At 38.0% G+C, this 60,948-nt stretch overlaps 2 protein-coding genes across 7 annotated transcripts; both read right to left on the bottom strand.

Moving 5' to 3' along the window:
• Positions 1–1,266: 1,266 nt before the first annotated feature.
• LOC589164 (E3 ubiquitin-protein ligase SH3RF1) lies at positions 1,267–35,777 on the bottom strand. Of its 6 annotated transcripts, none has more exons than XM_011672778.2 (12): positions 35,714–35,777; positions 30,417–30,942; positions 16,264–16,325; positions 15,224–15,437; positions 13,434–13,529; positions 12,590–12,672; positions 11,826–12,219; positions 11,009–11,127; positions 10,268–10,435; positions 7,659–8,910; positions 5,108–5,418; positions 1,267–4,615 (listed from the first exon to the last, which is right to left on the bottom strand). In XM_011672778.2, the coding sequence occupies exons 2-12, from the start codon at positions 30,777–30,779 to the stop codon at positions 4,447–4,449; spliced, it is 3,231 nt and encodes a 1,076-aa protein (XP_011671080.1). In that variant the 5' UTR covers positions 30,780–30,942; positions 35,714–35,777; the 3' UTR covers positions 1,267–4,446. The 6 variants fall into 6 exon arrangements, with proteins under 6 accessions (XP_011671080.1, XP_030836944.1, XP_030836945.1 ...); XM_030981084.1 differs by having other exon boundaries at positions 5,108–5,415; XM_030981085.1 differs by having other exon boundaries at positions 7,788–8,910.
• A 13,090-nt stretch (positions 35,778–48,867) lies between these two features.
• LOC105441568 lies at positions 48,868–60,271 on the bottom strand. The gene is made up of 4 exons (XM_030981083.1): positions 59,397–60,271; positions 53,657–53,857; positions 50,894–51,003; positions 48,868–49,969 (listed from the first exon to the last, which is right to left on the bottom strand). The coding sequence occupies exons 1-4, from the start codon at positions 59,527–59,529 to the stop codon at positions 49,736–49,738; spliced, it is 678 nt and encodes a 225-aa protein (XP_030836943.1). The 5' UTR covers positions 59,530–60,271; the 3' UTR covers positions 48,868–49,735.
• Positions 60,272–60,948: the final 677 nt, after the last annotated feature.

Raw genomic sequence — 60,948 nt, 5'->3', positions numbered from 1 at the left:
TTCTCATGGCAAGAAATGCAAGTGTATGTCTGCAAATGCTCTTTCTGAAAGATGAATTTGAATACTGTATGCAGTCTCACGATGTGAAATTCTTCTCTTGTTATTTAAGGTTTTTCTGACCTAGCGACAGTCGTTGAAATCCAATTTCATAATTCCATGTCACAGAGTAAACATAGTGAACTAAAATTCCTTATGTATTTCTTTCATATTTGTCATCAATTTCAACTGTAATGATAGCAGGATGGTTTATGAAAGGAGAAATTGCTTTATTCTTTTAAAACATTAATCTTGGTATGAATACAAGGTTTGAATTCAATTGAATACTGGCGAGAAAAAAAACCCTTATCCTTATGAATCCTTATTCTGAAATAGGAACCAACAAATACATCCTAGGATATTGAATATTGCTTGAATACAGAGCTGAAAATAAAATAGTCCATGAAAGTCTAAGAAAATCTGCCTAAGCTATAAATACTACAAAATATTCTATATACATTGATTACATGCACCATAAAAAATAAAAGACACTCGTATTAGTTTCACATATACACATAAAACAAGTCACAAACACAATACATACATACATTACATACTGCTGCAGGTTACGAACCTACCAATTACAGAAAAGTTACAGTGAGCATTTGTTCAACAGAACCCATTTTCGATGTGAAAATAGACCCACCATTGACAGAGCATTGGGTAAGTACTGCAAGGATTTGTGAGAAATAAAGTATAACAAATTGATCAGTTATCGCAACCAAAAGGTCTACACCAAGCTGAGTATCTTTAAATATGCAAAAATGTTTTTTTTTTGCCAGGAATGCTTCTAGCAAACATGATTATGATCATAAATATTAAAGCACCTATGGTAGGCTTCCCAAACCAAAAATTTCTTCAGACCTAGGGACTAGGATTTCACATTTTCAATATCACGCAGTACCATACTGCATTGTGTATGCCAGAGATACATTTTCACAAATAACATGTAGATACAACAATAAACACACTTGCTGCATAAACAAAACAAACCCTATGCTGTCTGCATATTAAAGTGTTGGGAAGTGTTTGAAAAGTCACCAAAGCAGTGATCTCTTTGCTAACCGGTATACATATTATAAGAGACACTAAATGGTCTCACACCAGCCCAAATCTGGATTTCAACCTATAAACTTAGAACTTGACTTTGGTTTTGAGTGAGAGTTTGAATCAAACATTGAGCTGGATTATAGACCTGTGACTTATTCTTCTTGCATGAACAAATTTCTGGAATTCTCTTTTTTAAACAAACTACTTTCATTAATTACATCTAGTCACGAATGCGGCTAGGTAAAAGCTGGTTTACTGTAACTTAGTCCATTTATTTATGAAGCACCCACTGGGTTCAAACCGAATTAAAGTTAATACCTATATGTGAATACCGATCCTCCAGTTTGATCATATTGGTGCCTCTTCGAAATAAAACTGAGGTGGTGCGATCATGACACTGCTCTAACACCATATACTATATAGCCTCCTTAATTGGTATACTAATGGACAACAATAACTTCATACTTATACAGCATTCGTTGGCATCGAAAAAATATTACTGTTACATTGACAGAGTTAGGAGGGTAGCATTCATGCAAATACTTCTGAATTAATTCAATGTAATGATGTGAAGTCTTATTCAAAAGTACAGACCATACTTGAATGCTAGAGACATGGTACAGATGACAAACATATCACTGGTTAAATAATGATTCTTTGGTATCAGTGATAACCATAAATATATAAAAAATTGAACAGAAATTGAACATTGGAGTATATTATGCAAGTCTTCTGTGAAAAGCAATTTTGAGATAGTAATCTGAAAACCATAATAACATTGTATACTGTCTGTTTGGAGCCTAAAGGGCTTTATCTCTGTGTGATAAAATTATATGAGCTACTGGCCTTCTGGCGCCAAACAGACAAAATAAGAAATCAACACATTGATCTCTGAACTACACAAAGTTCACAAACGTATCCAACAGATTTTTGTGGAGATGCATCTTTACACGATTGCTCATGCTGCTAAAATGCAACTAATTTCACTTATCAAAATGATTTAGCCGTGTAATGCAGCTCTAATTTTTTAGCATAATACAGAGGTCTTTGTAATCTGACATAGTTTTGACACAGTTTAAAGGTTTTCAGAATACTGCCCCTAGGAACAAATGACATGGAACCGTACAGTAATCTGTACTTATCGTAAATAATATAATTCAAAACAATGATTGGAATAAGAAAGCACAAGCATTATAACAACTTCTCATTTAAGTTCTGATTTTGAGTGGCAAGGTCTATATTTAACAAGCCCTATATTTACTGCCTACCAAGTAATCATAATTAGTATGCAGTCAAGTTACACAGAGATGTATATTATACTTAAAGTCATGCACGTTTAACATCATAAACCATGGTTTTTTAAACAAATTTGACATCATGACATGATTATTTACCTGTGGGGTAAAGTAAATTAAACAATCATATACTTTTTAAAGTTTGCTTTGTTTTACCTCATAAATTGCTTAATCATTTAAGGGCTTTCAGATGTGAAATGTACCAAGCCTACATGGAGACTTGTAGACAAATCTTCATGCATACTGGGAAGAAAGGTTTCACAGAACATTTAGCTACTGTAGCATTGCATAAGGTATTACTGACATGCTACCATATTAACACAATACTACATCAGCTATTTAGAGCAAGATAAGCTTTGATGACATCACTTATGTGCCTTCATTTTCTATAACTGATATATGTTTTGCCTGCTGTTGAATTATTGGGCCATTGTTACCCAAACCTTCCTGTTGCTCAAACTGTCCTTATATATCAATTTCATCCCAAGAGCTAACTATTCTCTGTCATTCTCTTCAGTTTCTGTTAGATTTGCCATGGCTCAGTTGTAAAGCAGTGGTCTCATAACCTGGAGATCCTGGGTTCAAAACCAAGTCAATATGCTTATGCCCTTTGGTAGAGCATCAATTCTCATCACAAGTCCCTTTGAGAGGACTTAAAGTCGTCTGTCCCCTGATAGCTTACTAATACAAGCATAAACACGCTTTCTTATCAGTCAAGTAAAACAATCAACAACATCAAACATTTAAATAGTATACTTTTCATATTTCCATAAAATGTCTGCTTTGTACTTATGCTCTACTGCCCATTCCTGCATTATGTTGAGAAAAAAAGATCCTTTTCGAGCTCACAATTGTCATCTTCTGAAATAGCAATATATTAATAGTTGTGACAAGTCTTTAATATATGTTTTGCTTTAGCTTGCATGCAGTGTGTGTACTTACATAGCTAAATGACGTTCACTTTCATCTAAACCCATGATCTTTGGTCTACTACTATCAGGCACAATCTTTTGCATATCATCAATCAACAACTCACTTTAGTATCCAAAGAAATAAAATTGAATTAATTCTGTACCATTTAAATTGTGAAGTTTCCCCTTCACAAAACTTATCTCCACACTTTATTATATAAAATATGGTGGATTCACAATCTACAGCGCCATCTAGAGATACCAAAATTTAGTCAATTTCACTCGATGCATTATGGGAAATAGTTGACAAAAATATCAGCTGTGACAATATTATATACCCTAGGAGATCCAGGGAATTTTTTTTGGCTGTACTGCACTGATTGCGAACTGAAAAATTGGGCTGTCGCGGCTTGCCTGTGGGGGCACTATCAATTGTGAATCCACCCTACTATTGATATATGCAATAATGGGGCAGAACTGAGATTTTCTGCTATCAAAATAATTTTCGGTTTTTACAAACATTGATTTATGTGAATTAGAGTGTATGTCTCTTATTATTACAGTATAAATTAATGTTTCCAACAGAGGTTGTCATCATTATTGAGAAACCTGTCACAAACCAGTGTATGACACTCGGACGCCATGCAAGCTGGACTACCTACAGAGGTAAAACACAGTGTTGGTTAAGGTCCATTCGATAAATGATTCTGTTGGCGAATCTTGAAGGGGGTAAAACACAACCAAGATGATTATCATTCTTCAAATAACCTTGAAAGTTATGTTCAACCGACAGATCCCCAACGCCCCCCCCCCCCCCTCTTGCATTTTTGTTCTCATCTTCTCAATTCCCAATTATTTAATAATTTTATTTTGAGATTAATTAACATGGGTAGAACCAGAGTTCTGAAAAAGAAGGAAATCTGTTTTTACCATCACTGCATTACTTAACAACTGTCAACCAAGCAGAGAATTGAATTATATTACATGTTCCTTCCTCACAGAATATTCAGTTCAGCATTCAAATATCGGCATGCACATTATCTGAAAGGTTTCACAAATTCCATGACACTTGTTCATACAGGCATCAAATCACATCAAGACTCCACAGAAAGTGTCATCTGCACAGTAAAAAAAGTATGCATCAGGGTCGAGGCTTAGTAGGGTTCAGCGAAACTACCAGGAAAGAGTCCCGTTTTGCCCGTTCGGAGCAATGTTCCTTTGAACCAGCCGTCATCTCGCTTCTTGTGAACAAAGACAGAGTCTCCAATCTTGAGCTCAAGCTCAGCGTCTGTCGTCGGTGGGTATGGGACAATCACACGATATCTGCAGACAAGAGAACATATATTGCATAGTAACAGATAAAATGTTATGCCTGTATACAATAAATCTTTAAGAGACCATTTTATATGCTAGCGATACAAATATCTATTCCAAGCAAATCTAGCTTGTCATAGTATTATAAGAAATTTTCTTGGTCTGATGATTACAAAAATAACATGTTTACCGCATTCATTGCTTTCAGAAACATAACCTAGTATTTTATGAGGAAATGGTAAATAAATGAGTATTGTATGAAACAATCCCATGAACATTACACAAAATTTGTTGTCTTTTACTAAAAGTGAATGACTCCTTTGAAGAAAATTACACATTTGTTTTTTTGATTTAACCAAGTCAATATAGTGTAAAGTTATTGACATGTGTTTTTGTAAGTAAGTAAATGTCGGCAAGTGTATTACAATTTCCTACACATTCAAATAAGTCTAAAATTACTTTCTGCCTGTTTGAACAATCAGTCTGCACATTGGAGCTTACCTTTCACGCAGCAATGGAGTTGTTTTCGGTGGGGTTTGTTCCGCAGCAGCAGCACCTGTCTCAGTCCCGCCCCTGGCTCCTTCCCCTCCCCCTGTCACAGCTCCTGCAGGAGTCTCTGCCGCTGGAGCCTCCCCCTGCTGATTCTCCGGGGAGGATGACTTGGAGGAGTTAGGTGACTGGGTAGCGGAGGTGGTTGTTCGGATGGCGGAGCGCGAAGGGCTGGTGGTTCGAGTGCCTCCTAACTCTGGAGCTTCGTTGGATGTAACATGCTTGTTGGAAGGCTTCTTGCTTTTCCTCTCCTTCTTCTCCTTCTGTAGAGAAAGATGAATTAAATCATTAATATTTTTTTTAAGTACGAAGTATGGACTGAAGGCTAGAAGGATGCTGATTCCTATTTTTGTTTTAGTCTATAATTATCTATCCTACTAATATAGTTTTTTCTGTTAGTGCTTTTATGTGATTTCATCTTTTGCATTAGTGCACCTTGAGCATTTGATTTTAAGTGGATTTAGCAGCTTACAAATCTTATTATGGTGTTTGTTATTATACAAATATTGCATGCTCCAGCTTTAAGTGTAACAAAGTATACGAAACAGCAAATTCACAATTTCCAGAATAATGTTATATTTCACAGAGGCCGCAAGCAAAGGTTGAAATATAAATACAAAAGGGGAATTCTTGAATAATTTCTGCTCTCAGAAGGCAATGTCATTCTTTAAAGTTATCAATGGAGACAAAACAATGTTATAGCGTTTTTCAACAACTCAAACGGCTAGGGTCCTATTTGACTTGTTGACTAATAATATGTAAGATCAATGCAATAGGTAGCAAGATGAAAGTTTATAGATTACATTGATAAATCTAGCAGCCTCTAAGCTGCGGTGTGTAAAGTTTCTACATGTTTGATCTAACATTACAATATTGAAATCATTTATTACACAGATTTGGTTTGTGTGGTTATATTACCTAATGATCACTTCATACTTAAAGAGCATAAAGTAAACTTCAGACAACACAAAATACAAGAAATAACATGCACACTATATGCAAAATAATAGATGGAACAAATCAACTGACAGTAACACATCACACAGATTATGTTTGCAAATTTTTTTTTTTATATATATATAAAAAATGCCACAGCAAACAATTAGAGAATACAAGTTTGTGAGTGCTCGACATAGCTGCCACACAAAGGGAATTGGAAAATCAAACATAAAAGTCAAAGAGGTATCAAACTAGTATAGCAGAACATTAAAAAAAAGCCACCCAGGAAGTTTTATAATTCAAAAACCTAATCTTATGCACATCAAAAAATAATTAATAAATGAATAAATAAACATGTAAATAAATAAAATGAACAAATTATGCAATATTTCTATTGTTTCCATAATGTGTCCCCATTTGATTTGTTTTTTAAATAGTGGGCAATGAATGGTGTGCTTCTACAGTAAATGAAATGTACATATACATTCCTGCAAATGTGATCAAAACAAATGAAGTGCTATCCCAGATGATAACATGAAGAGGAGACAAAAATAAAAAATAAAACAGATGTTTCATGAAAACCCCAAGAATGTAATGACGCAGGATGAGTAGGCAGCTGGTAGAGTATGACATTTTAATAATTTTTTTTGCTGAGTATTAACAGCCCAAGTCTTCTCAAATGTTTCAAATTTTCCAGCTAGCAAAGGAAATGTTTTCATAATTTACATGTGTACATGGTTGTGGTGTGACCCTATAGATTTTGATTATCATTTCCTACTAGTATTTTGATTTCATCCATGTTTTTGGTTCTACACAAAGCAAATAGAAAACCCCATTTTTCACAGAATAGGCAAGCAATGCCATTCTTATTTTTCTTGGATTAGTGAATCGCTATAATACAACATGGCATCTTCAATTGCATATTAGTGGCTTTTTTTTGTTTTTAATTTCTAAGAAAGGCATGATACAGATAACTGGATTATGGTTTTAAAGCATTTAATTGCAGTTTGCTGCATTTTTCCATTCGCCTCACCATCCCCCATTTAATTGGAAATTCCTACCATAGGGTGGCTACCACTGTCAAGCATCTTAGGTCTTAGATTGAAATTCTTATACTGAGCAAGAAATTCAAGGCTATGCAAACAAATATGTGCTTTACATGTCTTTCCCATTTGATAAGAGTATAATTCAAATTGTCAATCTATGCATTTGAGCATATTTCAATAATAAAACATTAGTTTTGGAGAATAATAGACCATATTTTACATTATTGTTTTCTTTGAACATTACTTTTTTATATTTTTAATGTCACATCTTCTTGAGAAGACTACATTTCAAGAGATATAAAAGTTTTGCAATTAAATTTTCCTTCCTTTTATATCCATTAACTTCAAGAACTATCATGTCAAGAATCTTAAACCTACACTGAAGTGGGTTCCTTAATCACTTTAAACTTTGGGATGGAAAAAAAACCTTGTTATATCTTAGCAGTGGTAACATCCGCTGAAGGAATGCTGTACCCCCTTGATTCACTACCAAAGAATGTCATGAGCCAGGACTCTACCTTATCTGCTTTGTGAGCTAGGGTGAATTGCGATGGCATACTACCACTGCGCCTACGATGACCCCTGACCTGAGGTGGACTGGTGTTGAGTGTCGGTGGAGGAGTTCTACACCCGCTATTGGCCCCTACCTGTGCCTGCCCCACACCGTCACCAGACAAGAGACCTACATGCTTGGAGAAAAGAAAGGTGCCAGCGTGCAGTGGTGAGATTGGTGGAGGATGTGCATGCAAACCAGACTTAGAGGAGGTAAAGGTGCTGGTGGTGGTGTTTATTGGTGCAAGATTGTTACGATTAGCAGCAGCAGCCTGTCTACTAGTACTACTACTACTACTGCTACTTGAGGTAGGTCTGGCTGACGAGAGTTGGTCGCTCTCGCTAAACCGCCGGGGCTTATCGACAGGATGCCTGATGGCGAGCATGGGCCCACCCGTTTGGGCGGAAGAAGGAACAGGAACACGTTTGGTTTTAGCAGGTGCAACATTCAAAGTGAGGTCACTAGGGTGACTGAACTGCCTGACTACCTGGTGAGGGAACACCATCTGGCTACATGCTTGTCTGACAGGGACACCAGGCTGTACATTGCTGGTATCTGCAAGCCCGGTGGCACCAGGAGGAACTCCTCCATGAGTTCTGATTCCGTGTGAGACCGGTGGTGAACCTGGTTGAGATGCATTGGGGTAAGACGTGCTGGTGGCAGCGGTGGGATTGACTGTCCTAGGACGCACAGTCTGCGCATTAGCGTTTGTAGTTTGAACTGCAGTGTGAACCTGCCTGTTTCCTACACTGGCCCCAGTGGGCGGGGCATTCCCTGGCCAGCTGCCTGCCATAGCAGGAGATCCTACTACCCCGCCCTGCCTAGCTGTCTCCACACCCACGGTGGGTGGGCTACCTTGAGGGTGTCTTTCATTCAGTCTTGTCTGAGGAGGAGCCTGGATAGGCCTACTAACAGCCCCTTGAGTTGCACCCTGATAATGCATCCTCAGTGCTGCCCGTTCACCCTGCAGCTGTGCTACAGTCTTTTGTCCATCATGGTGATGCGCTTTCTTCTCTCCTGCCCCGGAGCTAGCACTTTGTCCGGCAACTCCAGAGTTGGGTGCTGTTGTATGAGATGATGCTGTGGCTGATCGCGGGGCTGACGCTGATGATGGTGTGGAGAGAGATGAGCTGGCAAAGGTCGATGATGATGAAGTTGATGATGAAGAGGCTGATGATGATGCAGCAGCCTTCTTCTGCTTCTCTTGTCTATCATGCCTACAAAGAAAGAGATTCAATAAGTAAGGAATTCTGAATTTCAAACAAGTTCACATTACAGCAAAAATAAAATACACAACTGTGCATATTAATACATTTACTACTAGTTGACTTCTAATCAGTTTACAATTAAGGAAAATATTGAGCCTCTTCCATACCTAAATAACTTTTATTCTAAACTTTTGAATGTGATATCCTGAATATAACAAAATAAACTGAATCCTGAAATGCGACATCATGAGTGAAATACATGGATTGTAATCAGTCATTAAAAAAAAATGCCTTCTAGATTCTTGGAATGCCCAACTTCAGATCTTGACATGTGAATTATAAGTAGATGAATTTCAGTTATTTGTTTCAATCATTTGACACTACTGATATTAAACAAAATTAATTATTTTGTTAATCGCATAAACCAACATAAGACACTTTGAGAATGCATGATCAGGTACATCATTGATTTTCCAAACCTTACACTTTCCCTCCCCCACAATGGGACATGAAAGTAATCCCTTAACTAGATGGAACTTCGACTGCGAGCAGTCGAAAATGATGCCTCCATCATAGAGCAATTTTACAAACCAAAACAGAAGAAATTTTTCAAATTCATTAACAGGTTCTCAGAATATCGTGATTACAAGCAATTTCTCATATACATATATGACCCTTTGATCTTTGACCTCATGACCCTAAAATCTACTCAGTTCATTGGCTCTGCAAGAAGTCCTGAGTTAAATAGTAATCCATCTGTCAGTTCTAATGAGAATGCGATCACGAGCTGTTTTTGCATACATAATGAGCCCTGTGACCTTTGACCTTTGACCTCGTGACCCCAAAATCTGATCAGTTCATCGGCTCTGCAAGATACATACATGACGTAAGTTTTGCAGGAATCCATCAATCGGTTCTTCAGATAATGCGATCACGAGCTGTTTTTGCATACATAATGAGCCCTGTGACCTTTGACCTTTGACCTCGTGACCCCCAAAATCTGATCACTTCATCGGCTCTGCAAGATACATACATGACCTAAGTTTTGCAGGAATCCATCAATCGGTTCTTCAGATATCGCGATCACGAGCTGTTTTTGCATACATAATGAGCCCTGTAACCTTTGACCTTTGACCTTGTGACCCCAAAATCTAATCAGTTCATCGGCTCTGCAAGATACAAACATGACCAAAGTTTGGTAGGAATCCATCAATCGGTTCTTCAGATAACGCAATCACGAGAACAGGACGTACGTACGTACGTACGGATGGACAGACGGACGGACGGACAACCCGAAAACATAATGCCTCCGGCTACTTCGTAACGGAGGCATAAAAATATCAAACATGACCTGAATTAATCTTACCTGTACACTTGCATGTAGTTGCCAGGAAAAACACCGATCTGGCCGCTTGAAACGGATAAACCCTTAAACCACCCATCCTTGCATTTTTCTGTCACCGTGTAACACTCGCCTTTCCGCAACTCAATCTCATCAGGGTTCAGGGGCTTGTAGTTGAACATGGCTACATACCTGTAATAAAGATTTCAGTTTCAAACAGCTTTTAAAAACAAGAATAGGTAGCACAATTTGTAGATAAACATGTCTACATACCTTTGATAACTATCATTCCTAATCAGATATTTTTTTAATGCAAGAAAAGATGTCCAATCATTGAAAAAAATCAGAACATATTTCATTGAACGGTATACACATATAGAAAAATCAATAATAAAATCATCAACTATGCAACACATTCAAATGCATCTAAAACTGAGGAGTAAACCAAGACCTACATGTACCCACATAGTAAAACTGCTATTATTTTATTCCTTAATGTACAATTCAAATTTCAGTACATGTACAGAAAGTTCTCAACTCCTCTCTGGTTCAAGAAATGGTCTTGTAGCTACCATTTTTGGACGAAGAAATTAATCTTTCTTCTTGAAAGTCAGAACAGGTCAAAGAAAAACAAACAAATATCACAGAACATGCTTCCTGTCATGGTGAATAGTGAGAAAAGCACCAAGGTTTTTAGGATATAAGAAATTTCAAATCAAAATACAGCTGTACAAAGAAATATAAACAAGTAAATTCAAAACTTACACTTCCACTTTTGGTTTAGGAGAGGATGGTGGATCCTGGGCTGCAAGATGAGTGGGCGTGGCTGGTCCACCTGATGCAAACATGGTAGGAGAGTTGGGTGGTAGTCCACCAGCAGCAGGCTTCATTGGGAGAAGAAAGCAAGTACAACAAACTTCAAATCACAAGCACTCCAGAATTTTCAGCACTTGCTGCATTTATTGACCGGTAGAAATCTTTATTTACAAATTTGTTTTGATGTCAATGTATACAAGATGTTTTTTGTAGGTTTCCATGGTGAGTCAGTATTCACACATTTAATGCTTTTAGTAGCACCAGGTGGTAGCCATACTGAGAAAGCTGTTGATATATTTTTTCGTCAAAAGAGCCCGCTTATGGGGTGTTTTAATAGAGGAATTGAGGATGAAGTATAAGGGAAAGACAGGAAGAGATGATAATGGAATGATTATTAAAACACTAACACAAAACTATTTTTGTTTTTTGTTTTTGGTGTTGTCAACACCAAAAATGAAGTGAAATGGAGAGAGCGGAGCGGGAAGAGAAAGACGGAGTGATCGAGATTAAGAAGGTTGTGAGCAGATCTCAATAGTTGAAGAGTGAAAAATGAAGAGTGTAGTTCTGAAAAGAATTGTTGGTATTCATCTGTGGAGTAAATCAGAAATGATTTTGTAAACTATTGTATCCTTTTGTGAAAAGGAGTATATCTGTCTCAAAGTCTTTACGATTAGTTTCACCTCTTTTTTTTCTTCATCTCTTTAACATTTTTTTAAAATTCATTTTTTGAAGGAAGTAAACTTTAAAACAGATAAAATATCAAAACCTGATTGATCAGCGTAAGTGGAGCTGGCTTCTTTCTGCTTCCTCCAGAAGCAGTCTGAGTGCTGCTCCCTGATGCCGTGGCAACGGGAAGCGGAGATGATGATGGGGATGGAGATGATGCGGGTGAAGGGCCACCTGTTGCTACCGCTGCTGCTACTGCTGCTGCTGCCTTAGCCTCTATAAGGGTGGCAGCGGTGGGATTACTAGACCTCAGGAGGACAGGAGATGAGATCTCCATGGAGTGACGGTTATTAGGACTGGTACCATTACCTCCTCCACTCCCCCCACCACCACTGGTGCCGCCACTCCCTCGATCTTGGGAGTCCTTGGAGCGCAGTTGGACACCAAGCATGGAAGTGAAAGAATGACGCTTGTTCGATGATTTGTTCTTGCTACTGGATAAAATGAGAGGGGAATTATTGACACATCTGCACATCAGAAAGCATTCTCTTCCATGATATTTATCATTCATTATATAGCAATGATAGAAAGTGGATTTACAAAGGCTTTTTTTCAAGAGTTTCAAGGGCAAGTTGCCTCAGTCCTGTCTATTATTTCACAGGCAGAAGAAGCCCCTGCCATTACTCTCTCTCCTTTTCCATTTTTCACTTGAGTTTAACCACACTCTACTATTTTATGTGTTTAAAAGAGTATATGTACAAAAGTAAGATACACAGAAGTTCCACTTTCTATCTATTTGTTTGTGATAACATCCAACTTTATATGTTACACCATGTAGAAAAATAACACTATCTGTCATCTCACCTGGAACCAGACTCATGACCTGATCCATCTCCTCCTGTAGCTCCTTCATTCACAACCACCAGACCCTTGGCTGTATCGTTCAACTATAAAAAAAGGAAAATAGAGATTTAGCATTGAATAGAACATTTTTGTAATGTAATGCTTGTAATGTAATCAAATTTAATGCATAATTCTATTTTAAGTGCCACGCTAAAAACGCTAAAAAAACAGTCATTACCGCTTGTCCTACCTAACAACATGCTATGTACATGCAATTCACATTCTGAACACTATAATAACATTATTCATAACAGATGAAAGACAAAGATTTAAAAGCATTAAATATGATTATATTATGAAAACTTGCCTACTTGGCTTAATAAGGAGAAATCCCTTTTTAATGACTTGCTTAGAATCACAATTCACAGCAGAATCTGAAACACATAGATAGAACATTTTGTTTTTTGTGGAGTAATAGTGTGACTTTCTCATGCATAGAATTTAATGGAGAAAAGCAATTATAACTTTTTTGTAGAAATGAACAGAGCATAATGTAGGACAGCATGGCAGTGAACTCAAGGCAATATCTACAGTTGTTTGACACTCTTGGCAAACATGTGTAATCTCACTGCCAATCATTGAGGGCTATAAGGGAGAAGAGCTTTTTGGACTTGCATGTTCCAATCTGTCTATGGAATCAGTAGGATTTACTCTCTTCTTATAACGATCAATATGTGTACCAGATTTTATGCAACATATTATAAGGAACTCACATAGTCAAAAGAACGACTTTTTGATTTTGAGATTACTTTTTCTCTCACATGACAAACTAAATGGCTATTAAATGTATATTTCATCGTCTTACCTCCACAAATGAGATGGGGAATATTCCAATCTTATCACCTCTCTGCCCCTCTATCCAATTATCATCCACTCTTCTTATCACCATCAGCACTTCATCCTGTATAGAAGAGACATAGAAGTAAAGATGGGTACATGAATTCAGAGAGAGAAAGAGAGAGAGGGTGAGGGAAAGAGAGAGAGAGAGAGAGAGAGAGAGAGAGAGAGGGGGGGGGGTGAGGGAAAGAGAGAGAGAAAGAGAGAGAGGGTGAGGGAAAGAGAGATAGAGAGAGAGGGGGGTGAGGGAAAGAGAGAGAGAAAGAGAGAGAGAGGGTGAGGGAAAGAGAGAGAGAGGGTGAGGAAAAGAGAGAGAGAGGGTGAGGAAAAGAGAGAGAGAGAGAGAGAGAGAGAGGGGGGGGGGTGAGGGAAAGAGAGAGAGAGAGAGGGGAGAGGGAGAAAGATATAGAGATAAAGAGAGAGAGAGAGAGAGGAGGAGGGAGAAAGGGGGGGGGGTAGGTACATGTAGATATGCATTCATATGTTAATGAATGTGCAAGGTAGACATCTCTATACAATGTACATGCTTGAGCTTCAATCAATAAACGGATGAACAGACACAAGTATGATTGAATGAAACTCATTACCATTTTTGCACAAACATATAATGCATATTTAAGTGTACAGTATGATACGAGGTACTTGGAAACGGACACAAATGAAATAGCAGAAATTTGAAACGAGAATTGTGGAAACCTGATCAATGTAATGCTTCTCTATTGTTTTCTCTCTCTGTCTATTATACTGAATGTATTAAAAATCTGAATCATAATCACAAATTGGTGTTGACATAGACATGTTAACAACTAGAAGAGCTTTGCATACCTGTAAATTTGCAAACATGATACACCCATGTAAATTTGTACTTTTTTAGGTCTGTATTTTTACTTCATCAACAAATTTTGTATTTTTACTAGATCAAAGTTAATATACAAACTGGTACTGAACATTTTTTGCATACCCTTCATTTTGTGTAGGTATGTCAAGCATGCTGTACAGTTAAAACTAAATTATTCATACCCCTTGAAAACATTTTTTTTCTTCTATAAATCAAGAATGAAAGGTGGACTGTTGAATTAGGGCTTTATTGAATACTTTTAGATGTATTAGCTGTAATATGTCACATTCTCAAGAAACGCAACTGGGGACAAATCAACTTTTCACATACTGTACTGAAAGAATGACAAAACTTGGTATTGGTATGAATAATTTAGTTGTTAAGTGTATATTATTCAAGTGCTCCTAAAACACGCATTTATTCCATTGCACAAAGATACATGAATTCTATCAAAGTCAAATATAACTATATTTTTCTCACAGTAGGCCTACCCTGTACATGTATGACTGTGTACATGTAGGTTCACAGAAAAAGGTAGCGGAAAAACAAAATTTCATTTTAGCTTTTCAATTGTCTAGAAGGGAGTGGCAGAAGACGCCTCACAAACATTCCCACGTTTGTTTACATTGCCTTCTTGCCTTTCAATAATCTTTTGTCAACACAGTTTATGTACGTAAATATATTCTGGATTGAGTGACATGTTTTGATTCTCAATTTCAGCATATTTACACAAAATAAACTGGATCTGATTGGAGTTCCATCATGTCGCCTCTATTCTAAAAATAAATTGGAATGGTACAAAAACAACCAGATGTTCAAACACGTTATTGTACATTCAATGTTTGCCCTTTGAAATAATATTAAAACAAAACACTTTATAGTTGATACATAAAATGCATACATTGCCACATATAACAAACCTTATTGAAGGTCAAACAGTCCTTCTCCTCCTGTTCGTTCACATCAAAGTCATAGAGGGCTTTACACTGTGGCGGATCGGGCGGGAGAGGCGTTAACACCTCAACGTAGCTTGCGGGAAAGAAGCCGCGGCTACCGTCTAGTTCACCGTGATACCAGTTATCATCGATCCTCTTGAGAAGGAGTACGATAGCACCTTTATTGAAAGACAAATCGCTGGGGAGGCCAAAATAGAAAAGAAAATATATGAAGGATGAATAATCTCAAACTTCATAATAAGCATTCTAAATATCCATATGAAATTATTACATACAAAGATTAGTCTTGAATTTTTTTGGAAGGTTAAAAAACTTTTGTTTTGAAAAGTTTCATAAGTTTCAAAAGTTTAATATACACTGTAGTCTTGAAAAGTGTAATAAAAATGATTGTTACAATGTATAGTGTAGATTGACTAGCCAAATCTGTTCTATTTCTTTCTTCTTTTTAGCAGAGAAAAGTTAATTAGCAGATCCATATTTGTTTCTTGATAGATTAAAATACTATCAATTATATGCCATTTTAGTGTCTGTCAGAGGAGTAACAGCTCTATGGAAACTAACATTCTTAAGCTTTGAAAATCTGAAGTTGTCTACCTAAAAACTTGCTATCGACTTGATGACATCATCTTAAGTGGAATACGCAAATTCACAATGACTTTGCAATAATCAAGCACGGCTCATTGCCTCTGCTATATAGATGAGCCGATAAGGTCCACTGTCACTGTAACTTCGGCAAATTTGACCCCTGTTGACCCGGAATTTGGAGGGGTGCAGAAAATGAGGTTTTAATTTGCTTTTGTGCAATACTGAAAGGGAAAATGTTTGTTATTCCTTTATATTTGTATTCTATGTATTATATTGTATTTTCCACTTATATAAAGTTGTTTTTGCATCGGATAGCGTCTTTGACAATATACATGTAGATGGAGTAGATTGAAAGATAAATTACAGCACACGACAATCAGTAAGTTCTGCCATTTCATCCAAACTAGATTTGAACCTACCCAGATTCCTGCCCATCGTAGTTGTACAGGGTTTTAGCACATGGTTGATTAGGACCAGGAATCTGAATGGGGAAAAAAAGGTAAAATAGAAGAAAACAAAGAAATACATCAAATATCATTCTTTTCTGCCAGTCAGTTCTTTGGAAATCACCAGGCAGTGTCTCACAAAACTGCCATAAGTACAACATCCTGTTGAAATACATGTATCAAACTTGAATGGGGTGTCAGCAGACTTATACCTATGATAGTTTTGTGAAACAATGCCTGTGATCTCATGAACATAGATATGAAGTAGGTTGCATGATCTGCATACTTTCATTTCAAATGCACATCAGCTGCTTGATCAATAAGGGTTGAGAAGGAGAGGAGGGGAGGAGGGAGAGGAGGGGAGGAGGGGAGGAGGGAGAGGAGGGGAGGAGGGGGAGGAGGGGGAGGAGGGGGAGCAGGAGAGGGGGAGCAGGAGAGGGGGAGGAGGAGAGGGGGAGAAGGAGGGGGAGAAGGAGGGGGAGGAGGAGGGGGAGGAGGAGAGGAGTTGAAGTCAAGTAGATGTTATGTGCAATAAAGAAATCTAGGATACAAATGCAGTACTGAGAAGAGAATTATAGAGTTCAATTGACATACCCGGTAGTATGTACATATAAATGTCATATTAAGGACACCATTTTTGTTTGGTATCCCAATTAACTATAGTATCTGTGTTAGTGTAAATATTCTGTTCAACATTCACTGCTAAATTGAGAGAAATACACAGAATTCACATTCACACAATATAATAATATATCAATGATTGTGTGCATTATAAGTTGATATTGCTATCATTATACCAGCTACCCTGTACATAATTGTGTTTACTTGTAGAACCGGTCATATTTTGACCATCACCTGTACTTGACTTTATACACCCATTCTACTGTAATTTTTTAGAGTTTACACTTGATTGTGAACCATAATGCTGTTTTGACAGAAGCATTTCAAGCATGGCCAAATCTGCACCTGCAGTGACCTCAGTCTGTCTTTCTCTCTTGTTCTCTTTCCCTTTCAAAAAAAAGTATTTGTCTCTCTCCCCCTCTCTCTTTGCTCTTTTGTTTCTATCTCCCTCTGTCTCACTCTGTTTTATTGCCTCAATGTATGTGTCTGTCTCTTCCTGTAATCTCTATCAGTCTGTCTCTATCTATTTTTGTTTAATCTGTCACTGTCTGTCACTCTGTCTCCATCTCTCTCTCTCTCTCTCTCTCTTTCTTTCTCTTTCGCTTGCTCTCTCTCTCTCTCTCCCTCTCTCCTTTCTATTGTAAAAGAGCTTCCAGCAATCCTGTAATACCGGTATGCCCTGTACTGATATACATGTAATTATGGTATTTGAATATCTCGCTTCCGGGTTCATAGAAACCTTTTAAAAAAAACACCAAACAAACAACAAAATAAGTACATGTAAATCTTAGATTTGTATGATCTTGTGCACGAAGTATTGGTCAACTACTTATTCTGCAAGCGAACAACCTGTACCAAAATCTACAGCAATACAAAAATACAAATATTTGTCTATCATCAAAATGGAAATACAATAACCATCATTATTAAAGGGATAGAAAATTAAAAAATCAACATTAGTTTGCATCATGGACAGATTAGAATGTTTTGGCAGCCCTCCAATTCACAGTACATGTACATGTAGCTGCATTAAATTTTTCTCAATTTCCGGTAATTTGTCAGAAGTTGCTAGGCAACTACATGTAAAACATGATGAAAAACCCACCTCTGCAGTGTGGTTTTCGAAACACCGTCAGAAATTTATCAAATATTTTTGGAACTGTGTATTAAAATGAGCATAATGATGTGACCTTTTAAGTCGATAATTGCCGCTGATTATGAAAAATTGCTTTGTAAAAGTTTTTCTGCAACCAAAATAAAAAGAGGGGGGGGGGTGTATACATTGTAAAATACACAGCGTATGATATTCAAAATAAAGGGTGTACCGTGTAAATCAAGTACAGATGATTTTTTTTTTTTTAAAGGGTTATTTTAGGGTTATGATATCTATAGTGTTTAGTCCAAGCCTGACATTAAGATTTAAGAACTTGGTTAGAATACAATTGTGGAGAAAATGTGCCAGGGAGCTTGTGTTGGTACAGACCATACTGTATTGTAATACCCTGCCTGACATGGTAGGTCTTCATGTAGGAGGAGTGTAAATAGAGATTACACATGTACATGTAGGTATAACACGATCATCCATTAGCTGTAACCCAATTACCTGTTCACACCATAAGTGATTTTCACGATTTTTTCTGCATAAAGAAACATCGTATACAGAATCTTCAGAAAATGAAAGGGGCATGCATAGTTGCATACAAATGTCAAAGTAAGTATCTCATAGAGAAACTAGTTTACAGAGGTTAGCTCCCAGTTGGGTCACTCAATGTGACTTCCGGACCGCATGACCGTTACCAAAATCGCGGAAAAAGGGGTCAATTTCAAGCACTGTCCGCGGACAAAATATTCCTCGAAATAAAGAAAATAGGGGTGCACAGGTGTCCCCGAAATTGATAAATAGGGGTCAGGAAAAGGGAAAAGAGAAAACCGGGAAGAAAAATTCTCGGAGCTGAGTCTTGTCCTTGAAATATGGTAAAATAGGGGTAAATTTGCGAAAGTGTCCTTACAATCTTATAAATAGGGGTATTCCAAAGTACGATTTTGTCCTTGTTTTGACATAAAAAAGGGGGTTAAATTTCACAAAATGTCCTTGACATTGACTGCAAAAGGGGGTTAAATGCATTGGTGGTAACGGTCATATGTGTCACTCTTTGCAGGGAAGTGACCCCACCGGGGGTTAGCTTCAGCTTAGATGAAAGCTAGCTGATCAGCAGTGCGCACTCACGATAAACCCGTCCCGATACGCAAGGTTTAGTACGATTCCATGTTCACATTAAAAGTGGACCCTGATTTTTATCTAGATTTTGTTCAAAACGATGCTCAAACATCTATTTCCATGCATGATGTTTTCTAAAATTGTACAGCTATCTACCGGTATATACATGTACTCCTTTCATACAGGGTGTAGATGTTTAATGAATTTTGGTGGTCTGAAAGGGGGGGGAGGTATGGATTGAATATAACATGATCATCCATCAGCTGAAACCCAAGAGGAGACAGATCTCCAAGAGAGTTCAATAAATAAACATACACCCTGTACATGATGGAGCTTTGGATGCGAGAAATGCACAGGGAAGGGAGATGTGATGAGGTTTCTCATCCTCTCTCAAACACTTTGCAGCTTCAGTGATTCTAGCTTTCTGGCAAAAATCAGGAAGGGGACTGAGGGGGAGGTCTGTTTTCATGTCCAGTTCATTTCCATAGAATTCACTGGGCCAAGAGTAAGCTCTAATCATGTACACCAATGTCTCATCAATTAATGGGTTATTGGAAAATAAGTACAATGTTATCATACATTGTATATGTACATCACAGAGCTTTGGGTGTGAGAAATGTACAAGGAGATTCATTGCATGCAGGTTATCTTCACCATGAATATATTTTGCTGCATAAAGGGGTCTGGTTATGTGCAAAAATCACAAAATCGCATCATATTCTCATAATCCATGATATGATTGAGTTGGTACCTCGATGCTTTGACATTGATGTAAATTGTCATGTCAAGAAATGTATTGAGATAATTTGCACATGTTTAAGTTACTTCACTTGTAATTAGTTTATAAGGCTGTTGATTAGGCATCTCAATATCTACATATACATTTAAGCCTGACACCACCCTACATTGTTTGTACATGATGAACACTATAGCTCTAGGGATTGAAGATGATCTCCACAAATCAGACTACATCCTTATAATTTACATATATATAGACTAGACCTGCAAATTATAAACTTTATCCATGTGCCTCTATGCCTCATATATAAATGCCATTGTCAACAAGTACAATGTTATTGCGATACCTGATACAAATCATGCTCAATGGAATGTTAATTGGACAATTTCACATTCAATACAATATCTATCTTGTCTCTCTATAACATGAGCACATCTGCTCATGGGACTTGAGATCACATGATGTCAGTGTTAAATTAACTCATTTGATGTTTTATGTGTCATGTAAACAGTACAATGTTATTGTCATACATGCTCATGTTTTTTCAGGTATGTTAATTGGACAAAACACATATCCATGTACCCTGCCTACGCATCAAAAACTAAGTGGCCCCTTCTCGCCAGACAAGGCAGGGATAATTGGCATTGATCGAGCAGCATCTCAAATTAGGAGAGAAATACTCAGCCAAGACACACCTCCCTAGATATGTACAGTACAGTAGGCCGCATCATTCATTACTCATTAGCCTTTTAAAGTAGATACAGTGCATGTCTTACATTTTCATGACAGACAAGTTTATGTCTACTTTTTATTGCTGTCTCCACTTTACACAAGGGCCCGAATTCACAAAGGAGGTTTGTCGACAAACTTCCTTTTTGAATTCAGGCCATAGAGTTTTTAAAACATGAGCCTGTGTAACTTACAGGTTACCAGTAATTGAAGAACATGGAAGAAAAGAGCTACAACTTACATGTACATGTAGCTTTAGAAAGCTCTAGAAGTCCTCAGGATTAAAATAAAATGATATTGACACATGAAGTGCTATCCTCATGACCCCTCTCCCCTCCAAAAAACAATGCTACAAATATAGTATGTCTGAACATAAACAACTGCTCTGGACCCCTGGTACACTTATTCACCCTACCAATCTCTTCTTATCCCTAACGTGGAGATAGCAGACTCCTTTGAAAAGAAGAATCCCTTAAAAGATGGAGATGTTTATTGTGAAAAGGCTGGAAATGTGGGCTTTGCTGATTGAGGATCCAGCAAGAATTAGAACCAGACACCAGTAGCAGTGGGATTCTACAGACGTGTCTGTGAAATCTCTTCTTACATTTCCTCCTTCTGGACATTTCAGACTCGGGTCATTATAAAACACATCCAGGAATATTTTCTTTGGCTAACAATAATAATAATATTGGATATTTATATAGCGCACATATCCACCTTGCAAGGTGCTCAAAGCGCTCCAATATTACCCCAGCTCTGCTAGGCTACCGAATTCGGTGCTCACAGCATTCAAGGAATTCCTTCCTACCGGTCCCCATTTACTTCACCTGGGTGGAGTGTGGCAAATGTAGATCAATGTCTTGCCAAAGGACATTAGTGCCACGGCGGGATGCGAACCGCGGATCTTGTGATCGACAGTCCGACGACGTTGTCCACGACACCTCTAATTATTTTATCCCAAATCAGGGCCAAACAGAAACATTCACAATGCTGGATACATAATATACACAATTACACATGTACATCAATGAAGCCAGTGCTATGAAACAGTATATAAAATGAATCAATCGAGAAAGTACCATCCCCCCTCAGTAATATGTGCCTGTCATCACTTACATGTAATGCTGAGTTTTATCCATCGGCATTTAGGCCTGACCTATCTCACTGATCCTTCGTACATGTCTGTCTTTTCTCGTGTACATCATTCATGTTGTAAACTAAAGTGTTCATATGTTGAAATAATGTTTACTTTGTACATTTTGATATCCGATACAAAAACATGTATTTTGGCAAGAAGATATTATTTTTAATAGAAAGCAGTTTCAATAATGTATTCATTTGTTTATTTTGTAATGTAGTTCCGGTGACAACATGTAATGTATTATGTTCCACTACAAAGTATACTATAGAGTACATGTACTTGTATTCCTTTAGCCTAAACAATTTATTTGGCCCTGGTCACTCACAATCCACTTTCAGAAAGGCCTACAATCTCCCTACAATGTACATGCAGCTCTAGGATAAGCATTCAAGAAAGCATCTAGACTATAGGTCAAGTAAGTCATTAATCTACCTTCTGGGATCATAAATCATTTTGGAGTAAGATAAACTACTTGTAATTGACAATGACATACTTATGGCACACAGGTTTGTATACAAGGTCCAACACTAGTAATCCTATTTAAAATTGACCTACACTGTAATACCCTCCAGTGCTTGAGAGACCTTACAGACTGAGATATTATCATTAAAATTCTTATTGCATGCCCTACCTATCGCTTCTTAATATTTGTGTGACTTTTCAAATTTGATATATTCTGCCCTTCATGGACAAGTAAACACCCTTCAGCCTTCACAGAAGAAACAAAAAAATCAATACGATCGTACATTTTTAATGTTGTACATGTATGTCATCAGCAAATACAATGTACCGGTAGTACATGTGTATACCGGTATTGTATTTAATGAGTCAACATTTGTCATCAGCAAAAGACGGGACTATACAGCTACAATGAATCTACATGTACATGTACATGTACATGTATTCAAGTGTAATAATAATTCCAGGAATAAGGCTGAATCACTGAGCTGCAATAATAATTCTAGGAATAGAGTTGCACCCTCTCCTAACAACTCAATTAGGAATGGGTACTATCTGGATTGCTCATCACTCATCAGGCCTGTCCACATTAGCCCAAGTATTTTAATAGCTTCTTAATTCTGATGAAGAAAAAATAAACCCAGTATTAACTACATGTACAGTAGCTCAAGCTGATTCGCACAGAATATGCAAATAGTTGGTACATAGATTATTAGCTCGGCCTACATGATCCTATGCAATAAAGGATTATTCATGAAATAGCTTACCGTAAATCTCTGTGTATAAGGCGCACCTGTGTATAAGGCGCACCCCTATTTTGTTGTTTTGTTGTTGTTGTTTTGTTGCCGAAAACCCACGCGGGAAGGACCTTCATTTAACATCGAGGTGCAGTTAAAGGCGCTGATTTGTGCTTGTAAACTTGTCACAAATAATAGTAACAATGTCGTTTTTAGAAGAATGTGTTAGATCATTAATGTAAATTAAAAACAATAGAGTACCTACTACCTAGGTCCTAGGATAGAACCTTGTGGTACACCATTTGTTATATAAAAAAAAAATTGAGGAATTATTATTATAAACTACATATTAAGAATTTAAGATCTATTAGAAAGATTACTTTCAAACCAAGATGACAGACAAATTTTAGTGTTGTTGTAGTTTCCGAGTGGTGAGTCAACACACTGATAACTGAGCTGAGAGACATTGCCAGGCATAGCGCCATAAATCGAAACTTTAAAAAAAAAAAAAAAATTCTGTGCCTGTGTATAAGGCGCACCCCCGACTTTCAATTTTTTTCGGCGGCAAAAAAGTGCGCCTTATACACGGAGATTTACGGTACTATTTCGCCAATTTGTGGACTAATTCGCTGGTTAAGAATAAGATGCAATCGGACAACATGTATGTTTTTCCTGTGGCTCGAGCTACAATATAGTTTCTTGCGGGAGGAGAAACTCGTGACTGGGGTTACATATATCGGTAATAACGATTGGGAACTCCAAACTTTTCTTCTTCTTCAGATCAGTCTAATATAACAAGCTTGAGCTTGTATGGGCTAATGAAGACGTACCTCTCTAATCCATGGATCTGATAACGACTGCAATGAAGATACACTTTGCTACCAGGGTCCTGCAACTGGTCAGTTTTGTCATTCCAAAAATGTCAATTGCCTGCCATGCTTCATAATACGCAATAAACATATTTCATCGCCGGTAGCAACTGTATCCAGGTCAAGTAGATAAGCATGCTGCATATAATTTAAGGATGATGCCATATTCAGTTTGGAGGCATCATTGACGCGTGTTTGCAATCTAGGCTTTATATGAAGATGATGCATTCAACCTAAAATCATCCCTTTCAAGTTTCAAAGCCAGCACTACATATCCATTCTGTATGGTGTATATGTGTATGGCTACATGTACATCATGACATGTATGGTAGGCTCACTTACATGTACAAAAACTTTGAATAAAAAGTCACTGAAAAAAGTAAACATGTAAACAAAATTATAATAATAAAAAATAATACATGTTTATAATGTTGTACACAGATATTTGGATAATACTTGTATGCCGAGGTAATTATTGCTATGGAATTGAGTTTTTTCTTTAAAATATTTTAATTGAATGTTTATTGAATTAATCGTTTATTTTTCATCCTTGATTTTATACTCTTATTGTGAAATTAGGCAATAAGAATCTGCAACATTGATAACCAATCCAATGCACATAGTGTAACATTTCATAATTAGATAAATAGTCTATTCAGTATTCAGAGTCAAAATGCATAATCTAATACATTCTACAATAATAATAATAATAATAATAATAAAATGGTGCTTATAAAGCTTTTTTCTTCCAAGTCTCTAAGTGCTATAACAAACACAATACAATGAGAAACAATTATATATAAAAGAAAAGTTACAAATAAACCTACAAATTGTACACAATATATATATATATGAAATATACATCAATGCGAACAGAGTACAGTTTATGATAAAAATATGAACAAGCATACTGTATTTACCTTCCAGGGCATTGAAGATGTTATTTCACAATGAAGATTAGTGATTATTGTATATTTTCACAGAAACTATTGTTTTAATAAATTCAGATCCAGGTTGAACAATAACATGCAGCCAATGAAAATAAACGTTAAAGAAAATAATGCCCAACAAATTTCCGAGTTAAAGTAAATATCCCAAACTACCGGTTGACTTTTTAAAAGATAACGTTGAGTTCTGGTCATGCGATTGCATTGTGAAAGAAACAGTGTGGAATGGATCAGAAAAAGTTGATCATGTAGCATATACATGTAAGTATTGATGTGTACTGCAAGGTTCTGGAGTCATCAAAATCATAATAAATTAGGTCCAGTCTAGGTAAAGTAACAAGCACTGTACACAGAAAGATGTACACAAATGATGTCGGGGCTACCTTCATGTACAATGTACCTTGATTTTGTTATGTTTCTATGCTCATTACTCAGCCAGTATACATTTGCTACCAAAATTATTTGGCAAATGACATTTATTTGTAATCTTGAACATTTAGTGTAAGTTTGTTTGATTCTGAGAGAATTCATTTTCCTTTTTTTACCAAGACTCAAGTTTATCTTTAAGCTGCACCTATTTTTGACATGAAACTTGACACTGTTTCCTACAATCTTTGAACAGGGCTCACCAGACCTACTGTATGTACTGTACATGTATATATCAGGTATGCAGTTTACATTGTGGTAAATACCTGTGGTTTTGACAGGTATTGAAAACAGTGGTTTGCTGCATGTTATCAACTGCTACTGCTCAATACAGAGGTCATTCAGGGTCATAGAACAGTTCAGTTTCATGCCAACATACATGAACAATGTACAGTGTACATGTAATGCACAATAAAACAGTGTAGGTTAGTGTACATTTGTACTATGACTAATGCATGACACCATCACTGACTTTACTGTGTACTCGATCAGGTGAGCTGATATCATTATTGTATAAGGGTGCTTGAATATTTTTTTTGGAACTACTCATCACAGCACAATATACTGTACATACAGTACTAGAGGACTAAAAAAAAAATCTCTTTCCATTCACGACATACATGTACATGTACATGTACACTACAGAAGGATGATGTTGTCTCTTCTAAACTGCATACTGTACAGATGTACAGGTTTGTCATTTCTACTGCCGTTAATATACAACTGTAAGCAAAAAAAATATGGAGATTGGATACTATTATTACCGGTATATAGAGGTCTACATCTGATGCAACAGGTATGGGTGTTGAATGAATAAGATTCAATTCAAGAATCAAGATTTAAAACAAATAATCTTAACTTACAGTAAGCTTTACAGGGAGATGTAAATTTACTTCATTTTTGAAATTTGCCTTACTGTACAAATACACTGAAACCTTTGATTAAACTTAATTTAAAACAAGGGAAACGCTCTCGGCGGTCTCGCCTGCATTAGGCAATTCAATATGATAAATCAGAACGTCAATGACGTAGCGCTCATCCGCATCTCGCAACAACAAATATCGTAAATTTTATGTGGTACACTTTTGAACTGGTCAAAAAATAAAAATTTGATGCCCTGGAAAGGACATAATTTCATTTCATTTGCATAAATTACCATAAATAATCAATGGAGCAAAATCTCATAATTCTGTGTAGAAGTTTAGTGTACCAAAGTTAGCTCTACGATATAAAGCAAACCAAATCAAAATCGATCGAGAAATTAAGGAGAAGAAGCCTTTTTTGTGATTTCGAATAAATTTGCATAAATTAGCATAGATAATGAATTTCACGATTCTGTGTAGAAATTTTAAATCCCCCTCCTAGCTCTATCATATGAAACAATCAGAATCAAAATCGGTTGAAAAATAACGAAGAAGAAGCATTTTGAAAATCTTGATGTTGATGCCACAACAAAGTCTAAGTTTGTTGACCTTAAATGACCTTTGACCTTAACTTAGTGACCTGAAATTCTACTCACATGATTGGAGAGACTTGATAACACTGTAGTCCAACAGCCTTTTCACACACAGCTAAATTTCATCGTATCCAGAGATGATTAGTATAAACGTGTTTAACTCAACAGTTTTAAACATGTTTATAGAAAATTTTCCCAGTTTAAATTTCGTTTATACGATGTTGGGATAGATACGAAGTCGCAATTCATACGCCCCTAAAAGCAGGCTGCAGATACGAAGTTCGTATCTAGAGAGCTTGACATTTTGTGTGTGAAAGGTTATTCATGTTTAAACGTGTTTCAGACGTGTTTAAACTGGATGGAGCGTGTGCTTTGATTGATACGACATGACCTTCAATGCGCAATGGCACTACTGCGCATTTTACGAGCAGTAGTTAATCACGAAACGATTAACGATCGCACCGAAATTTCTGTGTGTGAATGATGTCGTATGTTAAGGTGATTAGTTTAAACACGTTTATACTAATCATGTTTATAGAATTTTAGCTGTGTGTGAAAATGTTGATAGTCTCATTGACTAAGAACTTATACTTTCAAAATTATATCAAAAATTCAAAAACTTAACCTTAGGTTAAGTTTTTCGATGATGCTACAACATAGTCCAAGTCTCTGTTGACCTGAAATGACCTTTGACCTTGACTTTGTGATCTGAAATTCTACTCACATGATTGGGGATATTTGATTACCCTATAGTCAAAGTTTCATCGACTAAGAACTTATACTTTAAAAATTATATCTAAAATTCAAAAACTTAACCTTAGGTTAATTTTTTGATGTTGACGCCGCCGTCACCGTAAAAGCGGCGCCTATGTCTCGCTTTTTGCTACGCAGGCGAGACAAAAATGATCTGTAATAATCCAAATCTCCTTCTAGGACTCTTTCAAATATAATTCCACTTAATTCCACGAAAACCAATCCTTATATTACTAACTATTAATTGATGTCGAATGAACTTTCAGCCTCTTTATTCCAAATCGAGAGCCAGACATGATGAAAAACATATTGGTTTCTCTGGTCTGGCCACAAAACTCTGTAACAGTATACAGGGCTCTCTCCTCAAGCCACGCAGGCACGAACTGAATCTTAATTTAGCTGGCCCCTGTCATCCTGCAGTGCAAGGAGGATTAGATTTCCAAACCTATCCCAACAATACCCAGCATTGTACATGCACCTCCTACTGTCCAGTTGTTTCTAAGCAAGCCTATGTATTCAACTGACCTCCTTTCTAGTTTCCATTGTAATGCAGGGGTGATCAAAACACAAATTATAATTTTGGGAGAGTAGAATTTAGATTTTGAGCCAGGACGATTTATAGAGGATGTGGCAATATGCAGGTGATATCGTTGTGCACAAAAGTTTTAAATAAGTTTTCTCAAACGTTTAAAGGGGAAGTCCATCGTGATAATTAGCTGGAATTAATAAAAGCAGAAAACCAAGAGATATGAATTACAGTATTGAAAGTTTGAGCTGATTAAACATTTGTCCGATTAAACATTGTGAAGTTATGAATTTTTGAAGTTGTCATCAGGAAAACACAAATTGCCAATACTGTGTTGTATCTTGCGAGGTCCTCTCCAATATGCTCTGTACAGAAAATGTCATAAACTTTCATTTTCTTAGTTATTAATGACTTTGTCTTTACAGGGGTTGTAGAAAAACATATTTGCAATAACTATATTTAGGGTGCAAGTATGTTCAGAAACATGTTCAGAAACATATTCAGGGGAAATATAAATTTCTGATTTTGTTTTTTAGTACAGAGCAAATGGAAGAGGACTTTGCAGGATACACCATAATGTTGCCATTTTGTGTTTGATTGATTACTTTTTAATTATATGCATTTTCTGTCCTATTTTGGGTAGACTTAGTAAAATGATCCTCCATAGAGTCTGGAAGGGAGACAATAATACTGAAAGCTAACTGTAGTATAGACTGCCAGACCTATCCATACCTATTCATAATCACTGAATCAGACAACACAATCAGTCTACACAACAGACCTACACAATACTCCTCATGCATACATCCAAAATGAGACTATTTATCCCAAAGGACCCACACAAATCAATGCCCCCCAGTTGTTGTCCCACCACAATATTGAAAACGAAAGAAAGTTTAGGGGTCCTTTCTCTACGCTATTTTGACTTGACTTGGCTTAAATTTCCACTAATCCCGTGGCAATTTGATTGAGAAAGCTTTACTTGGGTCACAGCACAAAGAAATGTTAGCTCGCTGCACCATACAGCGGGTTCTGCCTGTCTGTCTGACTCAATGAATTCCTTTAGGTATTGCAACAAGCAATGGCTAATGGTAGAAATGTGTGAAAAGATTTGACATTTCTGTATGTCTGATTTGCATCATAATGCAGTTTAAAAGTCAGACTGTACACGTGGGCGTGGTTGTACATTTACCTACAGCCAGCAGACTAGAGCCCTCTTAAGGCACGATGAATGAGGAAAGTTAAAAATATTTGAGTTGGGCATTTATGTACAAGATTTTTTCCACGCCATGCACATCGATCTTTATGATCATATTATGTAAAATTGAGCCCTAATATCTCATCCAGATTTTCTCATAAAGGAGTAGCCTTCTGTATTATTTGATACTTTTTATCACACACACAGTACGCTATTAAGGGGTCTGTCAATTCATTTCTTTACAAGTTTTCTCAATTAAGTTTCATTTGTTCAAAGGTTTAAATCAAGCTGGAATTATTTGTGAATTAATTGTGAACTATATTTCATCAGTGTCTTCTTTAAATTTGTGTAAAAACAAAGCAAAACAATACACATCAAATAGTTTTCAAAAAGAAGTAAGGCCAAATTTAAAAAAAACTTGTTTAGCGTCCGGTTTTTTCGACAAATAGGAAGGAGGAGGCCCTTTTTTTTGTTTTTTTTCAAAATGGCCGCTCGGTACATTTTCCCAGACAGTCAGGCTATTTTTCAAGATGGCCGCCAATTTTTTTTTTTTTTTAAATCAGAAATAGATCCATTTTAGCAGTGTTTTTCATGTTTTTTTTCTTTAAAAAAAAAAGTCAATGTATATTTTTTACATGGCCTAAGGGGGTAGGGGGGTGGAAAAGGGGAAATGGACAGGGATACTACATACACATGTATTACTAACAATCGATTTATTTAGCCTACCGTACATGTACATATATAATAAACAACAAGGATAATATCTTCAGTTGTTCTTTGATTTAAAATTTCAAAAGAGAGATACACATACATGAACTTGGAAATACAGAGAGAGAGAGAGAGAGAGAGAGAGAGAGAGAGAGGAAATACTGAGAGCATGTGCCAATAAGCAACCATGATGTCATTCTCTACTGATAAAAAGTACACAAGATGTCATTTTATCATTATTCCATCGCATAACGTCATGTTCATGTGGGCAGATATACATGTACAATGTACAATGTACACTACATGTATCCTGTTTTGCTTATATCATCAGGAACTTTTTCAAGTACAAACAATACCTTTTTCAGATCTTTTCTCTCTTTTTATTCAGTGTTTATTTTGTAACATGCTTGATTTGGTCATTTATATTCTCTACTTCAAGGCTCATGCACACAATGGACTCAATCTTTATGCAGTTTGGCAAATATTTGTCCTCTTATATTTTGCAATTACTATGTAAACATTACAAATAAGTCAGATGGAAACGGTGGAAAAATCAAACAATGCATTCACAGGCAACATAATGAATATAAGTCAATTACCTTGGAAACACCACTCCTACTGGCGGAAGTAGACTCAGCCTGTCCGTTGCTCTTTCCCACGCTTCCTCCAGAACTGCCCGTCGTCGAAGCTCCAGTCTTGGGCGACGGTGGAGCCGGCCGCTTCATGCCATCCAACAGCCTCACAAGGAGAATGTTGGTGGGCAGGTCTGTTACCTTCTGATGCGGGGCAAGGTCCCGGCACTCTGGGCAGCGCAGCTCGCCCCGGGTATTGAGGATCTGCTGAAGACATCGCTGGCAGAAGGTGTGCTGACACGGCAAGACGCGACTGGTCGCATCTAACCGCTCCAGGCATACAGAGCACTCGAGGATGTCAAATATCGATTGTTCATCCATTCCATTCATTTAGGCTATTTCGAGCCCCATCACTTTAGTTTCATCCACGATAGCATTGTCTCTGTGAATGTGATGTCACGAGTCTTCCATCGTTTATCATCTATAGTACACTACATAATTCCATAGAAACTTGAATCAGGACAGAAAGATGTGGTTCAGCTACGTTTTTCATCTGACATGGAAAGAAACAACAATGGAGAAAATTTTTTATTTAATAATTTCATTGTCCTTCTAGACTGCGTTATTCGATGATGCGATAAATACGGTAAATCTCCGTGTATAAGGCGCACTTTTTTGCCGCCGAAAAAAGTTTGAAAGTCGGGGGTGCGCCTTATACACAGGTACAGAATTTTTTTTTTTTTTTTAATTTTTTTTTTTAGTTTCGATTTATGGTGCTATGCCTGGCAATGTCTCCCAGCTCATTAATCAGTGTGTTGACTCACCACTCGGAAACTACAACAACACTCAAATTTGTCTGTCATCTTGGTTTGAAAGTAATCTTTCTAATAGATCTCAATATGTAGTTTATAATAATAATTCCTCAATTTTTTTTCTATTCATATCATGCATGACTATTGATGTTTGGCATAGAACATAGTGCTTCTGCTAGGTGATGTGATGAGGCTGGTGTGGTACACTTGGTATCATGAAGCATTCACATTAATGATCTTACACATTCTTCTACAACGACATTGTTACTATTATTTGTGACAAGTTCACAACTTCAACTGCACCTCGATGTAAAATGAAGGTCCTTCCCCGCGTGGGTTTTCGGCAACAAAAAAACAACAACAAAAAACAAAAAACATTTTTTTTTTTTTTTTTTTTGCCCCCAAAATAGGGGTGCGCCTTATACACAGAGATTTACGGTATGATCCTGGGTGGCAGCAGAAATAATTGAAGAAGCACATAAGAAATTTGCTTATTTGTCATACCCATACTATTCAAAGTACTGTATAACATTCATCAATATGTATAATGGTATACCGGTAGACCTTTTTTTTTCTCCACGGGACACAATACTTCCCCTTTATATCATGAAGATAGATAAAGGGAATTTAGAGTTCTTTATCCAATCACACATAATGGCTGCATTGCTGATGATTTTCCCAATTTCAACTTTTCAACTTTCTCATTTTTATGTCTAAATTAATCATTTTTCTCAAACATTCAATGACCAGCTTCTCTAATTTTCTATAAATATCTTTCAGGCCTTAAATTTCGTCATTTTTAGGGCAAGGCCAGTTTGGCCTCGAGTACCTCATATTTTTAAGGGCACCAAGGCCAAAATATTTTTACAAAAAGGGCATCGAGGCCAAAATATTTTACAAAAAGGGCATCGAGTATGAGGCCAAAAAAATTGATTCTATTTTTGTTAGATGTCATGTGTATTTTATGAAACTTGTGCAGGATCAATTTCCCATAACTTTTAGCACCAGCTTCTTCACAGAATGTATACAGGTCTACGGTACATACAAACAAGCAGGCGCATAGCCACGGGGGGGGGGGGGGGGGGGGGGGGGGGCACGGGGGGCACGTGCCCCCCCTAAAATTTCCAGGATCGGTTGAAATTTTGTAGACCCCTTTTTTTGACCTCGATCGATTACATGTGCCCCCCCAAACACCAAACTCTGGCTACGCGCCTGCAAACAAGGCGGCGGCCCGCAAGCCTTAGATTTAGCAGCCAGGAGCAAGGGGCAATTTTTTTTTTAAGTTGCCCTTTGCCACGGGAATTTACCAGAGCAAGGGGCAATTTTCCAAAAACAGATAGGCCGCTTATCTAATCATAAGTTCAAAGAGAGTCTACAAATGTTAATTTCATAATGTGAATAGATCGAACGATCAATTTAATAACTTTTTAATCTTAACAATATGAACAGGAAAGATTGATTAAGAACATCAAACTTGCACATTAAACAGTATTTTAAAGTAACTAAAAATATTGATGAGCAAATGAATAAATAAATTGTCAATTTCACAAACATCGAAAGTCAGAAGGACTTAATTGGCAAGTTTACCGGGCCGGGTATTCCAAATCAAAATCGCACCTCACACACAAACCTTCCGCCACTCTCTCGGTAGTAGGAGCAAATTTGAAGAAATTATCTTTTTAACTGTTGTATAGAAAGGTCTACATATAGGCCTAACTAATGAAATAAGATGTAAAAATGTCCTTATAGACATTCGACAGCTGAAAGTGACACGCTCAGCTCAGTTGCGTAACGTGCATTCACGAAACCAAAAATCGTTCCTCGCACACACACTCTCGCCACTTTTGGTGGGAAGCTGTCGGGCTGGAAGTTTGCCAGCGAAACCGATGCACCCTCGGAATTTTACCGGGACTCGAAACGTTCGTCTTGGGAAGCTGGCGGGGTAGCTTTTTTGAAGGCTGGTGGCAAAATGAGAGTAACTACGATCGAGAACATCGTAGGTGTTCTTAACTTATTAATAAGATAATTCTAAATTCTATTTGAGATAAAATAATAAACTAGGCCTACAAACAAACCTCGACAGATCTCTAATGACTATTTGAATGCTTGTATATTTCTCCATTTGACGATTTGTTTTCTTGATCCTGGCCTTCGATTTGTACGTACGTGCGTGCGTCAACAGCACGCACCATATGCATATCATGCGATCGCATAATATGAACGTACGTACGTACGTGCGCTAGCGCATTGCCTATATAATAACAAAGGGCGCATTTTCACGGCACTTGCGCCTTATTAAAGCACTAAATACGAAGCTAGAAGAGAGCTCGTGGGCGGCAAACTGTTCGTGATTCGTGTATTTTTACTGTTCTAATAATTTATGGGCGCATTTTCACGGAAAACACTTGCGCCTTGCCGTCTAGTTTTAGATGATTATGGGCGCAATTGGTGGTTTTATGTGCGCAAATTTAAAATAAAAAGGGCACGTCCAGTTGGAAAAAAAGGCACGTCGGCCAGTTTGAAAAAAAGGGCACGGCCTTTTTGGCCGTGAATATATCTTTTTTTGGGAGGGCACCGCGGCCAGTCATAGGGGCATCGACGGCCTGGCCGTCGATGGCCGTCGATTAATTTAAGGCCTGATCTTTTAAAAGTACAGTGTATCATCATTATCATGTAGATAATACCAAATTCTGAAGTGTGGGGAAAATGACTAAAACTGTTTAAAAAAAACTTAAGTGCCTCTCTTACACAATTTAAAAAGTGAATGATCATGTTTCATTCACAACAATCAATGGTAACATTTAATGATATCAATCATGATAAATGACTTACATTCCAACTAACCTCACTCTTACATACAGTTCATAACCACTGCACAAACCGTAAAAAATGAAGAACGAAGTGCAATATAGAGTGACAATTACAAATGTACCTCTGAAAACAAGATTATTTAAAAATAAAAAGAGAAAAATAAAGAGCTGTGGCGAATATTAACTAATGCATTCAAAATTACTACATGGAATTCACCATTCCTAAAGCAAATGGAAGATTCCACACTAAAAGGGACAGAACTAGTGCTGTAAGTCAGGCGCCATGTTCGGGTTCGGTTTGGTTCGGCAGAGTTCGGAAAGTTTTTACCTGAACTTGGTTCGGTTTGGGGTTCGGTAATATAATAGCAAGCAGCGATATAGCTAAGGTGGTTGGCACTTCCTGGGCCAAGGAGAAAAGTAGTACTGAAGAAAAGTAGTACATGTAGTTACATGTACATTCATATTTCCGTCTTTAATCATGTTTTATTTGCAATTTTACAAGAATCATGTTTTCAATTTGACAATAAATTATATTTTTTAAAGATTTGCCAAGACAGTTGTTGCCTAATGCTACGGTTCATGAAAACTGCCGATGTATGCATAATAATAGACAGAGATAGCAGCCCAGGTTCGATCGATTACCGTTTTTGTAAATGTTTATTTTTAATAGGGTAAATAACAAAGTTCCTAATTTTCCTGAATGAATAGATTAAAATACTATAATGTATATTTATTTCATTATTTACATTATTAAATTTGTCTGTTATTCTTATAATTTAAATCTTAACTTTTTGAATTGATTGAGTTTGAGCCGAAGTTGTTTTGATCACCGCCGCTCCTAGTATGCACATGTTTACTGTGTAGGCCTACCGTACAGACGCAAACGTGCCTGAAGTCGATTATTAAAGTTGATAACTTCACGCTCGCGCGCCTGCACCCCTTAGCCGGTAGGGTATGCAATTGTATTGTTATTGTGTAGTGGTTTGCCATAAAACCTGTGAGAAAGTGAACATTATAATGTCTTCATTTTTAGGAAAAATACTCCAAAAAAGATAAGAAAATTGACACGAAAGGGATAAGAAATATAACAACTTTATATCATGACCATTATTTGAACAATTGATTAAGATTAAGTTGATTTTTTGTACATTTTAGTATGGTATCTCCACGCCGGAGTTAAGGGTAAAAATTGGATACGAAAGTAAAGTGTGTCCAGCACCGAAAGTCTTTGTACCAAAAATGGTCCAAAATCGGCTCAATCTCCCCCTGTGTGCGAGCAATACAGGTTACCTTCTGTGTATGGGAAATGTTGACATAGATCTATGTCAGTTTTATTAAAGAATGACCCATACCAGACGGTTATTTCTGTCTAGTACTAACTAGAAGAATGTATGTCACTGTCATTGTTGTCATTCATTGCAATGCCAATGCAATGCATGCAGCCAGTAGCAGCTCCTGCAGCTGCAGTCATGCACTGCACTAGCTCGGCAGACTCGCAACTTCGCCATACCCCTCAGAGTCTACAACGTTAATTCAAATATCTCGTTAAAATGTTATCCCCGTCATTTCGTAAATTTATTTTTCGAGTCAAACAAACACACATTAAATGTAATACATCTCCATAATCATCACTATTAAATGAAAAACACATAGAATCTATCTAAATCTAGTCTAGATCTATATCATTTTTTTTGCAACTTACGTGTCGCTGCTCTGTGGTCTGTGTGTCGCAGCGTCCATTACTATTACGGTATCTCTAAAATTTTGAGTACCCGTAAAGGAAAAAAGCGAATTCCAAACTGTGAGGTGGATTCATAGAGCGTGATATTTGTTTTTAATTAATATATCTCTATGGGTGGATACAACTAAAGGAGAATGGACAAATCTAAACTTAATTTTCTTCGGATGGTAATGGAAATTCTGTATTATGTAAACATAATTCGCTATATTCTGATAGTTTTATCTGAAAAGTTATTGTTTGGGAACGTACCCTCAGGTAGTCAGAAAAGAGGTTGAGGAATGAGCCAACATATTCTTTCCTTTACATATAGTATCCATAATTTTAATTATCCTAAATATACTACTTTGGATCCGGTAACTTTGTCTTAGATCCTTTAAAAAATCCTTGATTTAGCTCATGCAGCAATGATAGCCTTTAGGTCAGTCAGGTATCCCATGACCTTTACAAGGTATCCCATGACCTTTACAAGCCGATCGCCTGTCCGATTATTAAGATATTTATGATTGAAAATCGAAACAGAATTTTGCGTTTGCCAAACGGTTTTCATAACACTACAGTCTATTGGGGAAAACGAGTATGGTAAAACCGGTCACTCAAAGGTTTTTACTTTTTTGAGGCACTTCTTCATCAGTTTGAAGCGCATATTTTTTAGGGCTTCAATATTACACCATATCACAGACACTGATAACACGTATAGGGCCGTGCATCTCAGATTTAACATTGTTAAACCATGAACCTAATGGTTAAACGATCCCTACCATCCCTACCATGAGTCATAATATTACTAAAACTTTGGGTTATTAATCGCTCTTCGTTTTATTTTTTTTCCAATTACATTGGGCACTGGCACTACGTCAAGAGTATTTGTCTTTCTTGCTACAAATTAGCACATACCATTTTTTTTTTACAAAATACCATTAACACTATTTTTAATGCATACATTTTCGTTTTCAAGTGCTTGGTACAGAATGCCTTTTTTAGGGATAATTTTCGTTGATAACCGACGTTATGCTGTACATATAACTTCTGATATTTTACTAAAACTACGAAATATAGCCGTAGATGGCAGCATGCGATATTTTGAAATGGGGTTGGATGATACTCTGAATGACATTATTGATCTTTGCAACATTAACATTAGCATTAACACAACAGTGTATTCTTCTGAGTCTGTGTCTTCCAAAATGCTCTATAACATGTTTATTGCTACAATATAAGATCATTTGCTTATAAACATCCAGAGGTAAGAGCTTTACATCTAGATAAGTCGGCCGAACTACAACATGTTTCTCAATCCCCAGATTTTCCACTTTCGGATGGGAAGTTAAGGGAATTTCAGTACAAACTTTTACATAACATCATACTTTGTAATGATAAATTTAACCTTTTTGGATTAATACAGTAAAATTTATGTTCCTATTGTAGAAAAGATGTAAAAACCAACGTCATATCTTCTATGAATGTTCTGAAGTGTCCAGAATATGGATTGAGGTGGGAAACAGTTTAAAATTGTTTCAGTTTCTTAATATGCAATGGATTGCTGTGTTGCTTGGTTTCAGAGAAAAATATGAAAAATAATACAATGTTAAATCATGATTTTGGTCAAATATATGATCTACAGTAATCGTAACAATGGAAAGTTTCCAACTAGCAAAAAAAATATGTAAGGCTGTAGAGAACTAAAAAAAAATTGAACATGAAAAAGGAAAAATAAAGGACAAATTTTCAATACATTATACAAAATGGGATTTTTTTTAAAATAATTTTTTTTAGGGGAGCTGATTGTTAGAAAATGTTACCGAACGACATGTCTGTCATTCATGAAACTAAAACGCTTCCTTATTTCTTTTTCCATTTTGAGACATAATTACGCAGGGAAAATGCATGTGATAACATTTTCTATCATTTCCTTTTCCTTGTCTGACCTTTTGATTGCATTTGTGTCCCCATTCCCGGTCGCTCTTCGCCACATAATAGGGACTTTTAGATTCGCACGAAGACAATAGGTCTATGCTACGATCGACGTCCTTTTAATGCACTGCCTTGAATGGACGTTACAAGTATCAGTCCACGCAAATCTAAAAGTCCCTAATATGTATACACCTGTGACTTGAAATACATGACCTGAATAAAGGTTTATACATTTTGATATGGCACCAATATCCACTTGAAATAAATTGCTCAAGGCGCACTAATGTCAAAGATGAAATTACGTGAAAGCACTAACATAAAAGTAAAAGACGATGATAAGGAAATAAAATAATAAATAATAGGCAAATTCAAACAAATGCACTTTTAGATTCTAAAAAAGTGACAAATAATACAAAGGAAATACATTTTAAAATGTCTTTAGAAAAGAAAATGATGAATTGAATTATCTTTGAAACCAAATACCAGAGGCACCACTTTTTAAAAATCGGGAGGGCCGGTGGCAGAGGAGGGGGCCAAAGAGGGGGCCCAAATCGTGAGAAAATATTGAGCGGCGAATCAGCCAGTCGGTGAATAAGCGGGGGGGGGGGGGGGGGTGGGGGTAGTGAGCACTAAATTTTTTTCCCTCGAAATTTAAAAATGCACCCCCCCCCTTGAGTACCAGGGGAGGGTGCCCGTCTTCAAATATCAGGTAACATTAACGTGTTTTTACCTGTTTTTCCCAGGGCCGCCCCCTGGATCCGCCACTGGGACGACATTTGCAACAATTTATGCTGCTGGAAAAGAAATGGCCGCCATTTATAACTATTGTTGTACAATTATTGACATCACATTTTAACAGTACCTCATTTTACCATGTGTAAGCTGTCATAATGAAAGACGATCAATAATATTTTCCTACAAGATGATATCTCATTCAATAGGTTTGGGGATGATTTGCATAACAATTTCGAGCAAAAAATGTGATCATTGCAAATAAGAATTACTATCTAAATTACTTACATGAATTATTACGGTCAGGAAGGAAAATGTGCTCAATCAAATTTCGGACAAAGCGGATTTATTGGGCTCATTATGTTCCATACTCCGTTCGTTTGTACAACCAAATGGAGTAAGGAGCATGTATCGGCTTGGCGTGGTTTTCCCTCCTTTACACTGATGTTCTATCCTTTTCATAATTTTCAATGTGTAATACTAGAATATAAAAGATATTGCTATGTTGTCTATCTTTTATTTTGATGGTTCTTCTTAAACACAACGATATAGTTTTTCATATCGTAGGTATTTTAACATTGTGTGACCAAAACATGGTGTTCAGAAATGATACAGGCTATCTGTCAAGTGATACATAACATGAGATCTGAATCCAGATGATAGCCGAGAATTTCAGTCTGAATCAAGAAGATTATGTGGGTGGTAGAGTTCATGTGCCCCATTTCCCCTTCTGTGATCCCTCCTTTTCTAGAGCACAAGCATATTACAAAGGTCGTCCACCTAAAAATTGTGCAGGAACTCCCCCCGAACATACTCGTCAACCTAGAACCTGCTGTGCCCTCTGTGTAATTGCAGGCTAGCTTTGCAGCTATGATCCACCTCATAATCCTAATCATGCTTATAATCCATTTCGTGTGTCGGCTGAAGACAATAGGGACTTTCAGATTTGCGTGGACTGATGATACGTGTGACGTCCATTTCAGGCAGTGCATTTGATCGTAGCAATTAATCCACGTTGTTGTTCGGCAAATCTAAAAGTCCCTATTCCGTAATAAACTGGGACGGAGGTGGCAATGAAGTCAGCATACACGTCGGCAATTCACATGTCGATTTGCATACATGGCGTATCCAGCATAAGATTGGGCCATAAATTGGGGCCAGACAAACGACCCCCCCCCCGCTTTGTAATGACCAAGGTCGAAGACGAAAAAGAGAAGATTAAATTGATTTTATGCCTAGGTTATACATGGTTCTAGGACACCTACCCCCTGGACCACCACCCTCCGGATAACCACCATTAGGACAAGCTGGACAACCACCCTTCGGGATCGACAACCCACGGACGAATACCCCCTAGGACAACCACCCATATACAACTACCCCCTACGACAACTACCCTCTAAGACAACTACCCCCGGATAACTTACCCTAAGAGCAGGGGCGGCGATTTCTTTTCATGACCGGGGGGGACGATATGCGAGGAACGAGGGAGGAGTGACGTAATGAGCCAAAACGTTTTTTTGGAGGGAGGGGAGAAAAAAATCCGCATCATCATCGCTCTTACATGTTACATGCAGGCCCCGCGGAACCGTTTTTCAAAGTTGGAGGGGGGGGGGTGGTAAAGTATTTGCGATCAGATAGAGCAAAGCAATTAAGTTGGGTGTAACTTTGGCGTGGGGTCCAGGGGCAAAGCCCCGGCGGGGGTCAAGGGGCGGAGCCCCATGAAGCTCAGAGCTTTTAGGCATTTAATAAGGGTCAGATGAGCATATTTTGATACCTTATTTGTGACACTTGCATGCAGGTCACTAATCGTACTGGGGTCCAGGGGGCGAAGCCCCCAGAAGCTCAGCGGTTTTAGGTATTTAACTACGATCAGATGAGCATCCAGGGGCCGCCTTATAGGGCCCTTGGTAGGGTTTAGGGGCGGAGCCCCCGTAAGCTCAGGGTTTTAGGCTTTTGAATATGGTCAGATGACCATCCAGAGGCCCGCTTAGGGCCCTGGTGGGGTCCAGGGGGCTGAGCCCCGGAAGCTCAGGTGTTTTAGGAATTTAATTATGGTCAGCTGAGTAACCAGGGACAAGCCTTAGGGCCCTTAGTGGGGTACAGGGGGCAGAGCCCCCGGAAGCTTGGGGAAAATCATTAAAATCAGTAACACTTGTAAATTAGGAACTGGTATCGAATTAGAAATAAACCACGTTTGAATTTTATCGGGGGGGGGGGGGGGGGGACTGCCCAAAGCACGAGTGAGTGAGCATAGTGAACGAGAAGGGTCAAGGTAAATTATATTCCTTAGCAAAACTATAGTATGAAAACAAACAAAATTCCTGTTTCACACTTCATTTTCTACAATATTAATTGTACATTTTGAAGGATATGATGCGAGGGAGCATAGCTCCCGAGCCAGAAGATTTTTGCATTTTTATTTGTCTAAATGCTGCACTCTTGGGCCCTCCAAAGCTTAATAGTGTGTTGCAGTCTTTAGTCAGTATTTGCTGTACATTATTTTTGTGTACTTTTTCAAATTTTCCGGGGGGGACGATCCCCCCCAACAAAAATCGAGGGGGGACGTGTCCCCCCGCCCCCGGGATCGCCGCCCCTGCCTAAGAGGCTATTGTCCGGGGGTAGTTGGGTTGTAGTTACCATAGGTGGTAGATGTCAAGTAGGTATATGTCCTATAGAGGGCGGTTGCCCTAGGGGTAGTTGTTTGGGGGAACTTGTCCTGGAGGATGGTTATCCTAGGGGATAGAAGTGTCGCGGTACTTGTCTAGGGGGAGTTGTCCTATAGAGGGTGGTTGTCCTATAGTGGTAGTTGTCTGGGGTGGTTGTACTAGGGGGTAGTTAGCCGGAGGGTAGTTGTCCTAGAGCGTAATTGTTCCGGGGTAGTCATCCTAGAGGGGGGTTGCCCTATAGGGGGTAGTTGTCCAAAAACATTATATGATCATCATATTATTATAGTGTAGGGCTGACAAGGTACAGGATCCCACCCCCCCCCCCCCACCACCCCATCCACAACTACCACCACCACCTTTATCCCACATCAGAATAATATAATTCCAGCCTTTCTCTCTCTCTCTCTCTCTCTCTCTCTCTCCCGCTCCCCTCTCCCTCGATCTCGATCTCCTTCTCTCTCTCTCTCCCGCTCCCCTCTCCCTCGATCTCGATCTCCTTCTTTCTCTCTCTTCCCGCCCAGGTTCCTCTTACGCTCTTACATATCTTATTCTTTCTTGATGAGTCTCACATCTGATTGTTGTTCTAGATCTGTAGGATATTGGATAATTTTGCATTTATATGGAAATGTATACTATTTATCTTGCTTATGTGTATGATCCATGATATAAATTGTGACCTCCTTGTGTAAACGCAATCATTGTTGTTCCGCCCTTGGCATTTTTAAATGCATTATAAGCAAAAATCCACTAAATCAACCATGTCCTTAAAAGAAACACCCAATCTGATGATGCAGCTGAACCTTTAATCCCTTTTTTGTTGACAAAAAAAACAAACTAATTTAGCCACTAAACTTCATAAACCGAACGAAAAAAAATTATTACGTTTCTTTCTGATTCTACAAATTCTTCTCTAATTAAATCTAAGAAATCCTAATGAAATAACAAAAAAGGCTCTTAAATCAAGCAAAACACAGGATCACGATACTAGAATTAGTGCTTCCCTTCTTTAATAAAAACATTATACATAGTTTCTCCTCTAAGACCATCCGAAAGAAATTTCCTAAATTCCCAAGCATAACAAAAATCTAAGTTTAGATTATTATAACAAAGGCTCTATAATTAAGGCTAAATTTAAATCAATACGGTTTAAGAAAGATTTTTTTTTTTAAACCGACCTAGTTTAGTACAATTATACGATAAAATAACAAATACCATGGCCGATAAAAAAAAAACATGTAATAGGTATTTATGGACATGTCAAAAGCGTGCAATACACTCGTCCAACACTTTCTACTAAAATAAATCACTTTTATTGGAATTCGCGGAGTTGCACTGTCATGGTTTGAAAGCTATTTATAACAGTGCTTCTTAACTTTTCCTACCAATCAAAATGAATGTGGCATTTCAAAAGGTACAATATAAGGCCCTCTCATTTTCTATTATATATTAATGATATAACTAATACAGCGTCTTAGTTATGTTATCATTTATATTATTTGCAGATCACACTCAGGCGCGGATCCAGGAATTTCTTGCCGGGGGGGGGGGGGGGCACACACACACATATATATATATATATGTATTTTTTAGTCCCCCAAAAATCGCAACGACTCAGCCAGCCGCTGAATAAGCGGGGGGGGGGGGGGTCCCCAAAAAATCGCAACGACTCAGCCAACCGCTGAATAAGCAGGGGGGGGGGGGATAAGAGGACACTTTTTTGGGGGGGGGGGGGGTCCCAAAAAAAAATCGGCACGTGCCCCCTGTGCCCCCCCCCCTGGATCCGCCACTGCACATGAACAGTTTTTGTTCACATCATAAATTAAACACTCCTTGGTTTAAATGCAACAAATAGTCCCGTAAAGGCATCGTTTAACAATGTTAAATCTGAGATGCATGGCCCTACGTGTTTTCAGTGTCTGTGATATGGTGTAATATTGAAGCCTTAAACAATTGCGCTTCAAAATGATCATGAAGTGCCTCAAAAAGTAAAAATCTTTAAGTGACCGGTTTTACCATACTCATTACCCCTTATAGTCTGTAGAAAAATCGTTGGAAAAAGGAAAAATGAATTTTCGATTTCTAATCATAAATGTCTTGATAATCAGACGGCGATCGGCTTGTAAAAAGTCATGGGATTCCTGACTGACCTAAAAGTTTATAATTATTATTGCAGCATGAGCTAAATCCAGGATTTTGTTTGGACCTGATGGCATCTCAAATCGGGTTCTTAAGACTTGTTATCAACAATTAGCTCCTATTTTTACGAGATTATATCAGTTAACTTTGGATCTAGGTGTAATACCACAAATATGGAAAACATCTTCGATTACACCAGTTCCAAAAGGGAATAGGAAAGGCAGTAGCACAGATCTGAATGCCTTTCGCCCTGTAGCACTCACATCTAATGTCATGAAATGTTTGGAAAGGTTGATTTTGAAACATCTTTTGAGTCAAGCTGGCTCATTTATTGACCCCTTTCAGTTTGCTTATAGACAGAATAGGGGAGTTGAGGACGCTGTTCTTGTCCTTCTTCATGGAATATATAGTCATTTAGATATCCCCAAATCATATGTAAGATGTACCTTCATTGACTTCTCTAGTGCTTTTAATACCATAACTCCTCCCTTTTAATAAATAAACTGATAGAAATGGAGGTTGATGTTAAAATAGTGCTCTGGGTTCATAACTTTCTAACACATAGACAACAATCAGTAAGACTTGGAAACATTAAATCCCCTACTTTGGTAACCAATACAGGAGCTCCACAAGGGTGTGTCCTTTCCCCCCTGTTATTTTCACTGTATACCAGTGATTGCACTAGTACCACTCAATGTTGTTCATTTATTAAGTATGCTGATGACACTGCCATCACAAGTTTCATTAAGGGAGGAAATAGTGAGAATGAGTATTTTTGTCAAGTTAATCAGTTTGTTGAATGGTGCGATCGACACAACCTATATTTGAATGTTCAAAAAACCAAAGAGATTATTATAGACTTTCGACGTGGTGACGTTAATCATACCCCTTTGTATATTCATGAACAGGCAATCGAACACGTACATGAATATACGTATCTTGGTACCTTGATTGATGATAAGCTACGATTTAATAAGAACACCAACGCTGTACACAGTAGAGCTAATCAACGGATGTTTTTTCTAAGGAAGCTCAACAAATTTAAAGTTGACAGGACGATTTTGCATCTTTTCTATCAGTCTATCATTCAAAGTGTTCTTCTATTCAATCTCATTTGTTTTTATGGAAATCTCACACAAGCAGACAAAACTAAACTCGAACGTCCTAGGAAAATTGCTCAACGTATTATCGGCGTTGAATTACCACCCCTATCAGTTTTGTTTGAAGATCGCTTATTGACTAAAATAACTTCTATTATGAAAGACCCATCACATCCACTATTTTCTTGTTTTACTTTTAACCGTTCAGGAATCCGCCTGCGTGTACCAATTACTCGTAGAGCCAGATACAGAAATTCTTTTATTCCAAATTCCATGCACATTTATAATGCACAAGTAACACGAAATTCTCAGCTTTAAGCGAAGTAATAGCGATTATGATTATTTGTTAACTTTTTTTCTACCCACCCAGTAAATTAACTTGTAGGGATTGGGTTGGAAAGTTTTCCGCCTTATCACCCTTGTGGGTCAAAACATCCGTTGTTTAGCTCTGCTGCTGATTTTGTTGTATTTTTATGTCATGCATTATAATCTGATTGGAAATTATGCCATCTCTCCTTCTCTGTCTCTCCCATTTTCATGTGGACCCCTACCAACTTTCCCTATATTTCTCTCTTCTATCAGTCCTTCGAGCTTGAGCTCTCTTTTCCTTTATCTTTCTGCTCGTATTTCGATTGTGATGCTGCTCCTATTCTACTTTCATACTCAAATCTATATCAATACCTGAATTTATTCATGATGTGATTCAGAATTGTATTTAGAATTCTTGCTATGTATAAGTCATATAACTGTCTTGTCATGTTTTGTGCTGAAAGCCGGAGGACCGTACCTGCTCATAGACCTTTTCTTATAGAGTATTGACGCCCTTCTGGCTCTCAGCACACGACACCATGTTTTTGTCTTATGTATTATGTATTACATGTTATACCAATGGAAAACAAATTTCTGTATTATATTATGGACAATAAAATCTTGAATCTTGAATCTTGAATCTTGTTTCAGAACCTGAGGCAATATCACCGAGCCACTTTGAATACAAATAAAAGAAATTTCATGAACTTATAGCACGCAAATTATCATGTCATAGAAAATGTACCTCTCGAAAGGAAGAGACAAATTCATTGATATTACCCCTTATAACATATTGTAATTTAGCCACCAGCGCCAAATCCATAATCAACTATATTTTATTTATTACAAAAGATGCCCTTCGCGTATGCTCTTGTTCGCCATATTTTTTTCGACAGAAGTCCTTTATTTTACAAATTAAAAACCCTAACATTATTCGACATAAATCCACTACAAGGTTTACTATTCACATTTAAATATTTAAATAATATGCTCCCAAGTTCATTTCAAAACTTTTTCACTAAAAGTAACACAATACAGTCATCCTACCCGTAGTTCCTCTAACTTTTATCTAGTCAAACAGAAATTACTAATCGTACATATATCAATAAGACACCGTGGTCCAGATCTATGGAATTATCTCCCAGAATTACTTAAATTCTGTTGCTTCCTCTACTCATTTAAAGCCAAAGTTAACAACAAAAAAGGTGATATTTGTGTGTCAACCTTTCAGTCTTTGTCAAATAGTTAGTTTTCCCTGTGCATTATTTCGTCCATATACAATCATCATTATCATCATCATTATCATCATCATCATCGTCATCATCATCATCATAATCAACATCATCATCATCCTTATATTTTAAGACTTGATGCATGGCTGAGGTTGACGAAACGGAGTTAAGTCTTTTGTCAACTCTGTTTGTCGCTACGGCAGGCAGCCAGTGAAAACGAATTCGTTTGATCAAAATATGGAAATGCAAGCAAAACAAACAGATCTTTGTTATTCCTGGCTCATTTCTCCTGATCGAGGTGTCATAATTAAAAAAGGGCAGAAAATGAACTTTCTATAAATGCTATTTTCTCTTTGAAATTCAGATACCGCCCACCAAATGATTTGTTGGTACCCTCTCTTCAAATTATTTTCAATCACTCATGCGTGAAATATGCATCATATGAAAAAAAGAGGATCTATAAGCTTTACAAATTATGTGTAATTTATTAATGATAAATGTGATTAAAAAATTATGATAAAACATCGATAATTCTCTGTTTCATTATTTCTGGGACGCATTGTATAAGCTGTTTCAGTTTTAGAAGATTGATGTTCGATATGCGGCAAAGAGGCGTTATAGCCCTCAAGCGATAATGTGCCCGTACACTCTTGACCCAGCAAAGAAGACCCATCGTGGTCTCAACCCGTCCTACGTGTTTTTGCACGTGCGTGTCCGCAGCTGTGGTCGGGTGTATAAAATACCATAGGCCAGCTTCTAAAATTCTAAAATTCGCACGTCTTTCTTACGATCTTTCGTTGGCGCCTTTTCCCTTCTCGACCTCTCTTTACGTGCAATGAACCTTGAGGTGAAGTCGCAATAACCACCGTGCAGGTGCCTTGCAACTACCGTCTTGCGGCTCCGTAGACCACCGCAAGTAGCCCGCAAGAAGCCCTTGCGAGATTGGCAAAGAAGTCTGTACGTGTCTCGTACGTTCATCAGCTACACGCAGAGATTATTGGAAATGTCGGGAAATCGCCTGCAGGCGATTGCGTGCTCTGCGTGCCTTCAAAATAACGTTTAGACCCATGCGCCTGACTCAAGGATCTTCCACGAAATCCGTCGTAGAACAGACGCAGATAGTTGCACGGGCTGACCATGCTGGCTTAAACCATTAATTAAATTGCAAATGGGAAACAAATTCTGTTAGAAAAAAAGCCGAATGGACAAACATATTTTTGTAAACCTAAACTTTATTCTGTAGCCATACAGATTGAATACACTCTGTGAATATTATATTCCCCCTTCACGGTGATGTATTTGTTTCAAGCAATTTCAAATAATAAGACTATATCTATCAAATCATTTTTAAATTGAAGATGAGTTGAGCGGATTACAGTTTCGAAATGGCATTTAATGAACAAAATAAGTTTTGGCATATTTCGACAAAAATTGTGGTGATTCCGTGGATCAAAAGCTCAATGCAGTAAAAATAGGTACTGCAGATTAGGTTTATGATATAGATGAAGTTCTAATTTATCCAAAGGAAATTTTCAACTTTATTTTGTATTATAAAGTCTGAATATCTGGTGAGTCAATAGAAAGGACAACGACCTTCAACCCCAATAGACCCGATCAAAATGGCTGAAATCCAACTATAATATGCTGGGTTATATCAGTATATTCTCATCCCTCATACCATACAATCATATCATTTCCACACCCATATAGCCAATGCCCATAATCGAAGTGACGGTACTGAGGAAAATCGCATAAAATGTGCGTGACGATTTTCCTCATTACCGTCACTTCGTGAAAATAGGGACGAATATATGCTAATAAATCACATATTGAATTGATTAATTTTCTTAAGCAATATACTAATCGAATTAAATTTCAGCAATACAACATAATTATACAAAATATAACAATTTCTTTTAACGTGTACAGTTTTGTACACAATATAATAGTAATGAATGATGACATTAAACAAAATGTAAATGATAACACACTACAAAGAATTCATATTCATATCAATATTCTGATGAAAGCCTGCCAGACAGACCTAGAACCAATAAAAATGGTTATAACCCAACTATAATTATGCTTGTATATTGCAGTCAGGATAGTCTGATAGTAGATCATGACCTTTAAATATAGGTGAAAATGATATGGTAATACACATATAGATGTCAGAGCATTACTATCTTACCCAAAAATGTGAAATTAGTATCTGTTTGAGATTCCTGGTCAGCAAGAGTTTTGATTAAATGATCGCAATTAATTAGTTAATGTGATCGACGAAACTGAAACATTTGATATAATAATAATGGCAATGATTAACAATGATAATGATAACAATGATAATAATGATGATAATGCGATAACTGAGAGAAAACAGAACAAATTTGCGCTTATAGTTACGTTTTATAGAAGGCGGGGGGGGGGGTAATTATGACAATATGATTTATTTTTTATAGATAAGGTTGATATCTTCTCAGAATTTTATTGTTGAATCTCTACGACTGTCAATTGATAGATTGATCAATAAAGTTCTGAGAAGACTAGAAAACTTATCTATCAAGAAAAAAAAATATTGTAACTAAAATGTCATGAAAAGAGATGAGAAGACATTATCATTCCAACAAAAAGGGAAATAGTGTAGTTTGTTATTTAGAAACCAAATAACAACAACGAACCCATGGCTCGGATAACTACCCCGGATAACTACCCCAAGACAACTACCCCCAGACAACTACCCCCTAAGAGACAATTACCCCCGGACAACTACCCTCATACAACTACCCCCTAGGATACTTGTCGAGGGGGTAGTTGTCCTAGAGGATGGTTGTCGTATGGGGTAGTTGTCCGGGGGCAGTTGACCGGGGGTAGTTGTTCTAGGGGGTAGTTGTCTGGGGGCAGTTGTCCGGGGGTAGCTGTCCCGGGTGGTAGTCGTCCTAGAGGGAGGTTGGCCTAGGGGGTAGTTGACTGGGGGTGGTTATCCGGGAGTGGATGTCCAGGGGTAGTCGTCCTAGAGGGTGGTTGGCCTAGGGGGAGTTGTTCTAGGGGGTAGTTGTCTGGGGGGTAGTTGTCCGGGGGTAGTTGTCCCGGGTGGTAGTCGTCCTAGACGGAGGTTTGCCTAGGGGGTAGTTGTTCTAGTGGGTAGTTGACTGGGGGTGGTTATCCGGGGTGGATGTCCAGGGGTAGATGTCCTAGAACCCTCGCATATACCTCTATATATTCTTGTGATGATTACAATAATCACATAAGCGTAATTAGATCATCTAAGAAACACGAAACAACATTAGTTATCTAAATCAATATATAAATTGAAAATAAAACAAGATATTGCAATATTTCTGATTTACTAGTTTCAATTAGGTTCAGATTTGACAGACTCAACCAGGAAATTGACTGCAAAACTACAGTTAAGTATTTGTACATCTGACATCAGACGAAATGTTATTCCAGTTTTTAGAAATAGGATTGCCATTTTTTGTTGTTTGACTAGTAGCAGAAAATATTGAGCTTATTAAGCCCTTCCAAAGGGAAGCAAATATAAACGGCACTAACACGTATTACAAATATCATAATTATCGGGACTTATCACACTTTCCTTTACAAAATATGATAGCCATCCAAAGGGCTGTCGCACATTTGAAATATTCCAATCCATATACCTACCCTAAGAGCATTCTCTCTTTGATGCAAGTTAGATTAAAAAAATGCCAGCTCATTTAGAATATTAACAAGTATTACGGTCAAATGTGACTATCACAATTCATACATTTCCCGTATATTTTGTATTAATTCAATACAAAAATAAATATCCAGTTGGTCATTATAGTTTCTTCTGAAATCTATCACCTGGTCCAATGTCGATTGAAGATGGGCTAGCTAATGCGACGGGTGACGTTATCGTGCTTCTTTTATAAAACAAATCTGTCTCATTGTGGCACGATTTTGTCGGTTCCAGGCAATCGGACGACCGTTCTTATTGAAACCGATATACCACGGTTTTCCGGCATCGGGAGAGGTCACGTGGTATGTCAATAGTGTAATACCGTTAAGAGGAGGGAGTGGAAACGTTGCTAGCCGTTCGGACCAAACAGATTTCCAATCGCTACAATTAGGATCACTCGCGAATTCCTACAAAGAGAACGATTGGGAACAGAGACAGAGAGAGACACAACATGAAGAGGGGGTGGGGGAGTAAAAGGAGAAGGAGAAAGGGAGAGAGAGAGAGAGAGAACAAAAAAATCCAACTGTTATCATTTGTAATTTATCCACCTCCTTCCCACACTAAAGCCTACTGAATATCAAAAGTCGTTTTGTAATTTGCCGAGCTATAATTTCATTTTCCCTCGTTGAATATTAATGAGTTTCAGATTACGACCGCAATTTCCACAGACTTCCCTATAAATTAGATATAAGCGCAAGACAAATTACGAAGGTTTAAAAGTCGATACAAAATTATAAAACATGACTTTTTCTAGTCTACGATTACGTCATCGACCGTGCGAGAGTGACATCTTCAAAAAGGGTTATCGACCCTCTATAGTAATATTAAGAACTCCAATCGACAGTCATCAAAACATTATTAGTACTCGTCATTTTGGTGTCGCTTCGAGTCGGTGCCATGCATGGCGTACATGTAACGCCGGCAAATTCATTTCACATTTATAAATGTAAAATAGATCAAGGCCCTGTTTATAAAATTTGATATCAATAACAAGTTACAAGCTACTGTTATAAGCTACTGAAATCAAGGCATCTGATTGACAGAGAGCAAATTTATCATAGAAATTCGTCATTTGTTATAGATAAAAAGTTTTATGAAACGGGCCCCAGGATTGTTCAGATATGACGCGTAAAAATCTGGGCGGGTTTTTTATGCTGATGTAAAGTGTACCTTTGAACATTTCTGTTTCAGTGAATGCTCGCAAGTCCTTCTTGCGCGTAGTTGCCATTTAGTCACACGTTAACAAAAAAAAAAAAAAAAAAACGGGGCTGCTTTTTTGAGGCAGTTTAATTACCGTGCCATATTTGAACAAGCCTTAAAAATTGTCTTACTGGTACTCCTATCAGCATTGCTGCGTCATTCATCGAGAGGAATCGTTGACTTCTAACCCCTTTGATTCGAAAAGCTGAAGGTCCAAGGCACTGATAAAAATACAGATATGCTGTAAAAATTAGACACAAATAAAAGAAGTGAAAGAGTTTTAATAAAATAAATTTCTACACGGTATTTTACAATTTAAATGAAAGTTTAGTTATAAACAAACTCTGGAGTGAATAGGGATAACATTATATGCATTTGAATATAGGCCTACGTTTGTTTAAAATGTATATTTTTATCGAAAGGTAATCAAAACCTCGTCAAAAATGTGCCCTAGAATAATTCTGTAGAAATGCGTTCCCGACATGGCAGTAATATCCTTTGGTAAGATATTAAACTGCACTTGCTACTATCCACCATTGGTGTACTGATTGGGTGGGGGGCTTGGGGGAGGGGGCAGTTATCCCCCAAATAAAATTCAAACGTGTTTTATTTCTAATTCGATACTATAGTGACTTTACAAATGTTGCTGAAATGACATGATTTTCCAGGTTTTTTCTCTCATTTTGGCCCATTATGCTAGAGGCGGCACTCCGGGGGAGGGGACCTGATAATTGCCTTTTTTACTTTGACACGAGCACCGTTTCTTTTCTAATAACTGTCCTTTTCCCTTTTGATAAATGTATACTTTTCCTTTTTCCGTAACAGGCACCCCTAATTTAGACGACCTAGAGCCCCTTTTTTCTTTAATTTTCCCTAGAGCTCGCTCGCTCGCCGCATTTATAGATGTTATAATTATGCTAATTATAACAGATATGTTCAGTCTTTCTTCATTAGATTCTGCTTAATAATCATCAGGGTTTTTTTTTTTTTTTTTTTTTTATGGGACCTCACAAATCTTAATTTTTTTGCTCGCTCGCTTTGCCCGCTCGAAAATTAATATTCAGACCATCACACCTAACTGAAAAGTATGTTGCTTAATTAAGCAGTATCTTGTACCACGTAAAGAAAGAAACAAATATTGATATCATCCCCGGTAGTGTAATCACAATCATTACGATGTAGGGGTATGTATATTTAAAAATATTGCAGGTTTTGTTGATGTTTCCATTTGTAAGTGCCCTTTTTTTCCAGAAAATTATTCTTTTTTGATGGTGCCCCCTCCCTATTTGGGAAGACGCTCCGCTGCCCCTGCATTATGCTACTTGGTGGTGATAAGGATTTTGTTCTGACCCCCCCCCCTCCAAGTTTTGTGCTCATTACGCCACTGTTCTCCATCCAGGTGTTAAATGGGTACACTCTAAAAACACTTTGAACATGCTGGATCCAGCACTATAAAGGTTGAATCCAGCATGTTAAAAGTATCAATCTGACATTTTGAAAGAGTGGTCACTCCTCGGCCCTTTTAAATGGTGATTCAAAATTTCAGTTTTTAGAGTGTACCCGATAGGATGTGATCATCATTGTTGGTCAAACAGTTTCTGAACGTCAAGTAAGGCCTGACTGGAATGCTCCCCAGGGAGTGGAGATCGTGCACACACTGTGTGCGAGCAAGTATTGAATCCAATGACCGGGGTAATAGTTTATCTCTAAAGCGCTTATAACTGGAAGCTATTTAAAAGCGGAATATTATCATTTATATTATTATTAATATTGTAAAAGCAACCCTTTGATATGTATTAAGTGCAAAGGCAGGAGGAACAAAGTAAAAGAAATACATCTTTTGCCGCAACACTGCGTCAGGGACTGGTGCAGTATGGCGTACCATGCGAGGGTGATATCTAACCCAGAGACTTGTGCAGTATGGCGTACCATGCGAGGGTGATAGCTAACCCAGAGACTGGTGCAGTATGGCGTACCATGCGAGGGTGATATCTAACCCAGAGACTTGTGCAGTATGGCGTACCATGCGAGGGTGATAGCTAACCCAGAGACTGGTGCAGTATGGCGTACCATGCGAGGGTGATAGCTAACCCAGAGACTGGTGCAGTATGGCGTACCATGCGAGGGTGATAGCTAACCCAGAGACTGGTGCAGTATGGCGTACCATGCGAGGGAGATAGCTAACCCAGAGACTGGTGCAGTATGGCGTACCATGCGAGGGAGATAGCTAACCCAGAGACTGGTGCAGTATGGTGTACCATGCGAGGGTGATAGCTAACCCAGAGACTGGTGCAGTATGGCGTACCATGCGAGGGTGATAGCTAACCCAGAGACTGGTGCAGTATGGTGTACCATGCGAGGGAGATAGCTAACCCAGAGACTGGTGCAGTATGGTGTATCATGCGAGGGAGATAGCTAACCCAGAGACTGGTGCAGTATGGTGTATCATGCGAGGGTGATAGCTAACCCAGAGACTGGTGCAATATGGCGTACCATGCGAGGGTGATAGCTTACCCAGAGACTGGTGCAGTATGGCGTACCATGCGATGGTTATATCGCACCCAGAGACTGGTGCAGTATGGCGTACCATGCGAGGGATATAGCTAACCCAGAGACTGGTGCAATATGGCTTAATACCATGCGAGGATGATATCGTACCCAGCCAGAGACTTGTACAATATGTCGCAGGGGCGGATCCAGCCGGCGGCAAGGGAGGGGGCAAAATAGGTGACCCAATCCTACAGAAACTGTTAAGCGGCGAGGAAAATGAATGTTAGTTTGAATTTAGTTTGAATTGGGTGTATATATTCGGTATAGTGAGTCCACCTATTTGAATAGATACATACAAGCATAAAATTGTTCTTCCTATGTGTAAACATGAAAGGCTAACTTACTGTTGAGATCGAATCTACTCCCGACGCTCGAGACGATACCATCATTCCCAATCCGAAGATAATCACCAGTACACATCTTCAATTGGTACACCTTTGGTACGCTTGCTCCATTCCTTCTCTCCATTTTAGTTGGTGGAAACGGGTATTTGGGCGCAAGTTGGTGCTCGTATACACTGCTATCCTGATAAAATGAAGAATCAACTGTTTGGATACAAGAAATGGAGAAAAAAAGAATAATGACATGTAATGAGACGGACAACTGGAAAGATATTTGTCTGTCTCAAAAATAACGAGGTGCAATTAATCCTAATTATAAAAGTACTAGAAATGTTTGTTTATTTCTGTACTTCGGAGGTCGTCTAAGGCAGTAGCGGATCCTGGGTGGGGTGGTGGGATTGGGTGTGTGTGTGGGGGGGGGGGGGGGGGGGGGGGCTCGTGCCCTTCAAAAAATCCAATCTGGCGTTCAATAATAACAACAGTATAAAATGTGTCCCTTATTGTTTTCTTGTGCCCAAGCATAACAAAGTCATAAACTTTTGAGATTTGTTGACAACCTATATTATGTAAAATCCAAATTTGAAGAAAATGTTTAATGGCGTATCACACTCCTTCATCCACCACCAGTGTCGTCACTGCCTAGACACACCCAAAGATGACTGTCAGTATACCAATTCAATTCTAATTTGTGTAATTTTTTTCCTTTTGGTTGACCAATACTAGTTACCTAATGTCAGAAGAATTGGGGCGAACGGTAACCGTTTGTGTTCACAAATTGAAGAAGAAAGATTTTTTTTGTTTACAAACACAAACTATCAAAGACAATTATCTATAAATATATATATGTATGAGCTCAGGTCAGGTGGGCTTATTTCGTTCCATCGGATTGTCGTATTACACGACCTTTCGTGAAAACATACCCCATACTCACGAAAGATCGGGTACTTCTCGTTGTCGGGTTACACGATAGTTTATGATGGAACGACGTAAACCGGTTAAGAAACAAAGAATGCAAGGGAAAATAATTTAAGGAAATATACACGAACTACGGACATCTATACGTCGAATCAGTGCCAGTATTACCAAGTCATAGGAGCATTTTGTTTGTTGCAAACAAGAGCGTGACTTTTAAGGTAATGTGGGCGGAAAAAAACGTGCCCTCTTAGACTTTCACAAATGTAGCAGAGGAAATATGTGAATACAATCGGTAATTCTATCCAAAATTGGTTGCCTTTTTATAGAAATGTCTCATTGCTGGATCGCAATGATATGTTTATCAAATGTCTTATTACTGAATTCCATTAAAATGTATATCCAATATCCGGTAACCATGGTAACGAATCAGCAATCTGCAGTTTTTGTGTGTGTGCGTTTTGGGGCCAAGGGTTTGTAACATTTTATCTTATATATCTGTGCCATCCTCCCCCTCCCCCTCACTCAAAGAATCTTGGTACGCGAGTCATTTCGGTTTTCAAGACGAATTCAAACAGTTTTCTCTCTACCAGTTGCTTGAAGCAGATGGTGTACCAGCAGTGAGCCGCTGCAGACGTTAGAACGAGCAGAGGTGGTGAGGTGGGGGTTTTCGATGGGCGAATCGTCAGATTTACCGACTGTGTATAATTATGAGTTTAAAATTATTTCATAGTATGTACTTTCTAGAAAACAAAACCTGTTGTTAATTAATCCATACTATACACCATTAAAAGAGACTATGAAGAGCAGTTTATTGTGAACACGCTCCCATTTTTCAAGAAATCACCCAACAGGACGTTTTCAATACTCTATTTTTGTTATTGCCTATATAAATTATGTTCGGATTATGTAACGTTGGCCTTGCAACAATCACACATTTCATGGCTATTGACATTGTGGGATATTGATGTTGGCGTCCTTGTGATCTTGTTTGGGGAGAATATCCCAGACAGCAGCTTGGTAATATTCACAAACGACTTCGCCTAAATTTCAAGACGATACTGACAGCACCATTCTTTCCTAAAGCAAAGGGGAACCAGCGTCACAACCGGCAAGTGTGTGAAAAAGATATGAAAATGGTTTACTATCTCGTCCAAGGTACGAAAGGGAAACCCAAATAACACCAGAGTTCATTGAAAAAACAGAGCTTATAAGTTCGATTCTTCTTCTTCTTCTGTACGTGTCGACAGACTTGTTAGTCCATATAAAGACACGGAAACGAAGCACATGGTCATGGAATAGAGCAATCTTTTAGGAATTGTAGCGCATGGGACCTAAAGGAATCAATTGATCCTGTGTTGATAACGCTATCAGGTAACTTATTCCAGTCCTTGCACGTACGAGGGAAATAGGAGAACTTGAAAAAGTCTGTCCTGCAGTACGTCTGTTTCAAATGATGGCTATTGCTTGCTGAGGAACGACGGGATCTAGTAACAGCAAGAGGTGTTAGGGTCTTCGGGATGGCAGATTGTCCGCTCTGGATCTGTTTCATGAGGGCAAGTCTTGCAACTTCTCGCCGATGTTCCAGTGAGTCCCAATTCAGATCCCTCAACATGTCCATGACACTAGCACGTTGGTTGTAGTTGTTGTTGACAAATCTTGCAGCACGACGTTGGACCATTTCCAGCTGCTTGATGTATTTGGTTTCATAGGGGTCGTAGACACTAGCTGCATATTCTAAATGAGGTCTTACTAGCGAAAGATAAGCAGTGCTCTTGATGGTTCTCGAACAACCTCTAAGATTACGCCTTAACATTCCGAGAACCATGTTAGCCTTCTTGGTAATGTGAGCATACTGGAAATTCCACTTGTATTTGTGGGTTAGGAAGACTCCAAGGTATTGGTGATGTTGAACTGGATCCAGGATTTGGGCATGAAGAGTATATTGGAAACTCAACTTCTTCCTCTTGTTGGTCATATTCATGACGAAGCATTTCTTAGCATTAAATTTCATATGCTCAAGAAGTTTACTGCATGTCGCTGTCAAGGATACCGGTCTATAATTCGATGGTAGGGCTTTATCACCTTTCTTGAACAGCGCGGTGATATTGGCTAAAAGCCAATCCTAAGGTAGATCTCCACTGTTTAAGGATTGTTGAAATACGTCGCGCAGTACTGGTGCTATTTCATTTGCAGTTTCCTTTAGCATCCTGGGACATATTCCATCAGGACCAGTAGCTTTGTTAATGTTTACTGTCTTAAGCAACTTCAGAACCCCTTCTACCGTAACGTTGACATCTTCTACAGTTGGCAAGTTGGTAGGAGTGAAAGGTATCTGGTCCAGGTTTTCCTGTGTAAACACCGACTTAAAGTAGTCAGCTAGAGATAGCGCCTTGTCATTGTCAGAGACGAAATGGACTCCTTGGTGTCTGAGTGTCGGTATACCCTGATTCTCCATACTCTTACTTCTGATGTATTTCCATAAACCCCGAGGATTTTCACGCAGATTTTCCACAATGTTCTGTACAAAATGACGATGTTCTTTCCTAAGTTCCCTTTTTACAGCTTTCCTAGCCTCCTTAAATTGTTCCCAATGGGCAGTATCGCCTGACCGTTTTGCCTTTTTATGGATACGATTCCTAACTTTAATGAGACGTTTGATCTTGGTGTTGATCCATGGTATTGTGTCACACGTTGACGACATCTTTGATGGAACAAATGACTCCTTCAAGTCTTCAAGACTTTTCTTTAACTTAGTCCAATTTTCATTGACGGGTCTTGATTCAGGTTCACTAATAAAATACTCCTGTGAAAATCTAGTGATCCCATCGCGCACTCTTCCGAAGTCAGCTTTGCCGTAGCAGTAGATCTTGCGACGAGGCTTAGGCAGCTGCTTTGGTCTGGTTTTGATAGAACATACAACCACATCATGGTCGCTCATTCCAGTATGAACCTCGATTCCTTGAATGCTACTTGGGATCGAAGAGAACAGCAGATCCAGTATATTGGCGGTTGACTCAGTTGTTCGCGTGGGTTCAAGCACATGCTGTGTTAAAAAATGTTTATTGGCAATATCTAGCAGAAGCATTTCACTTGAATTTGCCGTTTGCATACCATCACCCCAATTGATGGATTTTGCATTAGAGTCTCCAGTCAGAACTACATGTGGTATGCTTGTAGTCTCCTGAGGAATTTTATCCAACGATTCCTCGAGGTCCTTCCAGTCTCCTACTCGGCTGTCAGGAACACGGTAATAACATCCCACAAGAAATGTTTTACCTGATGTCAATAGTATCTGGGTCCATATTATTTTAGTCTCTGTATCCAGATCAGGACGAGGTAAGCTAGCTAGACTATCCTTAACCACGATAGCTACTCCACCACCAGAGCAATTCCTATCTTTCCTATAAACGATAAAGTTACTAGGAAATAACTCAGAGGAAGATATGGAATCATCAATATGCGTTTCCGTGACACAGATAATGTCCGGCTGATGTTCCTTGATAATGGCATGGAATTCTGGAACTTTCCCTTTAAGGCTCCTTGCATTTAGACTGATGCACTTTAATTTATGGTCCAGTTTACATTTACTCCTACTTTTCTTGGTGGATGGTGGAATTTTTTTTTCCACCAAGCGATTTCCCAGCAGGTTTACTACCACCTGTACTACCGGATCTCCTCGCTGGTGATTGTAGATCAGATTCACTATCCTGTGATAAGTTAAATTCTCTTAAGGCTTGAAAAGAATTTTCGTCAGATAATTGTTGATTAGAGCCGAATAGCGAGTCACTAAAGTTCATAAACTCGCAACATGGGCAGCACCAAGTAAAAGATGATTGATTCAGGAAGGATTCATACTCGTCTTCAGAAACATTACTACAGTTTATGTGTGACCACTTACTGCATTTGTCACATTCTAAAGCCCAATCATCGTCAGTTACTTCCGCATTACACATAGAGCATGAAAAAGCTGTAGCGGCTTGAGGCTGAGGCCCGGTTGGACCTGGCTGCATTTCAACATCACCACTCAGAATAATAACAGATTTTAGAGTTATAAATTGAGAATTAGAGGATTTATATGGTGTATTATCCTGCAGATCAAACGATCTCTCAAAATACAAGCCCCTCTTCTTAAAGGTATATGTCCCATTTGCAGGCCCAAAAAATGAAAAAGTTGAATTCCAACTGCATTTGAAAGATAATACTAATTTAGAACTTCCCTAAAAAAGGTGGGGCTTGAAAATGTCTTTAAGTGGGAAAATAACGACTATAAGTTGTCAAATCGACTTTAGGGCTATAGAGCCCAAAAGTAATAGTCTTGATTTACAGACAATTGTACCGAATGGTCATATGTTTTATGCTGCGCAAAGATTCAATCAGTTTAATCTTGGCCATCACAAGAAGTGGGTTATTGATGTAGAAAAATGCTCATGTACCCTTTACAACTCTTTTCATGTATGTTATTACCAAAGAAGAAAAAAAAAGCCAGTCAGTCACTCAATAGTGTCTGACAGTAAAGTCTAGCAAGTAAACGGGTTTCCTTGCATAATTTGAATATGAGGACACTGCTAACGTTTAAATTTCACAGATAGGACATACATGACATATTCATAATTCCTGCAAAGTTCTACAGAATTTGATGTTGGCTGCAAAAGGGACATAGTACCTTTAAGCATTACATGTCTGATATTTCGAGTCACAGACAGTTGGGTAGCAAAGTTAAAGTATGTCTGATAATTCACTCCCAGTCTCCGAGACATATACGTGTGTTTACTTGAAAGATGATCATCAATTGGATCAAAAGTTGAATCATAAAAAGGTAAGATCCTACCGTAATGTTGGTCCCTCAAGGGGCTTCGGGACAGGCGAAGTCCAGCTCCCGTCAGTGTGATGCAAACCAATAAGTTGAGACAAAGCTGTAATCCGAGGTTAGCTTCTCTAGCTCCAACACCAAGCCTAGACATCTTGGCAGGTATCAAGATGAACAATGGCTACTTCTGTAGTAATAATTAATTCAGCGTTTGGACCGGAGCAATGTGTGGATAACACACATGAATGCCAGCGCTAAATATTATCAGTTAAAAATCAGACTAAAAAGTCTATCTATCTAGCCTACAGTACACGCTAAAAATATGATGATGTTCTGAGAAAAATGTCCACATAAAATATGCATACTAAAAATCACATCGAATAAATTCCAAAGTGGAAAAAGGTGTTAAAAGTCTATTAAAAAGAGCGAAGTCACGGTAAAAGCAAGATGGCGGCGAAGCACAGCAGTGACGATACGCGTGAAGCCGCAGTAAGTCTTGCTGTACGGAGACTGCCTCTCGCGATCCCCAGAACTCCGGCGTCGGTAGCGATGGTGTTGGCTACTCCTGTGCGTCGATTGGTAAAAGCAAGATGGCGGCGAAGCACAGCAGTGACGATACGCGTGAAGCCGCAGTGCGTCGTGTTGTACGGAGACTGCCTCTCGCGATCACCAGAACTCCGGCGTCGGTAACGAGGGAGTTAGCTACTCCTACGCGTCGATTCTACAACATCCAAATAGTCGGAAACGCGAGATCAAAATCCGTTTGAATCCAGTCCCATCGGATCTGAAATTTTCCTAAAAGTTCTTAAAGGTGAGCTTTGATAGTAATAAAACTCGACTAAAAGGTTATTTTACAAAAATTTTGTGGATAAAACTAAAAATAAAACAAAATCAATCGATAACTAGACTTTAATTCGTCACTTAGACGAATTAGGTGATAGGTATGATATTGGTTTACATAACAAAGAATGCATTACACGATATCATATTATTTTATAAAAATGCTCCTCCCATAATGATCTATCCATATGTCAAGTTTAAATTGTGTCGATCCCTTGATCATTATGGATCTAGGGAAGATAGATTGAGACAATATATGACCATTGACTCTGTGCAGTAACCAGTTACACCTTTGACTCTAATTTGCATCATGAAGAACGCATTTTGACGATTTTATCTTATTTAAAGAAATGAAAATGTAATTGATAAATAAGAGCTTATACCTGAATAATTAAAAATGAATAGTGTATGACGTCACGATGTCCCGGCGTAAATGAAAAGTCAAAATAAATGTGAGAATACATTAGCGATCATTTTGAGTTGTCGACGTGAGATTCAGTAGTTGCTTGAAAATAAAATCTTTAATATATCGGATGTACATATATACTGTCACTGTATAAGGAATGTGGATTAGAGGGATATTGATCCGTCAGTCTTTCTCGAAGGCTTGTCAATTAAGGAATACAAAGATTTGAATGTATTGCGCTCAAGAAATTACATACAGCATTGCCAGTAAATTTCACGGGATCAATGTTAAAATCTCCCATTATATAAACCTGTTTATGTTAAGTAT

The sequence above is a fragment of the Strongylocentrotus purpuratus genome, unplaced genomic scaffold (assembly GCF_000002235.5).
Source record: "Strongylocentrotus purpuratus isolate Spur 01 unplaced genomic scaffold, Spur_5.0 spur5_scaffold_11, whole genome shotgun sequence".
Classification (NCBI taxonomy): domain Eukaryota; kingdom Metazoa; phylum Echinodermata; class Echinoidea; order Camarodonta; family Strongylocentrotidae; genus Strongylocentrotus; species Strongylocentrotus purpuratus.
Note: the sequence above shows the minus strand (reverse complement) of the source record. Positions and strands in the feature narration are given on the sequence as shown.

What these genes read in the sequence shown, in the direction of transcription:
- LOC589164 (XM_011672778.2), bottom strand. Translation starts at nt 30,779, where the DNA reads ATGAATGGAATGGATGAACAATCGATATTTGACATCCTCGAGTGCTCT. An exon ending in TCCCCATCTCATTTGTGGAG is followed by an intron (nt 12,673 to 13,433) that starts GTAAGACGATGA and finishes CTTTTTTTATAG; the next exon opens with TTGAACGATACAGCCAAGGG. An exon ending in CCTAAACCAAAAGTGGAAGT is followed by an intron (nt 10,436 to 11,008) that starts GTAAGTTTTGAA and finishes TCTTTATTACAG; the next exon opens with GTATGTAGCCATGTTCAACT.
- LOC105441568 (XM_030981083.1), bottom strand. Translation starts at nt 59,529, where the DNA reads ATGTCTAGGCTTGGTGTTGGAGCTAGAGAAGCTAACCTCGGATTACAG. An exon ending in CTTGAGGGACCAACATTACG is followed by an intron (nt 53,858 to 59,396) that starts GTAGGATCTTAC and finishes GTATCCAAACAG; the next exon opens with TTGATTCTTCATTTTATCAG. An exon ending in GAGTAGATTCGATCTCAACA is followed by an intron (nt 51,004 to 53,656) that starts GTAAGTTAGCCT and finishes TAATTTTTACAG; the next exon opens with CATATCTGTATTTTTATCAG.